At 46.3% G+C, this 72,089-nt stretch overlaps 1 pseudogene; it reads left to right on the top strand.

The window, feature by feature from the left end:
• Window positions 1–16,987: 16,987 nt before the first annotated feature.
• On the top strand, window positions 16,988–17,199 carry LOC144681188 (U11 spliceosomal RNA; annotated as a pseudogene).
• Window positions 17,200–72,089: the final 54,890 nt, after the last annotated feature.

The following is a 72,089-nucleotide window of genomic DNA, read 5'->3' on the forward strand; positions in this document are numbered from 1 at the left end:
GACTTCTTTCATGTGGTGACTGGCTTTCTGGCTGCACATGCTGCAGCCATGTTTTTAATCTTTGGATGTTAAGCTGCATTCCTAATTGTATCTGCCTATTAATGCTAATTAACATCTTAAAGTTGTCCATCAAATGTGTTAGTTCCGTAACAGATAGAGGCCTTTAAAATTATGATAGGGTTTAACAGAGTAGACATAGAGAAGATATTTCGGCTTGTTGGAGAGTCAAAAACTAGGGTTATAAGTATAAGATAGCCACAATAAAGAATTCAAGAGAGGAAAAAAAAACAAAGCCATAATCAGCTTGGGGAAAATGTACGTGCATCAATTTGGGGGGAGCAGAGGGGATGGGTGGGCTGTGAAAATAGCTCTTTCACAGTCAAACTGAACATCCACCTTGTGGGTTGCAAAATGGCCACTTAGATCAGACACTGCAGGGAGCTGTGTGCCTGTGAGCCTGTAGCCAAGGAGCCACAGACAAGAGAGCATAAAACTAGAAGGTGAAAAAATTAAATTAGAAAAATAGAACAAACTAGTCCTTGAATCAAAGTGGCTAACGGCTAGCATCTGTGCATTAAAAATGACTTGGCAAACGCGGGCAATCTTTTAACGAAATTTAATTGTGCCGCACTTTGAAACAGAGTGAGGTGACCCTGAAAGTTCAGGCCTTTGATGGGAAGCTGGGATTATAAGATGTCTCTCTCACTCAAGAACTCAATTAAGGTACATTTTATATAGTTAGTGCTACCAAAAGCAGACAAGCGCTATAATTGTTCTGAAAATTAGGTTGTCTGGTTGCTTTCTGGAAAAATACACTTCAATTGTTCTGTTGGCAACAAGAGATCTAATCAATAGAAGAGTGAATAAGACATCTGAATTACACCTCTATGCCCAAAGCTTTTCAACAGAGTGTTGGGAGCTTCCACTCTCCGAATGATTTCACAGTGTTAACATAATACACTGCTTGCTTGCCACAGCCAAGACATGTACAAGGTTGTAATTAAGTGCTGGTTCCAACCTTCCCCTGATCAAAGAGGATTGTGCCTGGCAGCCCAAGCAAAGGAGCAATGTATTGATTAAAAATTATACTGAGACTGAGCTGGACACTGACAGGTACCCAAGGCATGATTGAAAGTGCTTTATCTCTCAGTTGTTTTACTATCTATGAATTATCCTTTATTTAACACACTGGGCTCTGGCAAATATCTTCTGTGTAACACTCTGCAGCCTGAACATTATGTTCCTATAACATACTGCGGCCTGTAGATTATTATCTGTTAAAATGCATTGCAGCCTGTTTTGTACAGTCTCTGTATTATCCTCCTTGTATCACATTCCACCTTGGGAAGGTTATATGGTTATGTGAACTATTTCAAGCTGCATTTTAACTTAGAATTTTCTATTTAATATAATTATTTTCTTTCTCATGGCGGGATTATTCTTCCTTACAATTTTATACTTTCTCTGTCATCTGTGCTCCCAGAGTTGCATTGGTCAGATTAGCAATTGTTGTTGAAGTCATTGCTTATGGCAAAAAGTACAGTTTTGTAAGGGAATCATAGAATGGTTGCAGGACAGAAGGAGGTCATTTGCCACATCAAGCCCATTCTGGGTCTCTGCAAGAGCAATTTAGCCTGTTCTGCCCCCCTGCTCTTCCCCTGTAGCTGTGCATTTTTTTTTCCTTTAGGTATTTTTCAATTCCCTTTTGAAAGCCTCAATTGAATCTACTTCCATCACACTCTCAGGCAGTGCATTCCAGATCCTAACCACTTACTGAATAAGAAAGATTTTCATCATGTCACCTTTGGCTTTTATACCATTTACCTTAAATCAGTATCCTTTGGTTCTCGACCCTTCCACCAATGGGAACTGTTTCTTCCTATGTATTCTGTATAGACCCCTCATGATTCTTAACACTGTTATTAAATCTCCTCTCAACCTTTTTTTCTCTGAAGAGAACAATTTGAGTTTCTCCAATCTGTCCATGGGATCGAGGATCCTCACCCCTGGAATCATTCTCACAGGGGTACAAAGAATTTTGCAGCACAGAAACAGGCCATTTGAGTCAACTGGTGCATTGCAAAGCTTACGCTCCACTTTGACCTCATAGTCACCTGACCTATTCCTTTCTCATATGGGTATATCCATTCCCTGACTTAAGTGCATCAATGCTGCTTGCCTCAAATACCCCTTGTAGTAGTGAGCTGTACATTCTAACCACTTGCTGGGTAAAGAAGTTTCTCCTGAATCCTTATTGGATTTATTAGTGACTATCTTATATTGATGACCCCATTTTGTACTCCTCTATTAGTGGAAACATTGCCCCAGATTTTCTGGTAGCATTGACTGTTGTAGGGTGTTGGTTATAGTTTGGCAGGTCTGAAGAAGTTTTTCTAGTCACATGTAGGTTAACTGTGAGTCTTTATTGACTCTTAGAACTATTTACAAATATACAGTAAATGGTACAAGCTGGGATCTGTCCCCATGGTTACTGGCACATACGGCTCTGTCCAACACTGGACTGACCCTTGGTGTGGGTCATGTGCTCTCTTACATCACCAAGTGGGAGATACTGTACTCAGTCCCACATGAACCCTATATGTACCAGACCCGTAGACTGCATCACCCCCCAAGTCTTTATCCAATGTATTTTAATTGATTATAGTTTACCTTATGTCTTTCATTGTTATTACTATCATACATTTACATTGTCATTACTACATTATCACTGCCCCATCTCTCCCCTCTTCAAGTCTGTGAATTCAAAGGCTCAGGCAGCCTGGAGGCCTTATAACCCCTCTATATCTGGTTCGAACTACTGCCAGAGGAATGGTAGGCTCTGTCACAGCTGGTTCTTTCTGTAGATTTGGAGGTTGTTCTGACATCTCTCCATTGCACAATGGGACGGGTGGTCAAGGGATCAGTAGGAGTCTCCTGCTGTTTCTCCTGAATGTGCCCTCTGTGATGCCAATCGGGTAGGAGCGAGGTTGGTCCTTGTTCTTTCTAGTGATGGTATCTTCTCTCTCCAGGTCTTTAATCCAGACCTTGTCACCCTTCTTTAATTGTGGCAAGTATCTGGTGCGGTATCTAGTTTTGTAGGTGGAAGCTTGCTTCTGCTTGTAAGACTGCTCTCTTGCTTGGATGTCCTGGTAATGCTTGGTTACCAACCCTGGTATGAGTTTTTTACACAGAAATGGCTGAGTTTCCTGTCCACAGTGGCCTAATTCATATGTTTGTATGTTCATTAGGAGTTTGGATGGGGCCAGGTCACATTGTAAAGGAGTGGTCTTGTGTGTGGGCAGTGCTGTTGGGAAGTCCTTGTTTTTTTTAGGAGGGCTTTTACTGTACAGACCCCTCTTTCAGCCTCCCCATTTGTCTGTGGGTATCACAGGGAGGCGGTGCAGTGGTGGAAGACAGATGTGGTGATGAAGTGCACGAAGTACTCACTTGAAAATTGTGGGCCGTTATCGGACACTGTCTTGTCCAGGATGCTGTGACCTGTGAACATCTCTTTTAGCTCCTTAATTACTGCCACTGTGGTAGTCGTCTATAGTTGCTTCACCTCAACCCACATGGAGAAGTAGCCCACCATTATAAGGAATGATTTGCTGTTGAAGATGAATGGGTCAATGCCCAGCCTCTCCCATGACCTGGTAAGGAACTGTGTGGGGATAAGGGACTGTCTTTGGTCCTGCCTGTGCAACACACACACCTGGAAATTTGCAATGTTGTCTTTAGTCACCTTGGAAAGGCCTGGCCACCAGGCAGTGGATCAGGCCCATGCTCTGCACTTGGTGATGCCCAGGTGGCCCTAGCGTATTTTTTGAGTGTTCTCTGGCTACAGGGAGACTGGGGTGACCAGCTGCTCATTGTAGACCAGAAGGTCATCTACAATCTTAAGGTGTTTTTGTAGTTCGACCAGGTTTTCATGGTCCCTCCATTTGGTCTCTGCTGAGGCCATCCTTGTTGGCAGTATCTGCAGATGTGGGCACACTCCTCATCGTGCATGTGTTCCTGGTGGATCTGTGGGTGTTTATTTGTGGTCGCTGGCAGGTGACTCCTTGTCATTTGGGAGCATGCTTCCAGTTGTTTGATGAGATTGATATCCTGTTTTGTCAGGAGGCCCACTGTGGCCCTTGAAAGTGTGTCTGCTTTTATCTGGTTTTTACCTCGGACGTATACCGTCTCGTAGACGAACCTCATGACGTTCAGGTGAAACCTCTGGATTCTAGGAGGCATCTCAGCTAACTCCTTCTTGTCCTATAAGGAGACCTAGTGTCTTGTGGTACATTTAGGTTGTAACCTTGAGGCCGATGATATAATCTGAAAACTTCTTGCATACCACGTGACTGTAAGGGCTTCCTTTTCTATGGCGGCTTATCTTGGCTTCATGTCCGACAGCCCTCTGGATGTGTAGTACACAGGTCAGCGACTGCCATTCAGTTGCTCCTGGGACAAGACCACTCCCAGGTCTGTGGATGAAGCATCTGCTGCTATGGCGATGGGCAGGGCTGGGTCGTAGTGGGACAGAATGTCAGTGGAGAGCAGCATCACCTTGATGTGAGTGAATGCTTGTTCTTGATGTGAGTCCCAGAACCATGCCTGATATTTCTTTAGATGCCTCAAGGGTTCTGTGATCTGTGCCAAATTTGGTAAAAAATTTGCCAGCTGGTTCACCATCCTCAAGAATAGCTGGACGTCTGGAATTGAGGATGGGGTTGGAAACTTGCTGATAGTCATGGGTTTTTGTGGGTCAGCCATGATGCCTTTACTGTTGACGATGTGGCCCAGGAATTGAATTGGTGTTTTGGAAAATTTACATTTGTTATTCAGAGTCAGCTCTGCTTCCCGCAGGCACTCTAAGGGTGCTGTGAGTGTCTTGTCATGTTCATCCACTGTTGCACAATGAACCAATACATTGTCCATGTGACAAATAACCCCCTGAAGGCCCTCCAAAATAGCTGACATCGTAGGCTGGAATATTTCTGGTGCCGATGTGATTCCAGGCAGCTGAAGCAGAATCTGCCGAAAGGGGTCATAAATGTTGTCAGCAGCCTGGACCCTTCATCAAGAGGGAGTTTCCAAAAGCTGCCGTTTGTGTCCAGTTTTGAAAATACCGTGTTCTTCCAGAGCTTAGTCAGGCTTTCGTTCACTGAGGACATGCGATATACTTCCCTGGCTACGGTTTTATTGAGCTGCGTCAGGTCGACTCAGATACAGATGAATCCATTCAGTTTTGGGACTGGGACCATACCAGAACACCATGCAGTTGGCTGTGTGACCGGGGAGGTGACTCCCATGTTTGTCACCTCATCCAGGTGCTGCTGCACCTGCTTCATGAGTGGGTGGGGGATCTTACATGGTGTGAATAGGCACATGGATTTACATCCTCTCTCAGTGTGATCCTGCATGTGTTTTTCAGTCACCCAGTCCTGTGAAGAGTTTTCGGAACTCATGCTTGTACTTGGAGCCAGGCCTTTGCTGGCTGACCTCGTCAATCTTCTGTAACAGGTTAAATTCAACACAGGCTTTGCGACTTAGTAATGAACAGTCCTGGCTGTGGATCACAAAGAGGGTCTCATGGATTGTTTTATTCTTGTCTCAGTGCCTTCTGCAGAGTGCCTTTCACTGTGAGCTTTAAGCCTCTTGCCCTGTAAAGGGGTGTCCTGGGTGGCGTCAGCTGCTGGGTCACCAGGCACGATTCTTTGTCCGACAGGATTGACAGGCTGGCTCCTGTATCTAATTTCAAATTATTTAAATGGCCATTGACTGAAGTGTCCGCATTCCAAAATGAGAAACCAATATCTTTGACCTCACCCAAGAAGCATGGCTGTGTGTCTTCTGGACTTACAATTCCAACCTCGTGGATGATCTTTGGGCCTTCTGTGCATTTCGGAATTTTTGTCTTGCAGAGTTTGCTGTACTGTCCAACCCCCTTGCACTGAAAGCATTGGGCTGAAATTGCCGGACATTGATAGCGCCTCTGGGGGCACTTTGCTCCACAGCGCTGGCATTGTCACTTTGCTGGCTGGTTCGGGTATTGCTTTCCCTGAGCTGAAGTGTCCCTGTGTCTTTATTACTTAACTAGCTAAAAGTGGGTTGGCCACTACATCACGGTTTATTTTCTCCCCTTAAAATGGTTCTGTGCTACTCATGCAGTTCTGACTGCCTAACTATCCGGATTGCCTTTTCCAGGGTTAGATCTTCCTTTGCTTGCATGAGGTCAAAGAGTGTGTTGTTCCCTACTCCTACCAGTATTCTGCCTCAAATGAGTTCAGATTTTAAGTCTCCATATTTGCAACCTTGTGCCATCATGAACAGATCATTGATGAATAAATCGACATGTTCCCCTCGTTGCTGGACTCATTGTTAAATTTAGCTCTTTTGAGCATTTTATTGCTTCTTAGATTAAAATAAACATCTAAAGATTTTAGTACTTCTTCAAATTTAGCAAATGATTCATTGATTCTCTGTCTTGCAATAATATCATCTGCAACGGGCTCTACTGATTAAAGCTGTTTTGCTTCTGACTTTTTGTCTAAACCTGAAATGATGATGTGTCATAGGAAGGGTGGATTTCTGATCCATGGTTAAATTTTTAAAAGAGTAGGTTCTGCTTTAAGAACTTTCTGAATTTCAAGATGGTGTTGCCAGTCACTTGGAGACAAAGGAATTTCTCGCGCTTTTTGGTATTGGTGGGTTCCGCTAGGACGGCGATCGCGCTTAGTTTGAAAAATACATTTTAACAATGGGTACCTGGATTGAGTTCTTTTGCTCAGTGTTTTACTTTAAAGTCACGGATTTGTTGATTCCTGATTTTCTCTCAGCTGAGTTTAGATGTCACAATTCTCCCGGATTATTTAATTCATTCTTTTTCCATTTCAGGGCGAACTCAGAAGCCACATGTTCGGGTGCTAACTCAGGGATCAGGTTTTAGCAATGGATTTTTTCAAACTGCACTTCTGACACTGAATTGTTGAAAGAATTCTCAGGGTTTGCTGTGGCCTAGGGTGTTAAAAGAGTTAGCTCGCCCTTGCTAGGTTTTCTGAATGTGCACTGAGATTAGAAGCTGAGGCCGCATTTGAATCGGCTGACGGGTCGCCAGTTGACCCAGCGGGCATCATGCCCCCGCCCCCTCACCTGCCCCTTCTCGCTCACCCCCAGGCCGGACCTCCAAAGGAAAGTCAATGGAGTCTTCTGCTGCAGTAAGGAATTTTAGATTTCTGCCTCCAGCTTCCAAGCCTTTCTTTGGAGCTTTGCCCATTGACAATTTTCCTCTGAGCCTCTGATTCTGGAGCTCCGTTTCAGGTCAAACTGCTTTGCTGAACTTTTTCTCAGTCTTCCAGCATTTTAGTTCTTCTCCGCATTTGCTGCAAGATGTTGGATTTTTTTCAAAAGCTGCCGCCATGTTGTAGGGTTTTGCTTACAGTTTGGTTGGTCTGTAGAAGCCTTTGTAGTCATACATAAGTTAACTGTAAGTCTTTATTGATTCTTAGAACTATTTACAAACATACAGTAAAGGGTACAAGCTGGGAGCTGTCTGCATGCTTGCTGGGACATACGGCTCTGTCCAACACTGGACTAACCCTGGGCGTGGGTCATCACTGGGTGGGTGTTACTGTACTCAGTCCCACATTAACCCTGTGGGCAGAATTTTTCCCTTGGTGTGTAGGATCGGCGGGGTAGGCAGAGGTAGTTGGGAAGCCGACCACTGCCCGCCATCAGCAGCGCTCCGCAATTTTACGCAGGCGGGCCAATTAAGGCCCACCCAGCGTGATACACGGCCCGGGAATGAGCGAGAAGGGGCGGATGGGGTTGGGGGAATGACGTCCGCCGGTCCAATGGTGACTCGGTGGCCAATTCAAATGCGGCCTCGACAGCCCCTGGGAGGCTGCCACCGAAGGACACGGAAGTGTTGTGAATGGAAACCGTAGCAGGTGGACACGGCAGGCGGGAGGGCAAGTCGGTGGGGCAGTCGGCCCCACGTTTCTCAGATGAGCACCTCACAGCCCTCTTGGAGGAGGTGGCAGTGAGGAGAGAAACCCTTGTCCCCAGGGACAGGAGGAAGAGGCCCTCCCACCTCACCAATAAGGCCTGGGAGGAGGTGGCATCCAGGGTCAGCAGCAATGACGTGGTGACATGGGTCCAGTGCTGGAAGCGCTTCAACAGTCTCCTGCGATTGGGAAGAGTGAGTACCGTGTTGGCATGGGTCACTTTGCGGAACAGTTAAGAGCTGCCCACCACACCCCCCCTCCCCCCGCACTCACCGTGGACCTCAGAGGTGTTAGAATGTGAGTGCCAAATGTCAATGAGGCAGGAGCTGGCCAAGGGGGTGAGCCCTGGCTTCTAGGACTAAGTGCCTTGCCGCTCCAGGGTCATGAATCGGATGAGCCCTGCGAGGTGTCCCTCAGGTGGGATTGGCCAGGCTGCAGTGACGCTGCGGGTAGTGAGTGGACTAATCAGTGCTCCTCTGCCCTTTCAGGAGAAAACAGCCCATAACAATGCTGAGAGGTCACGGACTGGCGGGGGACCCCCCCCAAGCCTCGTCATCCTCTCACAATACGAGCAGGGGGCCCTGGAGCTGGAGAGGCGCCATGCACCTCGGTCAAGCAGCCGGAGTGAGGTTTGGGTGCCAGAGGAAGGTGAGAGTGCAGTTCACTGAGGTGAGAATGTCAGTTATTGTAACTATTCCAGTGTAGTCTCTATATTGATGTGAGCCTCGAACCTGGAATCCCCATTGATAATCGAAAGACAAGGGCACCATGATGCACATCTCCATCTCATCAGGGTGCCAGCAATGTATAGTGACAGTTTCATGACTTAAACTAATGTCCTTCTTCTCTCTTTTAGGCTCACCAGCAGCCATTCGTTATGAGGAGCCTGAAAGCCCACCCCTGACCCCTGAGGACCACCATGTTCACCGCGCACCTGCATCACGCCCTCTCTGTCAAGCAGGCACCAGCGCAGATACCAACACCTCGGTGGGCATAACATTGCCATGTTGTTTATCGGTGCACATTGGTGAAGGCACTTCACACTCGCTTGAGGTGCAGGCAGAGACAGAGGCAGAGTGCCCAGGGCGTCAGCAGTTGGAGGACTGCTGGGGACCAGGGCAATGCTCAGTCGATGGTTGACGATGGGCCTCTGGAATGGCAGAGGAATCTGAGGTAGCAGATGCTGGATGTCCAGCAGGGTGTGCGGGAGGATCTGGCAGAGAAACATGAGGGAATGCGTGCCATGGTGTCCGTTGTGGAGGAATCCCTGCCGAGCATAAGCACTGTGTTGACCCTCATGGCCGAGTGCAATGTCTCTTCCATGGAGAGTGTGGCGACTCTCTTGGAGAGGTTCCTCCAGGGACTCAATCAGGGGTTCCTGGGGATGCGCTCGGACCTGCAAGCCCTCGCACCGGCAATGACCTCAACTGGTCAGTGTCAGTGTGGGAGATGGATTGGACACCCAGTATCCCAGCTAGGTGCCCGTCCATCAATGGTGAGCAGGAAGGTCCAAAGCGACCTGACGTTGGTGCATGAGCCGCCTGTTGTCTCTGCGGGCTCCTCTTAGGGCGCTCTGGATGATGGCAGCAGCTCCTCCACCTCTCTGCCAGTGACCGTGGCATCCGATGAGGCTGTGGAGACTGGGGAGATGCCAGCCGTGGCTCTGGCCGCTCCTTCCCAGGTGGGGCCAGCACAGGCTCCACGGGCCAGAGGACGTCTGCCAAGGTCATCAAGGCCAACAAGACAGCAGAGTGAGCAGGCTGTCTCCAATGCCGGTGCCAGTGAGGGGGAGCACCTGGACGTAACACTCGCAAGCGAAAACTTAAAGCACTTTAAGCATAACACGGCCTTATCACAGGTGATATTTGGTTCCCCCATTTTTCTTTACTCTTTTTCATGGTGTGATTGAAATCCCTGGTTCATGTTAATTTCTGCAATGTTTCACATTCACAAGTAAATGAGATGTTATTTTGTGCAACTGGCCTCTGTATTCTTCATTTGTTCTGTAGGTACAGGGTAGGCCATGATGTTATGATGGATGTGTGTCTCCTGAAACTTTATTGCAATGGCACATAGTTTATGTTGTTCACCAAGGAACTGGTCCTGTCAGGGATCGAGTATGGAGCCTGCCTCCCTGGCAATGTGGTGGTGGTTCTTATTCAGTAGTCTGGCTGAAGGGGTGTTGGATCAAAGCGTCCCCGGTGTCCCAGCCTCCCTGGAGGTTACCCAGGTCAGCGTCTATGCCCTCAGCGTTCTCCTCATCATGTTGGTCCCCTCGGACTCACTACTGGACTCATCGTCTGTTGCCCGTGCAGCTGCGTCAAAATCTTCTTCCTCCACTGCATCCCCCCTTTCCAGTGCCAGGTTGTGCAGCGCGCAGCAGGCAACCACTATCAGTGGCACACGATCTGGGGGGGTATTGGAGTGCACCCCCTGGTCCAGGCATTGGAAGCACATCTTGAGAAGACCTATGGTTCTCTCTACCATCGCCCTTGTGGAGGCATCGCCCTTGTGGAGGCATGGCTCTGATTGTACCGCTGCTCGCCCTCTGTTCTTGGGTGGCGGAGAGGCATCATGAGCCACCTTTTCAGGGGATAGCCCTTGTCACCCAGCAGCCATCCATCCAGTCAGGCTGGAGCGCTGAAGAGTCTCAGCACCTGTGAGTGCCTCAGGATGTAAGCATCATGGGAGCTGCCAGGGTACCTTGCTCACACTTGCAGAATCTGCATCTTGTGATCACACACTATCTGCATGTTCATGGAGTGGAATCTCTTCCTGTTGATGAAGGTACTCGGCTGACCCGCTGGCGCTTTGATGGCCACGTGTGCGCAGTCGATTGCAACCTGGATGTGGGGTAACCCAGCAATCACTGCGAAGCCTCTGGCTTGCTCAGCCTGGCTGGCCTCGTCCGTACGGTAATGAATGAAAGTCAATGCACGCCTGAACAGAGTATCCGTCACCAGCTTGACACAACCGTGGGCAGCTGATTGGGAGATTCCACAAAGATCCCCCACTGACCCCTGGAAAGAGCCAGAGGCATAGAAGTTGAGGGCCACTGTGACCTTCAGTACCACTGGCATGGGGTGCCCACCCACACAGTCGGAGTTGATCTCAGGGCCAATCATCTGACAGATGGAGGTCAGTGTCTCCCTTGAGAGATGGAGCCTCCTCTGGCATTGCACCTCAGGCATATTGAGGTAACTGCATCGCCACCTGTAAACCCTGGCAGCAGGATAGTGGCATCTTCTGCAGCCCCTTCCACCTTGGACTTCCTGTTGGCCCCGTGCCCCTTGTGCCTGCGCCTCTCCTCCCACAGGTCGCTCCCCTGGAAGCTGAATAGGGACACCTGGCCTCCTCCCCCTTCTGTCCCTCTCTTCCTCCTCAGAGGAGGTGCCTCCAGTGGAGACCACAATCCCCATTCGCAGGGTAAGGGGAGGCTGCCTGGTACCTGGAAGGTCCCACACGGTGTGAATCCTCCGGGGGCCTGGAAAACAACACTGAGTCTGGAACTGAAGCCTCTAAATTCTCTTAATTCAGCTCGGAAGTGAAATGAAGCTGTCCTGTTCACAGTTACAACCAGCAGCAAGTGATATCCTACAGTCCTCACTAATCACATTGACAAGACCACTGACCCCTCTTATCCCCCCGTGGATGAGGTTTGGATAATTGTGGTCTGCCCGTTTTGCCCATGCAACGGCCTAAAGATCACACGGGCTATGTAAAGTCAGAGACAATTGGTGTCTCAAGGGCCTTAACTGGCCACTTAATTAATGGCGGACGCAGCTCCATCTCCATCGTGCATCCCGCCTAGCGAAATATTGCGAGAGCGCGTGTTGATCCCAGCGCGCTCGGCCGACGTCAACGCGCTTTATTTAACACTTGAGTGGGTCAGGCACGTGCCCGCCCGCTGAGCTAAAAACCCTGCCATACATGTGCCAGACCCTTATACCACCATAACGACAAAACTGTGATTCCACATGGAGTTCACTATTGAAAACCCCAAATTGCAATCGAATAAAAAATCACTGAGCTGACGAGAAGCTGCCCTTTTAAGCTATTGGTCCCACTGTGAAAACCCTTGAAAAGCTTAGACAGTTCTGAATGAGCTGCAACTGTGTTTTTAAAAGGTGCATTAATTTTGCTGAAGAGCCCCGCTGACCCTGGAAAAATATTTTTATATTTGTGGAATGTCAAATTTTTCTACTGTGACTTAATCTTCACATATTTTGAAAGTATAATTTTTATGATCTTTCAAATTCTGCTCAGTGTTTCAGGTCGATGGCCTTATGTCAGAGCCAGCTCGTCGATCTGAAACGTTGGGCTGGATTTTACTGTTTTTGGTGGGCTGAGGGAGGCAGAACGGAAAGCGAGTGGTCCACTCGCTCACGCTCCCGCCATCTCAGCAGAACGATTAGTCGAGTGCCAGACGGCCAATTAGGAGCTGCCTGGCGGGAAGGCGGCCAATTAGAGTGCGCGCATGGGGACTCTGTGCCCAATCAGCCAATCAGGAGTCTGGGCTGGACATCAGGTGGCGGAGGGGTTATGACGTGGGCAGCAAGTCGGTCATGGCTGCTAATTTAAAGGCCCCCTGCTCTCCAAATCTCTCTTTTTGTCTTACGGCAGTCTCAAAAAAACTTAAAATGAAGTCCGGAGCCATATAGATGGTGCCACCTTCACCAGTGCTGCACTTTGCTGCTACATTTGGCCATGGCCCCAGCGGCAGGTCTTTTTTCCTACCCCTGTGCTGCCTCCTTATATCTGTTATATAGCGCTCCCAAACTTTTTCCTGTCAAACTTAATAGCTTGTTAATTGGCTATTTTAAAATGGCAGATGGGCTTCTAATTTTGGTCCCCCGCTTGCCTTCTATAATATCTGAAAGTGGCATGTTACACACTATGGCTGATCTGACATCACCAAAGCCATATTTTACATTTGTGTGGGGTTGTGGGAGGAGAGGTGCCTTGCCCGATGTCCAGCCCATTAACTCTGTTTTTCTCTCCCCACAGATGCTGCCTGACCCGCTGAGTATTTCCAGTATTCTGTTTTCTTTTCAGATTTCCACTATCTGCAGTATTTTGCCTTTGTGCAATCCTTAGCACCATTCACAACCTCAGGACAACCCCAAGTGCTTTAGGAACATAGAAAATAGGAGCAGGTCATTCGGCCCTTCGAGCCTGGACCGCCATTCAATATGATCATGGCTGATCCTCTATCTCAACGCCATTCTCCCGCTCTCTTCCCTTGACGCCTTTAGAGTCTGGAAATCTATTTCTTTCCGTCTCAAATATATTCAGTGGCTTGGCCTCCACAGCCTTCTGTGGTAGGGAATTCCATAGGTTCACCGCTCTCTGAGTGATGAAGTTTCTCCTCACCTCAGTCCGATATGGCCTAACACGCATCCTGAGATTGTGATCCCTTGTTCTAGAACCCCATCCCCCACCCAGCCAGAGGGAACATCATCCCTCCATCCAGTCTGTCCAGCCCTGTCAGAATTTTATACTTTTCTGTGCTTGGCCCCCAGCTATTCACAATATTTATCAATGATTTGGGTGAGGGAACCAAATGTAATATTTCCAATATAATACATAATAAATAAAGACAAAATGCTGGAGAAACTCAGCAGGTCTGACAGCATCTGTGGAGAGAGAAACTGTTTCGAGTCTGTGTGACCCTTCTTCAGAGCAGGTCATTCAGATTCGAAACGTTAACTCAGTGTCTCCATCCACAGATGCTGTTAGACCTGCTGAGGTTTTCCAGCATTTCCTGTTTTAATTTCAGATTCCCGGCATCCGCAGTATTTTGCTTTTATCTTATGTAATATCTCCAAGTTTGCTGACGCAAAACTTGGTGCGAATGTGAATGGTGAGGAGGATGTTAAGAGGCTCAAAGGCGATTTAGACAAGTTGAGCAGGCTTTGCCTAATCCCGTACTTTTTGAAGTGCAGTCACTGATGTAATATAGTAAGCATTGCAGCCAATTTGCACACAGCAAGCTCCCAGAAACAGCAATGTGATAATGACCAGATGAGCTATTTTAATGATGACGATTGGGGGTTGAATATTGGTCAGGACACTGAGGATAACTCCCCTGCTGTTATTCAAAATGGTGCCGTGAGACCTTTTACAACCACCTGCCTCATCTGAAGGATAACACGGCATCTGACAGTGAGTTGCTCCCATAAGGTATCAGGCCTAGATTTTGTGCTGCAGCCTCTGGAGTGCGACTTAAACCTACAACGGTCTGACTTGGAGACAACCGTGGTGCTACAGAGCAACGGCTGACACTTAAAGGAGTAAGTGTGTTGCAAGGCAGATGGGTTTCACTAAGTCCACTGACGTTCTGGTGGGTTGAGAACTCGCTGGGCTGTGAATTGCAAGAGCCCCTGAGTCAGTCATTAATGAAGCTGCCTGCTTTAAGCTACCTTCTTACATGCTGAGTGCACAAGGCACTGCTGGGGAGGGGAAATGCAGTCATACTTTTCCAGTGCAACTTCAGCGTTTAATTACCTCTTTAATTGTAGCTTGCAGCTGATTTAGGGGATTAATACCATTCGTAGGCTGGCTGACTGTGCAAAAGAGAAAGGTCACATTTTACTGTAGATTGAAGGCAGCAAAAGTCACCTGGAGATCAATTGGAGTAAATTGTTTCAGAAACTTTATAGGGCTAATAGTTAATCTCCAAAAAAACGCGCAAGTACTAGGCTCTCAGGAAGCTCTCCACGTGCAACGCGGACTCAGTATAATTTCCAGGTTAATATCCCATAACATGGGCTGGGAAGTACATTGCGGTCCACTCCTAGTGGCGGAAGCTTGACATACATGTCTGAATGTTGGTTCGTTGTTGACGAGGATCCCCAGCAAATTTGGTGCCGCGAGCAACCTTCCACCTTGAAGCTCTTCGAGCGACCATGTGCTTCAGAGGCCAGTCTCAGTAGGCTTGTGAGGCCAGATCCAATCCCCCTGAGGTAGATCTGCTCCTTTATGCCTCTACTAGGAACACGCGACAATTAATTTTCCGAAATTCTATGCACGCAGTTAGTTTCAAATTCTAAAAATTGAGGGCATATCCTGGAAAAATATGTTGCCGTTCAAATGTAATCAAGTCATTCCTTTTCATCCTGATTTAAAAGAGTGCATTTTGATGTGCAGGTGTCTTTCATAACATCTCTTAAAATGTGTCAATTTTGAAGTCCAGCTCTTCATTTTGTGATCGCTGAATTTTATATACATAATTTCATGGCGGAGAGATTTCTTTTTCTTAATAATTTATGTGAACTGTGTCTCTTTCTTCTCCAAAGCAGCTCTCCATTTCATTTCAGGAACGAAAGCTGCAGCGTGTTGCTTGCCCATCTGACAGAAGTTGGAGCTTTTATCATCCTCGACCTTTCTCGAATGCTCATTTCAGACATGACCCCGGTGCAATGTAGTGCACCATAATAGATTCATTACCAAGCAACAGTTTTGGGACAATTTTCATTTACTCCTGCTTGGTGAATTGTAATGCCTGAGTAAAATGCAAATGCGTTTATGTGTTGGAACCTTTGGCACCTATTAAAAACGAAGCCCGTCGACGGTAACAGGTGCTCGGTTTGACTTACGTTGCCACCCATAAGTGCATCTAAAAGCTTCAGGTTTGGCACCAGGGCCTGCTTACAATGATACAAGCTAACTTGATACAGACCGGCGACACAAAGCTAAGACTTAGCCATTTGGTACAGCTCAGTTCTATTATGCACAGCCCCCTTGCCAACTGAAGTATGAGGTGAAGCATGTTAATTTCATTGCAAGTAGGTAAATTGTGACCGAATATATTAGTGGCCTTTGCCATTGTGCTACTTGGGAAGTGCATCATTGACAGACCTGGAAAGGTAGGGTTAAACGACCCGCTTTTGTGTTTCCCTGTAGAGTGCTTCAAGTGGAAGCATTCATCGAAATATCAGGTGTGCAGGATTGCACACATTTATACAGCCCACCCGAGATTTCACCCAGTTTGTGAAAAGTGCTGTTGGTTTGGGATGCTCCACACTAAAGGCGCAAAGTCTGTGTTGTCAACAGCTGCAATCTTCAATGATTATTACTATAACTTCTGCTGACGTGTACTGCTTAAAAGTAACAATTTCACCATATGGAGGAAAAACTTTTTTTTTCACACAGCAAGTGACTAGGTTCTGGAATGCACCTCTGCCATGAGATTCAATCGTGGCTTTCAAAAGGGAATTGGATAAGCACCTGAAGAGAGAAAACATTCCCTGAGCTGTGGGGAATGGGGAATGGCCCTGGTCAGACCACATTTAGAATATTGTGAGCAATTTTGGGCCCCGTATCTCAGGAAGGATGTGCTGGCCCTGGAGAGGGTGCAGAAGAGGTTCACGAGAATGATCCCAGGAATGAAAGGCTTAACATATGAGGAACGTTTGAGGACTCTGGGTCTATATTCGATGGAATTTAGAAGGATGAGGGGGGATCTGATTGAAACTTACAGAATACTGAAAGGCCTGGATAGAGTGGACGTGGGGAAGATGTTTCCATTAGTAGGAGAGACTAGGACCCGAGGGCACAGCCTCAGAGTAAAGGGAAGACCTTATAGAACAGAGATGAGGAGAAACTTCTTTAGCCAGAGAGTGGTGAATCTATGGAATTCATTGCCACAGAAGGCTGTGGAGGCCAGGTCATTGAGTGTATTTAAGATGGAGGTAGATAGGTTCTTGATTGGTAAGGGGATCAAAGGTTACGGGGAGAAGGCGGGAGAATGGGGTTGAGAAAATTATCAGCCATGATTGAATGGCAGAGCAGACTCGATGGGCCGAATGGCCTGATTTCTGCTCCTATGTCTTATGGTTTATGGGTGAAGGAGTGGGTGCAGCAGGGTTGCTCTTGCAGAGAGACGGCATGGAAATGATGGGCCAAATGGCCTCCTTCTGCACTTTAACCATTGTTATTTCTATTGTCACCCGCCCATTGAGGTTAGTCTCCAGTCAGCTTCACCTACTGCTTCAAAGGATTGCTGGTCGTCAAAATGAATACATTTTAAGAGATGTTATGAAGGACTCCAGCACTTCAAAATGCACTCTTTTAAATCAGATAAAAAGGAATAGCACATGGACGAGGTACTGGCGCATTATCTGCGCGGAATCGATATCAAGAGATTTCAGAAGCACAATTTTTGTTTCTTGGAGCTGTTGGTGATCGTTTGTCTCGCGCTCCGAGAAAAAGAGGAATAATTTGATTACATTTGGACAGTGACATATTTTTCCAGAATATGCCCTCTATTTTTAGAGCTTAAAAGCCCGTTAATGATGAATGACTTTTTTAATATGCAAATCGTAGAATAGAATCATAGCCTTTGGCCTTTACTGTTCTCACGAAATTCAAAAATCAAATGCATTTCATTTTAAGGAAAGGATGTGCATTTCTGTAGTGCCTTTCATCATCACAGGAGGCCTCAAAGCCAGTGAATTACTTTTCACAGTTTGTAGGAAACCTGGCAGCCATTTTGCACATAACAAGCTCCGACAAGCAGTAATGGTCAGATAATCTGTTTTCAGTGATTTTTAAAACTATTTCATGGGACGTGGATGTCGCTGGCTAGGCCAGCATTTAATTGCCCATTCCTAATTGCCCTTGAGAAGGTGGTGGTGAGCTGCCTTCTTGAACTACTGCTGTCCATGTGGTGTAGGTATACCCACAGTGCCATAAGGGAGGGAATTCCAGGATTTTTACCTAGCAACAGTGAAGAAATGACAATATATTTCCAAGTCAGGATGGTGTATGGCTTGGAGGGGAACATGCAGGTGGGTGGTGTTCCCATGCATCTGCTACCCTTGTCCTTCAAGGTGGTAGTAGTCGCAGATTTGGAAGGTGCTGTCTAAGGAGGCCTGGTGAGTTTCTGTAGTGCATCTTGTAGATGATACACACTGCTGCCACTGTGCATCAGTGGTGGAGTGAGTCAATTTTAGAGTGAATGGGGTGCCAATAAAGCGGGCTGCTTTGTCTTGGATGGTGTCAAGCTTCTCAAGCGTTGTTGGAGCTGCACTTATCCAGGCAAGTGGAGAGTATTGCATCACACTCCTGACTTGTGTCTTGTAAGTGGGAACAGGCTTTGGGGAGTCAGGAGGTGAGTTAATCAGCACAGAATTCCCAGTCTCTGGTCTGCTCTTGTAGCCACAGTATTTATATGGTTGGTCCATTTCACTTTCTGGTTAATGGTAAGTCCCCAGGATGTTGATAATGGGGGAATTCAGTGATAGTAATGCCATTGAATCTCAAGGGGAGATGGTTAGATTCTCTCTTGTTGGAGATGGTCATTGCCTAGCATTTATGTGGCATGAATGTTACTTGCCGCCTATCAACCTGAGCCTGAATATTGTCCAGGGTCTTGCTGAATATGGGCACAGACTGCTTCAGTATCTGAGGAGTCGCAAATGGTGCTGAACAATGTGGAATCTTCAGCGAGCATCCCCACTTCTGATCTTAAGAAGGAAGGAAGGTCATAGCCTAGGTTGGGCCTAGGACACTACCCTGAGGAACTCCTGCCGTGATGTTCTGAGACTGAGATAATTAATCAAACAACCACAACCATCTTCCTTTGTACTATATATGACTTTAACCAGTGGAGGGTTGCCCTCCTGATTCCATTACGCTCCTTGATGCTACATTCAGGCAAATGCTGCTTTGTTGTCAAGGCAGTCACTCTCACTTCAGTCTTGAGTTCAGTTCTTTTGTCCATGTTTGGATCAAGTCTGTAATGAGGTCAGGGTTTAAGTGGCCCTGGTGGAACCCAAACAGAGAATCAATGAGCAGGTTATTGCTGAGTAAATGTTGCTTGATAGCCCAATCGACAACACCTTCCATCACTTTGCTGATGATTGAGAGTAGGCTGATGGGACAGTAATTGGCCAGGTTGGATTTGCCCAAGTATTTTTGGACAGGTCATGCCTGGACAATTTTCCACTTTGCCGGGTAGATGCCGGTGGTGTAGCTGTTCTGGAACAGCTTGGCTAGGATCACGGCTAGCTCAGGAGTACAAGTCTTCAGTACTATTGAGGGAATGTTATCAGGGCCCATAGCCTTTGAACTATCCAGTGCCTTCAGCCATTTCTTGATTTCACGTGGAGTGAATCGAATTGGCTGAAGACCGGACTCTGTGGTGCTAGGGACGAAGATGAGGTTCATTCCATTGTCATCTGGACTGAATATCAGGCAGAACCTTTACCGCATATTTCACTGCTGAAGACAGATTTCTACCCCCTTACCCCTCGGTAAGGTTTGGAGAGACAGATTTCCAGGACACATGCTATTAATTTAAACTTACATAATACAGCAGTCCTATCGTTATAAATCACTGTGACTTCTGACTTACTGATTCATGACATAGGCTTGTGTGCACCTGCATACAGTTTATATATATATATATATATATATATATATATATAATATATTTATATATTTATTCTTCTCATGTAACTAGATTCAAGCTTTGAATTTAAGGTGAGATGTGGTTAGAGAATTTTCCCTGGAGTGCAATGGAATTGAAGTACCAGACTTGATTTTGATTAACCTACAAAGCAGTCTTTATTCTGAGGCATCTGTTAGGGATTGTCTGAAATGTACCTTGTTACTCTTTCCCTTTCTGATATGCTTTGACAGCAATGTTATTTGTTAAGATGTTCAGAGATCCTGGCTCGGGCACTGTCTAATGCTGCATATTCTCCAGGGAAATTTGATTCTCATTCTGTACTCTGCTTATTCTGAAATGCCTCTGGGGCCCCCTTCCCAACACTCCTACCCCCACCCCCCCACCCCCGCCAAAACTCATCTGCTAACCTTTCAAGCCTCATAGAGATTCAATCACATCAGTGTTTGAGAAAGCAGCATTTCTTTGAGAGATCAGAGAAGACAGAGGTTTAGAAGGCCACCTGCTGATTTTCAGAGACCAGACTGAATCCCAGCCCAGGCTGATGGGCTCAGAACCACGTTCTTCTGATGTTGTAAGAATCCCTCATGAAATTCATTCATGCACTCTTGGTTTGTCTGCCATTGCTCACTGAGGTATCAGCTGCGACTTATTGGGAGTGCGCTCTTTGTCCTCTGACTCAGTAGGTCATGCGGTTAAGGCCCACTGCAGAGACTTGAGCACAAACTCCAAGCTGACGCTCCAGTGCAGTACTGAGGGAGGGATACACTGTTGGAGGTGTCATCATGAGGACAAGGCGTTAAACCACCTACTCTCTCAGGTGGATGTAAAAGATCCCATGACACTATTTCAAAGAAGAACAGGCAGTTCTCCCTGGGACTTTAGCCAACAAATATCACTCATCCAGCATCACAAATAAGTATGATTTGGTCGTTATCACATTGCTACTTGTGGGAGTTTGCTGCCATGATTCCCCAGAGCACAACAGTGACTGCAATTCCAAATATGCTTCATTGGCTACAAAACACTATGGGCTGGATTTGGTCAGCCATCTGATGACAGCTTTACAGGTGGGGGGCTCATAAATTGCCATGGGCACCATGCCCACCCGCCCCTGCAATTTTACCAGCAGTGGTCAGGGTTGGGGGAGGTAGTGGAGGGCAGAGGGGTTGTGCATTGGATGGTTTGCCTACCCTTGGGCCAACTGAAGCCTTTAAGTAGTCAATTAGTGTTCACTTAAGGGCCCTGTCCTCCTCCCATTGGGATTTAACCAGTGGTGGGAGAGGCCCACACCAAGCATCCATCTTTCCCTGCACAGACTGGTGGTGGGTAAGGGAAGGTTCCTCCTTAACATGCTACGTAGGCCCAATGGAGGACCCTCTCAGGTCTTCCCCTCCTCCACCCCAGTGTTCCGCCCCTACCTCTGGCCTGTCTATTTGCCTCCACTTTGGCTTCAGCTCCTCAGCATCGGGGACTGGATACAGCCCCGGCAATGGCCCCAGACTGGGGGATGTCAAACTCCCAACTTTTTCGTTGGAGGGGTGGGGACTCCGGTGTCCCAGTAAATCCAGCCATTTGGGACATCCTCAGGTTATGGATGGTTGTCAGGAAGATATAATAATTTTCGTTATGTTATTTGGAATTTATTATAAAGTGGAGTAATAGTGGGATCTGTGAATATGTATGTGTATGTCTCTGTGTGTGTGGGACTTAATTTAATTAGAGGCAGCTGGTCTGAAGACTTTGATGTTAGTAGAGAAGCTAGGTTTGAAATTCTAAATAGGTAAACATGGGTGAAGTTTTAGAATGTGAGGTGTAAAGGGAACTTTTGCATTTTTAAATAAACCAGACTAGCTTGAATTCAAAAGAGGAGGTGAAGTGTTTCACCGAGCCAGGATAAGTTAAGAAACAGTGTGTTTATTTTTCCCAAAGATTACTGGTAAAATTGCCACTATGATAGATTTTTATTATTAGAGAGGTAAAATCCAAAGACATAGTGAAACAATGGGAACTTGCATTCAAAGGGGAAAATATGTATAAAGGAGAGAAGGCTGTGTACAAAGGAAGGCATTCTGAGATCTAACAAGTGTGAAAAGCCCCCAGCTTCTGTCCCCAACTGCCATCTGCAGGAACTGAAGTTAAGAAAACACTTTGAATTCAACTGTTCAGGGTATTGTGTTACTTTGTCTGCGTCTTTTAAAATCTATGTGTTTTTACTGTTGCCTAAATGGAGGTGTAACTGGGAGTTAGATTGATTAAGGGAGCTAGGAGTTGTCATAGCCGTAATTTGTAGGCCTATGTATGTTCTTAACAGTATTTCTTTTATTATTAAATGTTTAATTTAGTTTTGTAAAAACCCTCTAAGCCTCGGTGGCCTTTTTTTAAACTGAATTCAAAGTCCGCATCTGGAAATAAATACAAATTGCAAACAGTTGTGGCAGTTGTTTCAAGTTTCCCTCTGGGATTTGAGCAGCTTAGCATTTACCATCTGCTGTGCGATAACAATTGTGCAAGTCTTTCTTTTTCTGTCACTCCAGTTTCAAGCATCACATTTGCAAACTTTACAGGATTGGATTCTCTCCTATTTTAATTCCACAAAGAGAATTGGCTGGCTCTGGTTGTACAAAATATTCTTTTTGCTCATATTTCATAACTTGCATAGTTAAAGAGGAACAGAAGAGAGATTTTCACAGGAGCATAATAAAGGGAAGTGTGAAGTTATGCACTTTGGCCGTAAGAATAGAAAAGCAGAATATTTTTAAAAATGTGTGAAACTTGTAAGTTTGATGGTCAAAGAGACTTGGGTGTGCTCGTATAAGGAACACAGAAGGTTAGCAATAAAAACAGAAAATGCTAGGAAAACTCAGCAGGCCTAACAGCGTCTGTGGAGATCATGGTTGATCTTGGGCTTCAACTCTATTTTTCCACTCGTTCCCCATATCCCTTAATTCCCCAAGAGACCAAAATTCTGTCTATCCCAGCCTTAAATGTATTCAATGATGGAGCATCCACAACCCTCTGGGGTTGAGAATTCCAAAAGATTCACAATTCTTTGAGTGAAGTAATTTCTCCACATCTCAGTGCTAAATGATTGGCCTCTTATCCTGAGACTGTTTCCTCGTCTTTTGGACTCCCCAAACAACAGAAAAAATCTCTGTGTCTACCCTATCTAGCCCCTTCAGAATTTTGTAAGTTTCAATAAGATTGCCTCTCATTCTTCTAAACTCTAGAGAATATAAGTCCAGTTTACTTAGCCTCTCATCAGAGGACAACCATCTCATCTCAAAGACCAATTTAGTGAACCTTTGCTGCATCACCTCCAGTGCAAGTATATCCTTTCTTAAATGTGGAGACCAAAATGGCACACAGTATTCCAGATATATTGCTGAAAAAAAGAGACAAGTTGAAGCTTCTTGTACTCATCAGGACACTTTGCAAGAGTACCTATATAAGGGGAAAACAACAATCTATACTGTATGAGAAGGGAGTGCTGATTGGTTGGCAAGTGGACTCTGGTAGAGTCATTGCCATGGAGAATGCATCAGTGATAGTGACTGACTGTTAACTGCCAAGCATTGTTTGAAATTTAAACCAGGCAGCTTGACCCTAATTGGTCAAGGCATTGCCCTGAGGAATGAGTCAGCGAATGGCTGTCACTTATTTTGTTTATCTGAAACAGGCGCAATGTGTGAGCATGTTCTTTCTGTCTGCAAAGAACAGGACCCTGTGTATTGATATATGTAGCTTCCAGTACACACAAATGCACCACACTGCGAGCCCAACTGGCAATCTTAAATTGGTTGCCAGCGTAATTCTTAGCACACTGAGGATAAATTAGCAAGTGTTGTCTAATCGTGGAATCATATCTAATGTTGTACACTGTGTTTTGAGTTTTGCAAGCACGGGCTGGTTGGGTACAGGTTTCACCTTGCCCATTGTGAATAACGGCTGCAACCTGCTGTTTGATACAATCCTAACACCTCTATTGACCAGTGAAAGTTGGCTTGCGATAAATATGTGGATGATACATTTGCTATATTTAAATCTGCAGCTGCATGTAATAATTTCCTTACATGTCTTAATGGGCTCCTTCCTGCGCTCAAATTCACCACTGAAATGGAGCAGTCAAATCTACTCCCTTCCCTTGATGTACTAGCTGAGAATTCTGCCAGGAGGTTTTCTACCACAGTCTTCTGCAAGTCCACCTTCACTGGTCAATATATGCATTGGGATTCTTACAGTTGTACACGCTATAAGATTGGTCTTATTGGCAACCTTGCAAATAGCACCTGAGCCATTTACTCACCATGCAAGCTTGATGCTGAAATAGGACACATCCTGCAGGATAATGGCTACCCTGATCAGATCAGTTCACACTGTATATCGCACAAACTCATGAACAGGCCTAAGGCTGTCACTTTTGGCCAAAGTCCGCAGTTCTGCCGAAGGGCCATGAAGGCTCGAAACGTTAACTGATTTCTTCTCCGCCGATGCTGCCAGACTTGCTGAGTTTTTCCAGGTAATTCTGTTTTTGTTTTGGATTTCCAGCATCCGCAGTAGCTTTTAGCTTTTTGTTTTGAAAAGTGCCCAGTCTGCTTCAGATTACCCTGAAAGGGCAAGGTATCTCAAATGTTTGAGCAACAGGTGTTTCACACTGCTACTATGCAGTAGCAACATGAGTGGTATTCGCCACTAACAGGATGCTGCCGTCAAGCCAAAAAGGCATTCTTCCTATCACACAAATGAATAATGTGGTTTATGAATTTCAGTGCCAGTGTGATGCTAGGTATGTAGGCCATACATCCCAAAGACTGGCAGGTCGTATCAAACAGCATGTCCCTTCTGCTTTGCAACGGGCAAGTTGCACACCATACCCAATCAACCCGTGCTTGCAAAACTCAAAACATTGTGTCCAACATTAGATATGATTCTGCAATTGGTTAGCGTTTGTTAAATAACCCTCAGTGTGCTAAGAATTACGCTGACAACCAATTTAAGATTGTCAGTCGGGCAATGCATGTACTGGAAGCTAGATATATTAATACACAGGACCCTGTACTTTGCAGACAGAAAGAACATGTACACACAATGCACCTCTTTCAGCTAAACAAATAAGTGACAGCGATTCACTGATTCATTCCTCAAGGCAATGCCTTGACATATCAGGGTTAAGCTGCTTGGTTTAAATTTCAAGCAATGCTTGGCAGTTAACTGTCAGTTATCATCACTGGTGCATTCTCCATTGCAACACCTCAACCAATCAGCGTCCACTTGCCAACCAATCAGCACTCTCCTCCCATACAGTATAAATTGTTGTTTTCCCCTTATATTGGTATTCTTGCAAAGTGTCCTGATGAGTGCAAGATGAAAAGCTTCAACATGTCCCTTTTTTCAACAATATTCAGGTTCTGATTTACCAAATGACTGTTCCAGATGTGGTCTCACCAAAACCCTGTGCAATCACAGCAACACTTAATTCTTCTACGCCAATTCCCTTCCAATTAAGGCCAAAATGCCATTTGCCTTCCTAATTGCTTGCTGCACCTGCATGCTAACCTTCTGTAAAAAAAGCAAAATACTGTGGATGCTGGAAATCTGACACAAAAGCAGAAAATGTTGGAAAAACTCAGCAGCTCTCTTCAGCTCTGAAGAAGAGTCATATGGACTCGAAACGTTAACTCTTTTTTTCTCTGCACAGACGCTGTTAGGTCTGCTGAGTTTTCCCAGCATTTTCTGTTTTTATTGCTAACCTTCTGTGTTCCTTATATGAGCACACCCAAGTCTCTTTGACCATCAAACTTACAAGTTTCACACATTTTAAAAAATATTCTACTTTTCTATTCTTACGGCTAAAGTGCATGATTTCGCACTTCCCTATATTATACTCTCTCTGCCATCTTGTTGCCTTCTCGTTTAACATGTCTGTATCTCTTTGCAGTCTCTCTTCTCAGCTTACCTTCCCACCAAGCTTCCTCTCAGTAAACCTTGACACGCTACTCTCTGTTTCTTCATCTAAGTCATTAATATATATTGTAAACAGCTGAGACCCCAGCACTGATCCTTGTGCCACTCCACTATTCACTGCCTGCCAACTTGAAAAAGCCCCATTTATGCCCACTCTCTACTTTCTATCTGTCAACAAACCCTCTATCCATGCTAAAATAATAACCCCAACTCCATGAGCCCTTATTTTGCCTATTAATCTTTTGTGTGGCACCTTAACAAATGCCTTTTGGAAATCCAGGTACACTACATTTCCTGGTTCCCCTTTATCTACCCTACTTGCTACATCCTCAAAAAGCTCTAATAAACTTGTCAAGCAGGATTTCCTTTTAGTAAAACCATGTTGGCCTGTTCTAACCATACTATGCTTTTCTAAGTGCACCGTTAAGACTTACTTAACAATTGATTCCAACATATTCCCAACAACTGATGTTAGGCTAACTGGCCTGCACTTCCGTGTTTTCTCCCTCCCTCCTTTCTTGAAAAGTGGTGTAATATTTGCCAACATCCAATCCAATGGGACTGTTCCTGAATCTAAGGAATTTTGGAAAATAAAAGCCAGCTTATTCGCTAGCTCCACACCTATCTCCTTTCGAACTGATGAATCGGCAGGGGAAGATGTTCGGAGCGGGTGCCAGTTAATGCCCATAGAGGAGGTCGATTGTGTTATGGGTAGATCCAACAAGGAATCAATCTACATCAGCTGCATCTGCTGTATCCTTTATTTGCATTTTCTTCCTGCTATTTGTAGGGAAATAGGAATTTTGGAAGAGGAGGAGGCCACTCAGCCTTTTGAGCTTGACCTGCTGGCTGCTCTGTATCCTTAATTTCATCTACCCACCTTGCCTTTGTAAACCTACCCCTGCCCCACAAAAATTGATCAATCTCAGTTTTTAAATTGTCAACTGACCCACGGATTAATCATACCTCTTTGTGGTCTGCACATACAAGGCTGCCTCTATCTTTCAAGAGTTCCGGTGCGTGCAGTGCAAAGTCCTATAGGCATGAGAGGAATTATGAAAATGATGTTTCAGTGCCTTGACAGGTCTGGTGGGCACTGCAGTACTGTCTACCGAGGGTGTCGCTCATCAGGTAACCTTGCTAGGCAACTTGGTGCTGTAACAGGGGGAGGATCTGGCTGAGGGGGTGATGGAGGAGCTGCATGTCTCCTCCGATGAGGAGGACGTCAAAGGGGATGACAGTGATGAGGCCCTCGAAGGTGAGAATGCCAGCAATGAGATATTTGCACTGGCCAGATGAGGCAGGCACGCTCAGGAGGCCCTCATAGCCTCAAGATTCATGGAGGATGATAATGAGATGCTGTGAGGACAGTCCTGACACTCTCACATTGCATCTGTGAATGTTTGACTCCTGGGTGGCTGATGGCACACATACCCTCAGTTTATTTAAATTTATTCATTCTTGAGATGTGTGCATCACTGGCTAGGCCAGCATTTATTGTCCACCCTACTGCCCTTGAGGTCAGTTAAGAGTCAACCACATTGCTGTGGGTCTGGAGCTACATGTAGGCCAGGCCAGACCAGACCAGACTAGGTAAGGCAGCAGATTTCCTTCCCTAAAGGACATTAGTGACCCAGATGGGTTTTTACAACAATTGACAACGGTTTCATGGTCATCATTCCAGAATTTTATTGAAGTCAAGTTCCATCGTCTGTAGTGGTGGGATTTGAACCCAGGTCCTCAGAATATTGCCCTGGTTCTCTGGATTACCAATCTAGTGAGAATACCACTATGCCACCACCTCCCCAGTGCTCAGTCTCATGTCATAAAGATGCAGTGGAGGCCCTAATAGTTGCTAGATTCCAGGAATATGATGACGACATGCAGTAAGGACCCTCTATAGATCTTCACATAGCCTCTGTGAATGTTTGACTCCTGTCTGGCCGAGGGCAGTTTACTTGTGCTCTGTGATCAGGGTCATATCATGGGAGATGCAGCCGTGAAACTTTAAATGCACCTGATCCTTTGTCCACCTTCAGCACCTGACCCTTTCAGGAGCACAGCGTCACCAGTCACAGATGCTGAAGAGATGGGGGGGCAGCCCCAACTCAAAGGTGCTGAGAGCACACGGAAAGAATGAGAGAACTCTGTGATGCCTGCCCACAACATCCTGGCAGCAATGACAAGCACTGGGGAGGTGCAGGAATCACTGATGTGTCCAGTGAGTGTGAAGCTGAACCAGCACTGTGGTCTGAAGGCTACACACTGCACAGGGAAGAGGCCCAGGACTGAGACACCTGCCTTTATCTTTTGCAGGAACCAACTTTACACATCTGACTGCACATCATAACAAGGGGCCATAGGCAAGTAGACATTCTTGGGAGTTTATCTACAATAGTGAACATTATGTACAAGTGATTAACACCTGTGCCCAGGCTGTGCAGCTACATCTTCTTAACCTTCCTAACCCTGCTGCTAAGCCTTGGTGCTCCCCCGACATCCACAGCGGAGGTGGAGGCAGCCTGCTGACTGCTATGCCCTGTCTGTGATGACCTTGCCAGGTGTCCTCTGGAGGGCTGAGACCTGGAGGGCCCCAGCCTGCTTTCGGGGTCCTGCTGTGTGGCAGTGGCACCCTCCTCAGCCTTTGGAGCTGGAACTGTGGGGTCACAGGAAGAGGGGATTTGGATGGGCTGGACACTCCCAGAGTCACCTGGGCGGATGGCCCCAGGGTGTGCACCTGCTGGTCTTCCTCCCTATGGGTGCCCGGGGGCCCCTGGCTAACTCCTTGAGGAGAAGGGGAAGCTGGAGTGAGATCGAGCTGCCCGGCACCCCTCTCACATAGCGATGGAGTTCAGCCCGCGCAGCAGTGCAGGACCGATATCCTGCACCAAGGTCTCCATGGCAGCCGTCATCCTGCTAGTGTTGACCATAGTGTGTTGGCATGCCAGCGCTATCACCTCAGGCTGAAGGCAGACAGGCTCCTCTATTGTGCCTTGCAATCTGAGGAGCACAGCGGACATCCCTTCCTGATGTTCCCGAGCTTATCTTTGCAGCTCCAGCAGCTGCGCTATGACTGAGTCCAGAGGCTCCTCATCTGACTCAGACTCAGCAGATCTCTGGCTTCTAGCAATCCTCTGAGTCCCAGAGACCTGGGAAGTCCCTGCTGCCACCTGCTGTGGATCAGACAGTGCGATGTGCTCACCAGACTGTGAACCCAGGACCAACTCTAGACCTAGGTCCCACCGTGGTTTGTGTCTCTGTGCTGGTGGAGGGTGTGGGTGAGTGCTGTGATGGATCTTCAATGAGGGTGTCATCAGATTTTTCTTCCGAGGTGTCTTCGGGGCTTGAGCTGAGGGCCTGGCTCGTGGACAGCCCTTGGCTGCTCCTCAGATGTGCCTGTGAAAGCAAGGAGAGATAATTAGTGCACGGCTGGAGACTGTGGAAGAGAGGAACCCACTCACAGCATGGTTGTCTGATGGATGTTGCACTGCTGGATCCTCACTTAGTTGAGTACCTCCGATCTCATCGTCAGCACAGGAATGGCCCAGATTGTCACTGGCCAGTTGGATGACTCTATTTTCAAAGTATGTGAGGACCTTGATGTTGGGTCTACCAGTCTACAACCTCTCCCTTTTGTTGTGTGCCAGCTTGTACTGGCCAACAGAGGGCGGTAGTGAGAAGTGACTGAGAAGCATTCTGGGAGAAGTCAGCGCAGTCACCGCAACTCAGAAGGGGATCGAGGAGAAGGACCCTTGCACTCAACAGGAGGAAGAGCATCCAACAGAGGGCGGTAGTGAGAAGTGACTGAGAAGCATTCTGGGAGAAGTCAGCTGTCAGCTGTGGCTCAGTTCATAGCACCCTCGCCTCTGAATCAGAGGGTTGTGGGTTCACGTCCCACTCCCGGAAACCAAGAACTGTGATCGTACTCGAAAGAGTTGCAATCTGTGACTGTTGATAAAAAAAATTCTGGGAGAAGTCAGCACAGTCACTGCAACTCAGAAGGGGATCGAGGAGAAGGACCCTTGCACTCAACAGGAGGAAGAGCATCCAACAGAGGGCGGTAGTGAGAAGTGACTTAGAAGCATTCTGGGAGAAGTCAGTGCAGTCACCACAACTCAGAAGGGGATCGAGGAGGACCCACTGTCAAAGAACGGAATAACCCCAAACATTACATTGCTGTAGTGTTTCCATCCCTCCCTCCTCCTCAAACCAATAAAAAAGAGAGGGAGAGGCAGTACCTTCAGGAGTGCGCGAGACCTGTGAGGGACACTCTACTGAAAGTGGATTTGAAAAAAAGCAGCTGATTGGTGAGTAAATCCTGGTGAGTTTTTTTTTCAATCTATTAAAGTAATTCATTGCTTAATACTGAGATAGGATTTTTAAAAAAAAGTATAGAGTAGTACTGTACAAGTATAATTAGTCAAGAAACAAGATTCCTAGCTAACATAAATAAGGCCCCGAACTAGCATATTTTTTAAGGGAGTAACTAGCTTAATCGAGAGGGACATCATGGCAGGAGAACTCAGACCCGTGATATGCTCCTCCTGCAGGATGTGGGAAATGAGGGACGCTTCCAGCGTCCCTGGTGACCATGTGTGCGGAAGGTGTGTCCAAGTGCAGCTTCTAGCTAACCGGATGTCGGAGCTGGAGCTGTGGGTGGACTCATTGTTGAGTATCTGCGATGCTGAGCAAGTCATGGATAGCACATTTAGTGAGGTGGTCACACCGCAGGTGAAGATTACACAGGCAGAAAGAGAATGGGTGACCATCAGGAGCAGTAAAAGATTCAAGAAGGTAGTGCAGGAGTCCCCTGTGGTCATCCCCCTCTCTAACAGATATACCGCTTTGGATACTGTTGGGGGGGATGGCCTCTCAGGGGAAAGCAGCAACAGCCAAGTTCACGGCACCGTGGGTGGCTCTGCTGCTCAGAGGGGCAGGAGGAAAACAAGTGGCAGGGCTATAGTGATAGGGGATTCAATAGTTAGGGGCACAGACAGATGCTTCTGTGGCTGCAAACGTGAATCAAGGATGGTATGTTATCTCCCTGATGCCAGGGTCCGGGATGTCACGGAGCGGCTGCAGGACATTCTGGGGAGGGAAGGTAAGCAGCCAGTGGTCGTGGTACACATTGGTACCAATGACATAGATAAACTAAGGGACGAGGACCTGCAAGCTCAGTACAGGAAGTTAGGAGTTAAATTAAAATGCAAGACCTCAAATGTAGTAATCTCAGGATTACTCCCAGTTCCACGTGCTAGCAAGAGCAGGAATAAGAGGATAGACCAAGTGAACATGTAGCTGGAGAGATGGTGTTGCCGGGAGGGATTCAGATTCTTGAGGCACTGGGACCGGTTCTGGGGAAGGTGGGACCTGTACAAACTGGACGGGCTGCACCCAGGCAGAGCTGGGACCAGTGTCCTTGCGGGGGCTTTTGCTAGTTCTGTTGGGGAGTATTTAAACTAGTGTGGCAGGGGGATGGGATCCCAGGAATAGGATCAGATAGATCAGATTCAGATCAGAAAAATGGAGGTAGAACATCAGCTAGGGACGTTGTGATAGACTTGGAGTTACAGGAGAAGCAAAGTTTAAAAATTGTCCAGCAAGGGAAATTGACAGGGTTAAACTGTTTATACTTCAATGCAAGGAGTATTACAAACAAGGTAGATGAGTTAAAGGCGCAGGTAGACACATGGCAGCAGGATGTCATTGTTATAACAGAGACCTGGCTAAAGGAGGGACAAAACTGGCAGGTAAATATCCCTGATTATAGATTCTTCAGACATGATAGAGTAGGAGATAAAAAAGGAGGGGGGTAGCACTAATGGTTAAAGAATCAATTCCAGTTGTGAGAAGGGATGATATACTAAATGGGTCAACAAACGAGGCTTTATGGATTGAGCTTAGAAATAAAAATGGGACAGTCACACTGCTGGGAGTATACTACAGACACCCAAATAGTGAAAGGGAGATAGAAGAACAAATATGCAGGCAAATTTCTGCTTGTAAGAACAAGAGGGCAATAATAGTAGGAGACTTCAACTATCCTAATATCAACTGGGATTCAAACAATATAAGGGGCACTGAGGGAGAAAAAATCATGCAGTGTGTTCAGGAAAATTTTTTCAACCAATTGGTGACAAACCCAACGAGAGGAGATGCAATTCTAGAACTAGTTCTAGAAATAGGCACAAAGAACTAAGCGCTGCAGATAGCCTAGACAAATATAGGAAGTGCAGGGATGAAGTAAAAAAGGAAATAAGGAAATCAAAGAGAGGGCATGAAAAAAGATTAGCAAGTAAAGTTAAAGATAACCCAAAGATGTTTTACCAATACATTAATGCTAAAAAGTTAGTTAAGGATAAAGTGGGACCCATCAGAGATGAAGATGGAAACTTGTGTGTAGATGCAGAGGCTGTGGGAAGGGTTATAAATGAATAATTTGTCTCCATGTTTACAAAGGAAAGGGAGGATGTAGATATAGTAGTCCAGGAGGAACACTGCGAGGTATTGGACGGGGTAGTCATAAAGGGAGAGGAAGCACTCGAAGGGTTGAAATCCTTGAAAGTTGATAAGTCACCAGGGCCAGATGGATTGTTTCCGAGGCTGCTGAAGGAAGTCAGGGAGGAGATAGCAGATGCTCTGAGGATGATTTTCCAATCTTCACTAGATACAGGGGAGGTACTGGAGGATTGGAGAAATGCAAATGTAGTTCCATTGTTTAAAAAGGGATCAAAGGAAATGCCAAACAATTATAGGCCAGTTAGTCTTACATCAGTGGTGAGCAAATTAGTAGAATCAATCCTGAGAGATAGGATTAACTGTCATGTGGAAAGGCATGGACTAGTCAGGAATGGTCAGCATGGATTTGTTAAAGGAAGGTCTTGCCTCACAAATTTGCTTGAATTCTTTGAGGAAGTGACAAGAAGGGTTGATGAAGGTAGTGCAGTGGATGTTGTGTCCATGGAATTTAGCAAGGCATTTGACAAGGTCCCACATGGCAGATTGGTCAGGAAAGTAAAAGCCCATGGGATTCAGGGTAATGTGGCAAACTGGATAAAAGGTTGGTTTTGTAACAGGAAACAAAGGGTAATGGTCGATGGAAGCCCTTGTGAATGGAAAGTTGTCTCAAGTGGTGTTCCACAGGGCTCGCTGTTGGGACCCTTGCTGTTTGTGTTATATATTAATGATTTGGACGTGAACGTTGGGGGCATGATTGGGAAATTTGCAGATGACACAAAGATTGGCTGAGTAGTGGATAGTGTAAACGATAGCCATAATCTCCAAAACGATATAGATGGGTTGGTGGAGTGGGCGGTAAAGTGGCAGGTGGATTTTAACATAGAGAAGTGTGAGGTCATACATTTAGGGAGGTCAAACAGTTACAGGGATTATACAATAAATGGGAATATACTAAGAGGGGTAGATGAAGTGAGAGATCTTGGCGTACAAGTACACAGGTCCCTGAAGGCAGCAGTTAAAGTAGACAAGGCTGTAAAGAAGGCATATGGAATGCTCTCCTTCATTGGCAGAGGAATAGAATATATAAGTAAGGATATAATTTTGGAATTGTATAAAACACTGGTGAGGCCACAACTGGAGTATTGTGTGCAGTTCTGGTCACCACATTCCGGAGAGAGTGCAGAGGAGGTTGCCAGGGTTAGAAAAGTGTAGCTACAAGGAGAGATTGGATAGGTTGGGGTTATTTTCCTTAGAACAAAGAAGGCTGAGACATGACTTGATTGAGGTGTACAAAATTATGAGCGGAGTAGATAGAGTGGACAGGATAAAATTATTTCCCTTGTTCGAGAATTCTAGAACCAGGGGACATAGATTCAAGATACGTGGCAGAAGGTGTAGGGGGGACATGAGGAAGAACTTTTTTACGCAGAGGGTAGTGGGTGTCTGGAATTCGCTGCCCAAGTTGGTGGTAGAGGCAGAAACTCTAAACTCTTTTAAAAAGTACCTGGATCTTAAGTGCTGTAAGCTGCAGGGCTATGGGCCGGGTGCAGGAAGGTGGGATTAGAAAGGGCACCTGGGTGTTCTTGGGCTGGCATTGGACAAGATGGGCCGAATGGCTTCCTTCCGTGCTGTAACTTTTCTATGGTTCTATGGTTCTATGGTACTGCACGAATACAGATGGAGAGCGTGTAAGCAGGATGCCTGCCAGGCCAGATGAGAAGGATGCCTGGCATCTTTGGGTGGTGAGTGGTGCCATGGACGGGATGAGAACACGATCCACAGGGCAGATGAAGATGTGTGTGAGAGAGTGAATGGTGATGTCCCTTGAACTGGCAGTGAGTGAGATCCCTGTGTGTGTGATGGGTTTGTGAGTGTGTGAGTTCAGAGTGATGAAAAGAGTGACTTACCCTGGTGGAACGGAGGAGATCATTCACCATCTTTCGGCCCTGGGTGGCTGTTCTCTTTTGTAGGGCATTGGCGTCGACCACCGCCTCCCATGTCGGATTGGTCATCTTGCTTGCTGGCCTTCGCCTACAGGAGGGGTAGAGGACTCCACGGCATCCAGTAGGCACCCGAGGGAGGCGTCACTAAATTTGGGGGCAGCATGTTTGGCAGCCATGGCTTTTCAGCAGCTTTCGACTCCTTAGAGGGCGCTAGCTCTGTGCAGGGACACCCCCTTCAGATCTGACACACGGATTATTGAAGGCCTGAGGCGATGGCTGGGCAGGCGGATCAGAGGCCACCCCGCCAGTGATCTGGCATGTTTCCCGCGAATGCATTATTAATGAGGCGGGTCACGCCAGGAATGGGGCGATGCAGTGCGAAAACCTGACATTGCAGATGGCGGGTAAAACGACTCTATTCACACCCGCTACCGCAATTAGTGCAAATCTGGGATGATTCAGCCCTTCGTCTAAGTTAATGGAACTGGGAGAAAACTGGGGGAAGAAAACACTTTGGAAAGTCATTTTTGGAAGACTTTTCACATCTCTACTGCAGTAGATCCGGCATAAGCTAACCTTTCACCCCTTAATGATGGTTACCCTCTAAGGCTGGCAGACTTAGGAACGTAGGAACAAAAGTAAGCCATTAAGGCCCCCCATCCTGTTTCACCCTTCAACAGGATCATGGCTGTTCTGTATCTCAGGCCATGTATTGGTGTGGTACAAGATACAGTAATTTAGTGGTTATTTGCGAATGAGAGTTCAAATTCTGCCAGGAGAATTTGAATTGAGCTTAAAAACTAAATTTGGAAATTAAAAAATCGGGTCTTGGTAAAAGTGGCCTGGACGCATTCAGAATGTCGTAAAAAAACAATCAGCTGGTTTGCTAATGTCCTTTAGGGGAAAGAAACCTGCTGACCTTTCCTGGTCAGGCCTATATGTCACTCCAGTCCCACACCAACCTGGTCAATGTTTAACTGCCATTTAAGCGGACAGCCGAAGAAGACTCACCACCACCCTCGTGGGACAAGTCGGGATGGGCAATAAATGCCAGCTGCACCCAAATCCCCGAGAATGAATGCACGGAAGAAAAAGAGTGGCAGAGGCTGCTGGTTGTAACGGCAATAATAAAATGATGATAAGCACACTGCATGCTTCGCAATGATTACTATGAGGCCAGTCAATCACATGCTGTCTGTTGTAAAGCTCATTAACAGTTGAAACGTTGCAACTGCTTCCCAATGATGCTCTGAATTATTCATAATCCCAGTCCTTACAGTACTTAGGGAAATTTGCATTCCGGGAGAACTGGGAGCACCATCAAAGTTCATGAACATGCAGCTTAAAAAAATAGATTAAAGCTAACTACCAACTTTAAAGTAACAAGCAATGTAATCATTCTAACTGTACACAATATCATCACTCTTTAAAGACCTTGGGGGTTGCATTAATTCCGCTGGGTCCTATTGCTCAGTGTATTCTTATGCCTACTTTTCATTCGCTCTGACAGCTGCAATTTAATTTTTTTTGAATGTTCTCATTTTCTTTCTCCTCTTCCCCTCCTAAAGGTGCTGAACCTTATCGGTGTGCGAGCACTGACAGGTCTCCAGCCCACAGTCCCGGAGCCCCTGTGTGATTCTGGGCAGTGAGAGACTGGAAGGCAATTTTACCAGAAGGCATCGAACCTCAGTTCCATTTCTTTTCTCAGCTGATCTTCACAAGAATGCTCACTCAAGGCGTGGAGTTAGTGGAGGAATAACAGCAGCAGTACAGGGCTTCTGCTACTGAATTAGTTAATCCAGAGAACGTGAGTTCAAAACAGTCACCAAGAAATCCATAGGGAATTCATAAGAAACATCTTGGGGGAGTCGGGGGTCTGGCCTGGGGGGAGGGGAGGGGGTCGGGCCTGGGCGGTGAGGGAGGGGAGTTGGGAGTCAGGCCTGGGGTGGGGTGGGGGGGTGGTAGTTGGGCCTATGAAGGTCTGGCTGGGGGTTGGGGGGGGGTGTCAGGCCTGGGGTGGGGGGGAAGTCAGGACATGGGCCTGGAGGGGGGAGAATAGTTAGGGAGTCAGGGGGATACTGGGTGGGGAGGGGTGTTGCAGTGGGGGAGTCCCAGGCAGGGGGCTCGGGCGTGTAGTCCCAGGGGTGGGTTGTGGGGTTGACACGAGGCTTGGGGGGAAGGTCTGGGGGCGGGAGTGCCATAGTGGGGTCAGCGTGGGTCAGTGTAATAGCTACCCAGAAGAAAGAAGTGCTTTTAATTCTTCTAACTTATTCCAGGCAACTATTTCTGTAACACAGTTGGAATCATCCAAAGTTTGTGATTTAAATTGCATTTTCAGATGGTTCCCAGTGCAGGGCAATTGTCCATTGGAAGCTTGAACTTTCCAGGCAATCGTCGTGTAATCCTTGCCTGGGAACTTCCATGCGGGGGAGGGTTCCCCAGCACATCTTTGGGGTACTCCCCAGATACACTGGCCTGGAGCTCGGAAGTTATGGCCCATGTACTTTCTTTTTGGGCCTTTGAGATCAACTGGACTAAAATAGCCTTTTTCAGACATGTACCTTTCTGGTGCATTGCTGCACAAAATTATGCCCCCCATTCAATGTCTTCGCATCTGTTAAAGTTAATGGACAGAAAAATGCAGGCAGGGAATGGACAACGTTGTTGTACGCATTTGAGGAGCAGTGTATCGGAAACTCCCTCATAACTTAGATATCTGTGTCCTGGAATCATCAGCACATGGGAGATAAGCCATTGGTCAGTTGATAATACTTCCATCTCTGAAGCACACTCATGCACACTCATAATACTCACACTCTGAAGCAAACCCTACTCCACTCCAGAGCCTTGAGCACAAAGGCTAACACTCCAGCATATGCACTGTTGGAGGAGCCGTTTTTCAACTGGGACGTTAACCCAAGATCCCATCTGCCATCCCATGTGGATGTAAAAGAACCCATGGTTTTATTTTGAAGAAGAGTAGGGTAGATCTCTCTGGTGTCTTGGCCATTATTTATCCCTCAACCAACATCACTAAAAACACTAAAACCTGCTTGCTGTGATGGGTACTACTTGTGGGAGCTTGCTGTGCACAAATTTGACTGCTGCGATTCCCACTTTACAAGACTAACTATGCTTCAGGAGTACTTCATGGGTGCAAAGCCCCTAGGAGTGCCCTAATGTTGTGAAAGATACTACAAAAATGCAAGCCCTATGCTTTTCATTTTAATCCGGCCTGCCCTTTATAGAATCTGCCCAATTTACATTCTGAATAGCACATTAAGTGGTGCAGCCTGTTCCTCGCAAACTATTCACCCCCACGTCAAAAAAAAAATCAACGCAAGAGACTGGACACATCAGGGAGTTGCTTTTTCACTGAAGACCCCTATTACCTTGATGAATGTGATCCCAGCCGTCTGTGCTCCTGCCTGCGCAACAGAGGCTCGTGCATTGTTTGTATAGAGCTCACTGCTCCTCAAATCAACAGTTATGTATATGAATGAGGCACAGCTTTCATCAATCTTTTACAATAAAGAGAAAATTATGGACAAATAATTGTTTCACAATGCCGCAGAAAATTTCTGGTTTGCATAACGACGCCGCAGGGGGAGAACGTGGTGTCAATCATTCGGACACTTGTCATGACTTGGAAAGAAGATGGATTTGGGAAGTGCAGGAAATGCGGTGTTAAGTTTAAAAAGGGAAGAATACGTTCCTCAGAGGATCAGGCAGAGATGACAAGCTCTATATAATTGCTATGCTAATTCGGGCCAGTTCCACATTTGGTGGGTGCCGTTAAGTCAGGAGGAGTTTACAACCAACAGTAGGCAATGAGAAATGAACAACTTTCTGTCATATAGGGCCACTTCTATTCATCTTGGTCATCGCCTGTGTGGAATCTGTCTCGGTCACATCGCAGGATGTGATGCCCCTTGGCAGCACGTAAACAATGGCTCGTGGGCAAAACTGCACGTGGGGAGTTGTTAAAAGCCTCGGATTGTGATTCTGACCATCTTTTACCCAGTGTTGCTGATCAGGACTCCCCAAAGCGCTTTACAGCCAACGAGGTACTTTGCTGAAGCGCAGTCACTGTTGTAAAGTAGGGAATGCAGCAATTTGCCACAAGTTCCCACAAGCAGTAACGTAATAAATGACCATCTGTTTGAGATGTCGGTTGAGAGATGTTGCTTCTCTTTCCGTTCCAGCTCCGATGAAAGCTTTGTATCCCAACCTTCCCTTTCCTCATCCCTGATGCTGATGCGTGGGTTGTGTCATGTTCCTAAGGCCCAGATTTTCACTCCAGGGTCCCGTGTGCAGAAACGGGAGATGTCTCAGTTCCAGGAACCTGACCTTTAAAAATGGCAGTTGGGATTTTCATTCCAGGGGTTTGAGGGGAAAGGGGGGACGGAGGGGTTGGCGGGGGGTGCGGGAGGGGGTGGGGGGTGCGTGTGAGTGGTTGGGCTGAATTGGAAGTCGGGCCTGCCACTTCTGGAATGAGTGCGGAGGATGCCAGGTGCAGATATTCAGGCTGGGTGGAAGGCCTGCCTCTGTGCTCCAGCAATTTGTTTAATTTTTTTTTTAAAAAAAGCTTAACACAAAAAATCAGCCTTCCAGCCATCACCCTCAGCACCAATCACACCCCAAACATTCCCCATGTACCATCCATGCCAATCTATGCCACCCCATGCTCCCACACTCCTCCCATTGCCCCTCATATCTTCTATGCTAACCCGTGCCCCTCTACCCAGTCCATAGGCCCTCATATCGACCACATCACCATGCTTCTTTACAGCCCCTATATCAAATTACTGCCAGTTCATGCCAACCCACGCTCCCATCCACCACCCTTTGCGCTTACCCCCTCTATGCCAACTTACTTAGTATCTTTTGACAGTTCCTTGGCAGCTTTGACAATTCATTAATTGTTCTTTGATTGCTTGACAGTTCTTTGACCGCTTGACAGTTCCTTGACAGCTTGACTGTGTTTTGACATTCCTTTGACAGCTTGACAATTCCTTGACAGCTTGACAGTTCTTTGGCAACTTGGCAGTTCTTTGACAGCTTTGACAGTTCCAATGAGTGTATGCACTTTTTTGCGCACAATCATGTTTACTTTTAACAATCCCAAAGGGTGCCTCACCTGTCCAAAAGGTGTTTCAGAACCATATCCAAAAGGGTACCTTACCTCTTCAAAGGGGTACCCTGGCTACCCAAATGAGTCCACCAAGTTCAGACCTCCTCTTACCTGGTCTAATCTGCACACTTCAGGTTTCACACTCCTGGCCTACCAAAATTCCACTTCAGTGGAGGCACCTGGGGATTTAAATGGCCAGCTGCCTCCTTAAACCATGGATGCATGAACCCCAGCCCGACTCTAGTCCCGTCCCCGCGAAAATAGGAAATGCTGTATTTTAGGGGTGAAACATAGAATTTCAGAGAGGCTCTCTGTTGTGGTGAAAACCTGAGCCTTAATGTTTATTCCAACTTTAAGTTTCCAGTAAAGCATGTTTGTAGCTTAAAAGCAAAAAACTGTGGATGCTGGAAACCAAAACAAAAATACTTGGAAAAACTCAGCAGGTCTGACAGCATCTGCGGAGAGGAACACAGTTAACGTTTCGAGTCCGAATGACTCTTCATCAGAACTAAGGAAAAATAGAAAAGAGGTAAAATATGAGCTGGTTTAAGGGGTGGGGTGGGGCAGGGAGAGCTGGATAGAGGGCCAGTGATAGGTGGAGATTGCCAAAAGATGTCATAGACAAAAGGCCAAAGAGGTGTTGACGGTGGTGATATTGGCTAAGAAATGTGCTAATGGTGATATTAAGAGGAGAAAGCAGGACGAGCAAGGTACAGATAGCCCTAGTGGGGGTGGGGTGGGGAGAAGGGATCGAAATAAGCTAAAAGGTAGAGATAAAACAATGGATGGAAATACATTTAAAAATAATGGAAATAGGTGGGAAAAGAAAAATATATATAAATTATTAGAAAAAGGGGGATCGGAAAGGGGGTGGGGATGGAGGAGAGAGTTCATGATCTAAAATTGTTGAACTCGATATTCAGTCCGGAAGGCTGTAAAGTGCCTAATTGGAAGATGAGGTGCTGTTCCTCCAGTTTGCGTTGAGCTTCACTGGAACATTGCAGCAGGCCAAGGAAGGACATGTGGGCATGAGAGCAGGGTGGAGTGTTGAAATGGCAAGCGACAGGGAGGTCTGGGTCATGCTTGCGGACAGACCGAAGCTGTTCCGCAAAGCGGTTACCCAGTCTTCGTTTGGTCTCTCCAATGTAGAGGAAACTGCATTGGGAGCAGCGAATGCAGTAGACTAAATTGAGGGAAGTGCAAGTGAAATGCTGCTTCACTTGAAAGGAGTGTTTGGACCCTTGGACAGTGAGGAGGGGGGAAGTAAAGGGACAGGTGTTGCACCTTCTGTGGTTGCATGGGAAGGTGCCATGGGAGGGGGCTGAGATGTAGGGACTGATAGAGGAATGGACCAGGGTGTCACGGAGGGAACGATCCCTGTGGAATGTCGCCGGGGGGGTGAAGGGAAGATGTGTTTGTTGGTGGCATCATGCTGGAGTTGGCGGAAATGGCGGAGGATGATCCTTTGAATGCGGAGGCTGGTGGGGTGATAAGTGAGGACAAGGGGGACCCTATCATGGTTATGGGAGGGAAAGGAAGGTGTGAGGGCGGATGCGCGGGAGATGGGCCGGACACGGTTGAGGGCCCTGTCAACCACCGTGGGTGGAAAACCTCGGTTAAGGAAGATGTTTGTAGCTTGTTGCCTTGGTGCAAAATTGGTGTTGTGAGTCGCTGTCTGTTAGAGAAAGAACCTGAGCTTTATCTCCATTGAAACCGATTGAAATGAAGGCGGAGCCAATGTTATGTCCAGCTGCCAATAGCATTGAACCACTGACAAGCCTCAGTGTCCCTCATACCTGTACAACACTTTTGAAACCATGACAACAACAATTGGTATTCATACAACGTTTTTAACATGGAAAAACATCCCAAACCATTTTACTGGAGTGTAATCTGAGCGAAAGAAAGAGACATTCAGACGGCTGGTCAAAATTTTAGATTTCAACAGTGGGAGAATTTTCTCCCTGTCGGGGGTCTTGGGCGGGAGCGGGTGTGGGCGGGCGCGCAGCCGATCGCCGCCCGCGGTCAGCTGGGCGCCGCCATTTTGCGTCGGCGGGCTGATTAAGGCCCGCCCCAGCGTGACACGCACCCAGGAGCGCTGAGCGCTCCCTGTGTGGGCAGGGGGATGTAGGTTGAGTTGGGGCCTGCACTGTGCGAAAGAGTGCAGAAATCTCCCTGAGGCAGCTCTGTGCAGTTTGATTTTTAAAAATTTTAATAAAGAAAAAAAACATTTTTAAGACATGTCCCCTCATGTGACAGTGTCACATGAGCTGGGACATGTCAATGAATTTTAATTTAAAAAATAATTTAATTTATAATTAAAATGTGAAGGCCGCCTGGGCTCTTCGCCTGCCTGCCAACCTTCAGGTTAGACAGGCAGCTCAGTTAATTATCTTAATTGTAATTTAAGTGGCCCTAATAGGCCTTTGACAGTTCGGCGGGCACGCAGCTGAGTCGATTCAGCCGGGAATCTGAATGATGCGCAGTGGCACCGGGACGCATGCCCATTGGCATTCATGCCTTCACCTTCCTGGGCCATAACCTGTTGCGATCCCTCTCTCTGCCCATCCCTCCTTTAAGATGCTCCTTAAAACTAACCTCGCTGACTAAGTTTTTGCCCACCTGTGTTAATATCACCATATGTGTCTCAGTTTAAAACTTTGCTTTATAACACCCCTGCGAAGCTCCTGTGGGGCTTTTCTGAAATCTTGCTTGGTTGCCTTACACTTTTATAAATGTTGCTTTGACCATTTTGATGGCCCATTCTGCTAACCCGTTGGACTGAGGGTAGTACAGGGAAGGTGTGATATGTTTCACACCCCATTTGGTGCACATGTCATTGAGGGGTTGTCCTGTATATTGAGGACTGTTGTCAGGCACACCGAACATGCTGAAAATCATGGTGAGTGGGTGTCAGCAACCATAAAACTGGTTGTGTCTTTGGTCTGGCAAACAAAAGGGAATTTGGTAAAATAGTCCATTACCAAGATGTAATTTTCGCTGTCTAGATGGAATAAATCAGTAGCTATTTTCAACCATGGGACAGAAGGGATTTTTATGTGGTAACAATGGTCCTCTGTCCTGCTGTGGTTGCTGCATCTGGCAGGTATGGCATGTCCGTGTCAGCCTACCAATGTCCTTATTTATACCTACCCAATAAACCGATTCTCTGGCAAGGCATTTTGTTAATTCTGCACCCATGTGTCCAATGTGTAGATGACTTAACATGGTTTGACGCATTGCCTGAGGTCTGAGGTATGTTTGCCTTTGAATATAATGACTCTGGAGATGCTCAGTTCATCTTTGTAGTGCCAAAACAATCGGATATTTTTGTGAACACCCTTGATGTGATTAGGCCAACCTGTGATAATAATTTGCTTCAGCTGTTGAAGCTGTGGGTCTTCTTGTGTGGCCTGTTGTATCATTTCAGCTTGACCTTGACCAAAATGGACTAAATCGACGTGGAGATTGTCTTCCACCTCGTATTCGATATTGTCCACGTGGAGCTCCACACCTGTGTTGTTGGCTGGGTTGGGTAACTGACTCAGGGTGTCAGAGGTTACCTTTGTGCCTCTTGTGGAGTTAATCCTTCCTTAGGTGCTTTCTTGCATGGTGATAGTGGTCTCTGCCACGTCATGGATAGAAACCGTGTGCATGTCGCTGCAAGCTGGCAGTCCAATGATTGCCAGGCCGTCGGCCTACACAACATAAAAAATCTCTGGTGTCCGCCTGGATCTTCTGTATTGGCATTGCATTGTGATGGTGCCAATGCTGGCTGGCAGACCTGTTGTAGGCGGTAAGCCTGTCAGATGTTGACAGGACTATGCCTTGCCATTTCCCCGTGGACGTGGTGTTGAGAATGTGCAATGGTAAGATGTTGGCATTTGCATCAGTACTGATTTTTGCACGTATGGTATGCTGTCCATAGTGTTGCGGATACTTAACGTTTACAGTGGCAGATGCTTCAGCTCATCTGATTCCATCTGCATGACAAGTGAGGTTGACAATATGCACAGTTCAGCTTGAATCTGTGCACTGTGGTGTATTGGGGGTGTCTTCTCACTTCACTGATACTTTTACATTTTGCGAGACGAACCCTGGAACTTTCATTTGTGCTGGATTTCTGTGGAATCCTTCTCTGTCATGAGTTTTGCACTTTGTGATTGTTGCATTTGCGACACATTTTTGCCCAATGCCCTTTGGCGGAGCATAGTTTGCACATGTCGAAATAGGTTGGACATTGCCTGGGTAAGTGTGTCAGATCACACCACATGTAGGGTTTTGGGTGTCTTTGATGTTCTAGTTACCACGGCAATGGTGGATCTATGATCGAGGGTTTGAAGGTGCTGTTCACCAGCCACTAAGGCCTCAACTTTTCTACCTTCATCCAGTAGTAACCTTTGGCTTTGTCTGGTAGCGCATTCCCAAAGACTTGATGGGCATTGAAGTGATGACAAGCTCCATCAATCTCTCCGGAAAGTCATCGGCATTGAAGTTGCATTTGGCTCCTTTGCACCGCCACCTGTTTAGAAATTGAGTGATGCTTTCACTTGGCTGCTGTCGGTACGACATGAACTCTAGCCTGTGAAATCTAAAGTTGACTCGGGCCTTTAGTTGATCTTCGAGAAGCTTGAAGATTTTGTCGGGGTCCTTTTGATCTTCATCGGACGGGCCTGATGAATTTACAGGCATTAGCATCTTGATTGCCAAAAGCAATTAGTAATTTGGCAGCTTTTTCCTCTTGGTCCTGTACCTGCTGGTCCACAAAGTGTAAGTGCATCTCCTGTCTAAAGAGTTGAAATTCTGAAAGACGATCTCCTGCTTGCCAGTTCATAGTCAAATCTCTAGCTGCCATTGTGATGTTCTTGGTTATTGGCTGCACTGGCTGCTACACAAATGTAGCAGTTGGCTGCTGTGTCTCTTTGTGGATTTGCACCGACTGCCTGTCTGTTGTCCCTGTGCTGTTGGAGAACAAATGCTGTAACAACACATCACTGTGGCCTCATAACAGCGTGCTGCTAAAGCTAGCCTCTCCTTTTGCTGAATACTTTAAAAGTAGCACTTTGGATGCTTGGTTTCTCTCAGCCCGGCTTGTAATAAGGAGAAGGAATTTTAAGCCACAGATCTTTAGATTGCAGAGATTTTGCCTTGCTTGTTGCTTCCGTTGCAATATTGAAACGGTGCCATCTTATTTTGCTGGGTTGCTACCATGTCTTGATTGTCAGGGCGGGAAAGTTGGTTTTGGCACCGAAACTGAAAAGACAAAATGGCGGAACCAACCAACAGTCATGCTGAGCTCTGCCAAGAGCCCTTGGAACTTGCCTCTCCCCACCCTCTCAGCCTCGGGTACGTTTTTCTTTAAACAAACCCGACGCTCCAGCTGCCATTGTTATGATGAGTAGCTTATAAATAGCTGATAAAAACAGCTAGTCCATCTAGGACCCTCCACCCCTGCCTGTCCCTCCGTCCCCACCCCATCTTCCAATCCCAGCCCCGGCCGTGTATTCATTATACCCCCTGACCTTCCCCTCTCCGACGCTGAACGTTCAGTGCTCACCAAAGGACTTAGTTTCATACCCTTACGCCCTCATCTCAATGAATTTTGGGCTCGGCACAATGCTGAACTCTTCTTCCGCCGTCTTCATCTCCGTGCTCACTTCTTTGGGCAGGAGTCCTCTCCCCGTTCAACGGATCCTTTTACCCACATCCAATATTCTTCCTCCACCTGGACCCCTCCCTCTGGATTCTTACCTTCTCTTGATCTTTTCATTGAGAACTGTCGGCGTGACATTAGTCGTCTCAATTTCTCTGCTCCTCTCACCCATTCTAATCTGTCTCTCTCTGAACTCACTGCACTCCGTTCTCTCAGGTCCAACCCCAACATTGTCATCAAACCCGCTGACAAGGGTGGTGCTGTTGTTGTCTGGCGCTCTTCCTCCCACAGCTTCCAACCTGATAGTCGCCCAACCTTGGACGGCCCGCTTCTACCTCCTACCCAAAATCCACAAACAGAACTGTCCCGGCAGACCGATCGTGTCAGCCTGTTCCTGCCCCACAGAACTCATTTCTCGTTATCTTGACTCCCTTCTCTCTCCCCTTGTCCAGTCCCTTCCCACCTACATCCATGATTCCTCTGACACCTTACGTCACATCAACAATTTCCAGTTCCCTGGCCCCAACCGCTTCCTCTTCACCGTGGACGTCCAATCCCTCTACACCTCCATCCCCCACCAGGATGGTCTGAGGGCCCTTAGCTTCTTCCTTGAACAGAGGCCTGAACAATCCCCATCAACCACTACTCTCCTCCATCTGGCTGAACTTGTTCTCACGCTGAAAAATTTCCCCTTTAACTCCTCTCACTTCCTCCAAATAAAATGTGTGGCTATGGGTACCTGCATGGGCCCCAGCTATGCCTGTCTCTTTATGGGGTATGTGGAACATTCCTTGTTCCAGTCCTACTCCGGCCCCCTCCCATAACTCTTTCTCCGGTACATCGATGATTACTTCGGTGCTGCTTCATGCTCTCGTCGGGACCTGGAAAAATTTATGAATTTTGCTTCGAATCTCCACCCCTCCATCATTTTCACATGGTCCATCTCTGACACTTCCCTTCCCTTCCTTGACCTCTCTGTCTCAATTTCTGGTGATAGACTGTCCACCAATATCCATTATAAGCCTACCGACTCCCACAGCTACCTCGACTACAGCTCCTCACACCCCGCTTCCTGTAAGGACTCCATCCCATTCTCTCAGTTCCTTCGTCTCCGTTGCATCTGTTCTGATGATGCTACCTTCAAAAACAGTTCCTCTGACATGTCCTCCTTCTTCCTTAACCGAGGTTTTCCACCCACGGTCGTTGACAGGGCCCTCAACTGTGTCCGGCCCATCTCCCGCGCATCCGCCCTCACGCCTTCTCCTCCCTCCCAGAAACATGATAGGGTCCCCCTTGTCTTCATTTATCACCCCACCAGCCTCCCCATTCAAAGGATCATCCTCCGCCATTTCCGCCAACTCCAGCATGATGCCACCACCAAATACATCTTCCCTTCACCCCCCCTGGCGGCATTCCATAGGGATCGTTCCCTCCGGGACACCCTGGTCCACTCCTCCATCACCCCCTACTCCTCAACCCCCACCTATGGCTCCTCCCCATGCCCATGCAAAAGATGTAACACCTGCCCCTTCACTTCCTCTCTCCTCACCGTCCAAGGGCCCAAAAATTCCTTTCAAGTGAAGCAGCATTTCACTTGCATTTCCCCTAACTTAGTCTAATGCATTCGTTGCTCCCAATGCGGTCTCCTCTACATTGGAGAGACCAAACATAAACTGGGCGACCGCTTTGCAGAACACCTGCGGTCTGTCCACAAGAAAGACCCAAACCTCCCTGTCGCTTGCCATTTTAACACTCCACCCTGCTCTCTTGCCCACATGTCTGTCCTTGGCTTGCTGCATTGTTCCAGTGAAGCCCAACGCAAACTGGAGGAACAGCACCTCATCTTCCGACTAGGCACTTTACAGCCTTCCGGGCTGAATATTGAATTCAACAACTTTAGATCTTGAACTCCCTCCTCTATCCCCACCCCCTTTCTGTTTCTTCCCCCTCCCTTTTGTTTTTTCCAATAATTTATATAGATTTTTCTTTTCCCACCTATTTCCATTATTTTAAAATCTATACCTTTAATGCCCTGTTAGTCTTTCCACCCACCCCCGCTAGAGCTGTACCTTGAGTGTCCTGCCATCCATTCTTAATTAGCACATTCGTTTAGATAATATCACCACCTTCAACACCTCTTTGTTCCTTTGTTGGTGACATCTTTTGATTATCTGCTCCTTTCACTGCTTGCTTGTCCCTACAACCAGCCCCCCCACCCCCGCAACTTTTCTCCCCCCACCGCCCCACCTTAAACCAGCTTATATTTCACCCCTCTCCTAATGTTAACAGTTCTGTTGAAGGGTCATGAGGACTCGAAAAGTCAACTCTTTTCTTCTCTGCCGATGCTTCCAGAGCTGCTGAGTTTTTCCAGGTAATTCTGTTTTTGTTATAAATAGCTGATCTTGATGTTCAGGTAGAACAAAGTCTTCTGCCCAAATCACTGAGCTTGGAGTGAGGTCTTCACTCGCTTCGGAACTCAGATGTCCATTGGAACTAGTCTCTGTGCCTAATTTTGGATTCCAAGTTCGTGTGGTTGAAGAACTGGATTTTATGTTTGTTTTTAAACTGAAGCACATGGTCTGAGGTCCCCTGAGTAACTTCCCTTAAAGTGCTGTACTTAGACTGTCCTCCCCTCGAGGAGTCTGGATCGGAGGTGGGTAAGTGAAATCACTTGTTGGCGTTGCTGTTGAAGTAGTCTTTAGCCTTGTGTTCTGGTATCCTCAGGAATTACCTCCACTGCTGCGAGGTCTTTCGAAGCAACCGCTGCTGCCAGCCATGCCGTGGACTCTTACAGTCCTCTGCCATCATATGTGTTGAGGGCCTCGACATAGACCTCAAGGGATCTGTCTCTATGCTATCTATACTAAGCAAGATAGTGAGACTGATGAGGGTTCTGGTTGAACATAATTACGTGAGGTTTATTACTCGTAATAACTATATACAGGCCTTGACCTAGCCTCGGCCCTAACAGAGGCTGATTACAAAGCCTGTTCACCATCTACAAGGCACAAGTCAGGAGTGTAATGGAATACTCCCCATTTGCCTGGATGGCTACAGCTCCAACAACACTCAAGAAACTTGACACCATCTAGGACAAAGCAGCCCACTTGATTGGCAGCCCATCCACAAACATTCACTCCCTTCACCACCGATGAACAGTAGCAGCAATGTGTACCATCTACAAGATGCACTGTAGAAACTCATTAGGCAGCACCTTCCAAACCCACGACAGCTATCATCTAGAATGACAAGCGCTGCAGATACATGGAACACCACCACCTGGAAGTTCCCCTCCAAGTCACTCACCATCCTGACTTGGAAATATATCGCCGTTCCTTCACTGTCGCTGGGTCAAAATTCTGGAACTCCCTCCCTGACAGTACTGTGGGTGTACCTACACCACATGGACAGCAGTGGTCCAAGAACGCAGCTCACCACCACCTTCTCAAGGGCAACTAGGGATGGGCAATATCTGCTGGCCTAGCTAACAATGCCAACATCCTGTAAAGGAATTTTAAAAACATGACCATATTACTTACTGATAGTCACACGCAGTAGTGACCGTCTGCAGTAAAGATCACAGGCAATGGTGGAAACCTAAAATGGAACCTGTACCTTTTATCCTCCAGTCTTACACACAGTGATGTCACAGTGATGTTATTATGCAGCTTCTTGAAGATACATGTCATTGTCCGCATTGGCGTGCACAAAATATCGCAGACTAGCTGTGGAATCAGCATGGTTCAATTGTGATACTCTGTCATTTGACTGTGGTGTGTGGAAATCTAGTGTTTTAATTTCAATTGGCAACTTTCCAGCTAGTAACTGAAGTGAATATATCAACACATATTGATTCATCTGAACATGAGTCCAAATCCAATAAAATTGGCATTCTAGGACTCACTAGAGGGAAATCCGACTTATCTTGTGGATTGGAACTTGTTCTCAGCAGAAAATGCTTTGATGCTGGATTTTGTGACTGAGCCACTTGACAACTTATGATGGACAATTGGATGGTTAATGCACATGTACCAAACAGGAGGATAACGTGTGACTGTCCCTGAGCCAGGCAGAATTTTCAGGCCCCGCTGAGATTAGGGACAGAGGCGGACAGGGCTGGAAAATATCGGCATGGCTGCATGCCGGTTTCCCAACCCTGTTCCCAGCACTGGCCATTTGAGGGTAGGTGGGTTTGGGGCCCAGTAGAGCTGCCCATCCCTAAGAAATGGGCAGTCAGTCTGGCTGATTAACAGCCTTGTTAAGGGCAGTTAAAAGAGGCCGACTAGGATTTTCCAATTGGCCTCCAGTTTCCTGACGTGACAGGGGACAATTTACTTGCCCTCCAGTGTCAAACAGGGGCCAGTGCTCCAAACAAGCCTTCAAGGTGCCCTGTAGAAGGATTCCCTATCCCCTCCTACCCCTCCCCACCCCCATAGTGGCTGTCTGGGTGCTTTTTCTGTTTTTTAATTTGAATTTTTAAAGATGTTGATGATAGAATGGCTCCATGTTGATGTGCCCTCTCAGTTGCTTACCATCCATTGCAGATGCCTGCTCCTATGAAGTTAGAAGGCCTCTGGCCCTCCAGCTTTGAGAGCCTGCCCAATGCGTTTAATTGGACAAGGAATCTGCCTTCCTTCAATTATGGGGATGCCACAATCAAAATCCCAAAGAGTGACCATTTCCCCCCCTCCCCCCACCACCCCTCCACCCCAGGGGGAGGGCTTGGGACCCAAAACAGTCCCTACTCTTGTTTCCTGCCCTGAAACGAAAAGTCAGCCTCCAGCGTCTGTGATGGACTCCTGTAGACACACCTGGGATTTGACCTATGACCTGTGAGATGCAGTTTTGAATTCTGATGAATGAAACTGCACATTGCCTTTTAAAGCTTGTCCTATGAACTATGTGAAGGGTCATGCGGCAACAGGAGCCAATAGGATGGTGGGATGGGAAATCAGTGGAGTGTGGAGAAGTCTTGAAGGGATGTTACAGGGAGGATGAGGATATTAAATTCCACTTATCTGAGGTACAAGGAGTGTGTGTGTAATGGGAGCCTGGACTCTGTGCAGGTGAGGACAAAGGACAGACCAAAATGATTGAGTGGTCAACAGTTGGAAGTGGAGAGGCCAACCAGGGAGCCTTGAGATAAGAAAAGCATGGACTAGGAACCAGCAGGACAGGAAATGAGGTAGGAGAAGTGTTAAGAACAATGTATAGCTTTAAATTTAACTTATATTTTGTATTTGCATGTTAAGAAAGTTAAAATCTGGTTGTAGTGTCATTTAGAAGTTTTTGTGAGCTGGGGCCCTGTTTACATACATGGATTTTTAATGAAATTTTACAACTCTTGAAGTGAAGAGGTGGATTACCAAGGGGCCAGTAGTTTAGTGGTGTTAAAGAAAAGTATTAAAAAACTGTGCTGTTGCCTAGCGAGAGGGGTCCAAAGACATGCAGAGAGACAGGGAAACACAGACGGGTGGTCAGCTAGTGTGTGTATACCAGAGAGTGCGGACAGAAGGTCTAATCTCTCTAATAAGAAATCCTGCAAGCCTGCTGGGGATCTGAATTTAGGGAGCTCGTGTTTGCTGTGAAGTTGAAGTGATCGGTGAGTTTAGGTCTCAGTTTTTGGGTGTCTCAGGAAGAGATAGGAGCTGAAGAAAAGCATCTTGTGAATGCTCAGAAGTCCGCCGGAAGAAAACAGCTTGAAACTGAGCTGACCCAGACAAGAAACCTTCGTGTTGAGACGGTGGTAAATCCTCACTGGGGTTTTCTGTCTGTAAGGCTTGCTGGGATAAAAGGAATAGTGTAAACTTGAATCATTTTCTGGTAACTGTATTGAATAATTTCCAACATGTTTGTCTAGTGTAATATAATTCATTTTTTTCTTGTTTAAAAAGCCTTTTCGCCCTTTGGCAGGAATTTTCCGTTCCCGTTGGCGGCAGGCGTCATGTTGGGCGTGAGCGGGCAATACGGCTAGAAGACCAAAAATCGGTTCTCTTCTGTGGTGAAGCCAGTCTGTCACCGTCCGCTCAGCCTGTCAATGGCGGGCCGCATTTCCTGTCCCTGTATGTTGGGAACCTAATTTCAATAATTTAGCATCGCAATATAAGCCCTGCTCACCGGAATCATCCCCCCCCATTGCTGGATCTTCCGGGCTCGCTGACAACTGTACATAAGCGAAGTGCACCTGACGAGTGGTTATCAGCACCAGGCTTCGCGGACAGCACCACATCCCTTTTAGGAAGGCTCATGGGCAGGCCTCTAACTACCAGACCAGCAGTAAGGCGGGGGTGGCTTTTCAACGGCTACAGGGCTAGTGCTTGCTTAGGGAAGGGGAGAAGCGGCCTCAGGCAAGGGAAGGGGCGGCAGGGTGAGGGCTGTACTGGGGAAGGCGGGTATCCCAAGGTGTATGTGTATGTGGGGATGCATGATGACCTGTGCAAGTGACCTCAAGATGGTGAGGAGATGAGGCCAGATGGAGATGTGAGGGTGTGTGAGAGAGAGTGAGCGGTGATGTCCCTTGAGCTGGCAGTGAGTGAGATGCCAGGGAATGTGTGATGGGCTTGTGAGTGTGTGAGTTTAGAGTGATGAGATGGTTGCCATACCCTGGCGGCACGGATGAGATCATTCATCCTCTTTGTGCACTGGATGGCCAGCATCTTTCTGTACAGCGTTGACACTGACCACCACTGCCACTGCCTCCCAAGCTGGCGTGGTGAGATTGCTGGACATCCTGTGGCCAGAGAAGGGGCGGAGGACATCATGGTGGGCCTCCAAAAGCCATTCCAGTGATGGGTCACTGAGCTCTTTTTGGCTTTCAGGGCCATGTCTTCACTGGAGCAGCCCTAGGCTGCAAGCATTCAGAACTGTGTGTGTGATGAGAAAATGGTGAGGTGAGAGCGTGGCAGGGAATTCAGAGGCCACCGGCCAGTCAGACAGCGTGTTTCCTGTGGCTGCTTAATTAATCGGTGGGAAGGAGACAATATCGCGTGAAAACCCGCCATTGCGTCCAACGGGTAAAATGCCTTTTTTCATACCCACTACCACACTCAGCGCAAAGCTGGGGTGATTCTGCCCTTTGTGTTCAAAGTATATTGGCAGACCCTTGTGAATGAGCTCAGTAACTGACCTCCACAGTTTCTAAAAAGAATCAAAGATAGGATCTACTAAACCAGGTTTTGCTCTGGCATCTGACTTGTCCAGTATTAACATCAGCTGGGATCGTAACAGAAGGCAATATGGAGGTGGTCAGGGAATGGAATGGAGTGGAGAGCATCTAATCATTGCCCCTTGATGTTCAATGGCATTACCATCGCTAAATCCCCCACTATCAACATCCTGGGGGTTACCATTGACCAGAAACTGAACTGGAATAGCCATATAAATACTGTGGCCAAAACAACAGGTCAGAGGCTGGGAATCCTGTGGTGAGTAACTCATTTGCTGACTCCCCAAAGCCTGTCCACCATCTACAAGGCACAAGTCAGGAGTGTGATGGAATACTCCCCACTTACCTGGATGAGTGCAGCTCCAACAATACTCAAGAAGCTCGACACCATCCAGGACAAAGCAGCCCGCTTGATTGGCACCACATCTACAAACATTCACTCCCTCCACCACCAGCTGACACTGGTAGCAGTGTGTACCATCTACGAGATGCACTGCAGGCTCACCGAGGCTCCTTCGTCAGCACCATCCAAACCCATGACCTCTACTTTCTAGAAGGACAAGGACAGCAGATAATTGGGAACAGCACCACCTGGAAGTTCCCCTCTAAGCCACACACCATCCTGACTTGGAAATATATCGCCGTTCCTTCACTGTCACTGGGTCAAAATCCTGAAACTCACTTCCTAACTGCACTGTGGCTGTACCTACACCACGTGGGCTGCAGCGGTTCAAGAAAGCGGCTCACCGCCACCTTCTCAAGGGCAATTAGGGATGGGAAATAAATCCTGGCCTAGCCAGTGGTGCCCACATACCATGAATGAATAGATAATAAAAAAAAGAAAGGGATGGATGTGGGGAAGGCAGCTCAGTTGGAGTTGAGCAGCTTACCTGTTTTCCTCAGCTCCTGACTTAGCTTGAGGTTGCAGCCGAGGAGGGGACAAGATTCAAGTTGAAAGGCATACAGCAACACAGAGGCATCAAGCAGAAAGAAATATTGGCTCTTCTTGGTCTTAACATCAGACAGGCAAGTGTGAGGAGGTAGCAACAGTTTGGGGAAGGCAGGAAGGTGCAATGAGCCTGCATGTAGAAGCTGCCCCCCTGTGGCTTGGTGATATCGGTGTGAACCACCATGAGCGATGTTGAGAAGGGAACTAAGGCGGACCGCTTCAGAGCTGACTATGTGGATACTGGAATAGAAGCCAATAAAACAACAACTTCCATTTAATATGGCACCCGTTTGACATGGTGAAACATCCCAAGGCACTTCACAGGAGCGATTTCAAACAGAATTTCACATCGAGCCACAATGGGGAGCTGTGAGAACAGGTGACCAAAAGCTTTGGGAAAGAGGTAGGTTTTAAGGAGCGTCTTTAAGCAAGGGAGGGAAGGTAGGGAAGCAGAAATGGCAAATGTGGGAACTCCAGGGCTCAGGACCCAAGCAGCTGAAGGTGTAGGTGCCAATGGTGGAGAGATAGAATTTGGGGATGTACAAGGGGCCGGAGCTGAAGAAGCACAGAGATTTCAGAGGGTTCTAGGACTGGAGAAGGTTACAGAGGAAAGGAGACATGAGGCCAGAGATTTGAATTTCAAACTCGAGCTGTTGCCAGACTAGGAGTCGATGTAGCTCAGCAACCAAGCTGGGTAAATGAGACTTAGTGTGAGTGAGGGTGCAGGCAGCAGACACGTGGACACACTGATGTTCCTGGAGGGAGGAAGGTGGCATGCTGGCCAAAAGAGCTTTGGAATAATTGAAGAAAGGTCAGAGAGCTGAAACATTAACTCTGGTTGAAATTTTACACTACCCATAGCCCGGGAGTGGGCTCGGGGGCAGAGGGACGTAAAAATAGGTGGCACCTGCCCGATGCCTATCCACCGCTGCTGGCATTTTAACAGCTGCGGGGGGAGACATCAGGTAGGGTCCACTTTAGAGACCCTAAAGTGACCAATTAATGGCCACTTAAGTACCTTCTCTTGTCTCTGCTAGTATTTTTTTTAACCAATGGTGAGCGGTGGGAGTGGGGGTTCATGCCACCTGGTGAGGCTGCTATGTGAATCCTGGTGGCCTTTTTAAGGGCTGAGGGGTAGCTCCCTCATGCTCAAGCACCATGTGCCCTATGGAGGCCCCTGCCCCATCGCCAACAGAACTACCCAACCCTGCATGTTCTCCCCCACCCCTGCCCCTCCCCACCGCCCCCCCCTTCCCGGTCATGGCTCTGGCACCCACTTGGCGGAGCCTGCTAGTCTGGTCCTGGGAAAACCAACCTCACCCCCAACACTCATCTTCGAATCCAGCTACAGTGACAATTGTCATTAGGAACAGATGGCAGTCCCAGCAGAGATCACCGCTCCTGCTGGTGCTACTGGGACAAGAGAGCTGTCGACCATTTGACTGGCCAAGACTTCCAGATCCGGGTCGGTTAATCAGTGGCCGGCAGCTGTAAAATCAGCTCCCGGTCATACAGAGGTGAGCTCGTCCTCAACTTTTATGCCGCTTTTAGCTTTAAGGGCACTGTCTCTGGGTGAAATTCTACCCTCTGTTTCTCTCCCACAGATCTGCTGAGCATTTCCAGCATTTTGTGCCTTTATTTTGGAATAATTGTGTTTTGGGGGGTAATGAAATAGCAGCTGAAGGCCTGAAGCGGAGACAGGCAGGAAAGGAGATGCAAATGTCGGTCTAGGTGAGGGAGAGGAGATGGAGTCGGAAGCTCAGCTCAGAGTCAAGTTGGATGCTGATGTTGCAAATATTCTGACTGAGCCTCAGTCGTGTTCCAGAGATGGAGATGGGGCAGGTGGCCAGGGAACAGTTCACAGTAGTGGTGTTATATTTTCCATGTGCCAGATAAGAGCAAAACCAGTTGGTAGAAACGCCACAGAGATGGACTACAGATTAAGGGTGAGAAGAGGCAAGGAGCCATTGCCACAATTAGGCAGGAACCATTTGCGACTTTGACTGGTTTAGTGTCAGTGCTGTGAACAGGTGCAAAGCCATGCAGAAGCTCACAGTTGGGCAGTGGTGGGGAAGGCATGAGCATGGATTGCAAGGCAGCACAATAGTCCAGGCCTTTGGAAAGAATGGAAGGGTTTAAGATCAAGTGGAGGGATTGAAGACAGTGGAGAATGATTGTTTTGAAGAAAATCAGGAGAGACGCTGGAGTGTAGAAACACATTGAGGACGTTGGCAAGCATGGGGTGAAGAAGATAACTGACCAGGAGACAAAATATAAGGAGCGTGAGTGATCAGCTGCTTTCTGCACAGTAGCTGAGTTACCACTGAATCAAAAGGTTTGTGGGTCCATGTCCCGATCCAGAGTCTTGAGCATAAAAGCCTAGACTGACGCACTAATGCAGTGCTGAGGGAGTGCTGAGCTGCTGGAGGTGTCCTCTTTCAGCTGTCACATTTAAACTAAGGCTTCATTTGTGCTCTCAGCTGGATGTAAATAGAACCCATGACACTATTTCGGAGAAAAGCAGGTGAGCTATCCCCAGTGTCCTGGCCAATATTTATCCTTCAGCCTACCTCACTAAAACAGCTTATTTGGTGATTGTCACCTTTCTGTTTATAGGACCTTGCTCCACACAATTCAGTCCCCATGTTTTATATATTACAACAGTAACTAAAATACAAAAAAAATGACTTAATTTGCTGCAAAGAGCTTTTGGGATACCTTGAGGCTGTGAGACATGCTATATGAATACGAGTCTGTTTTTCCCTTTATGCATGCGCCGATAGGCTGATTGGGAAGAAAATGTGGAGTATGGGTTCGGTGACAACTTGATTGGGAGCACAGCACGAGAGAACTGGGAGTCACATGGAGGGGAGGAATGCGATGAATCGAAGGTATTGCCCTCCAGTTTGGCAGATGTACTCACTGCCCTGATTAGCAGATACTTGGTGTCTTTGCACCCCCACGCACGACTTGTGAATGTGTCTTGGTTTGCAGCACGAGCAGGCTACAGGTGTGCCCCAATTCTACAAATAACAAAGCTGTTTGAAGGCTCTGTAAAGACTGAAGTAACTGTGGAGCCTGTGTGGTAAACACTGAGGTGTGAGTGACTCAATTCAAAGCAAGTTATTTATAATACATCAAACACCGAAACTATTGATAAACCCAATCCTTCATTGTCTGTGAACCGTAGGTACAGAGGCTGATCAGTTCTTAATGATGAATCACAAAGGTCTGCTTCACAACTGCAATAAATATAGAATTGCAAAGCCACTCTATTTGTAGCGTCAGTCAATTTTATTTATCTATTCATTAAAGGGTGACTGCAGGGAATATAATAAGCACAAAGGATACTTTTCTACTCGCCTGCAGCCCAGGGGAGGTAGTTGCCACTTCTTTTCTGAGAAATGAGAAAAATGGAACTTCCTTTCAAAAAAAAATTGAGGTTGTTTGCAGGCTAACAGGCTGAAAAAATTCACACAAGAAGATTAACTTGAACAAGATGAGGATCTCACTTAAAATAATGTTAGGTTAGATGAAGATTAGAAAGATATTTTTTCTCCACAGGGTAATGCATGTGGAGATGAACTCCTGGTGAGACTAATTACTGAGCTGCCCCAATTAGTTGGTGTAAGAAAAGGGCTGATGACCCTCTTGTATAGGACGAGATTGAGGGATATAAGGAACAGCACAGAAAGAGGGAGAGGGGCCATAAAGAAATGCTTTCATTTATGAAGAGCCTCAGAAACGTCTGAAAATGTTTCTCAAGAATTAGAAATTTTGAAATGCAATGGATGTTGTATCCTTTGAAAATGACAGCCCAATTATACATGTAAACCCCACAAACAGCAATGATAGACATGACCAGTTAATGTGCTTTCTGACAACATTGATGAAGGGAAGAATGTTGGCCAGGACACCGGGAGAACTCCCTATTCTAATTCAACCAGTGCCATGGGGATCTTTAAAGTCCACATGAAGCATCATAAGCAGCCGACAGATCTTTGATTTCAAACGTAGTCCAAGGGGCAATGGAACAGGAGAATAAAATGATCAACTCTCTTGCAAGATTTGAGATCAGAAGAAGCCAGTTTTCTGACAGGGTTGTCACTGTGTGAAATAGACTTCAATCTAAAGATGCAAATGTTTTGTCTATTCCTTTAAAGAAGAAATGCTCTCAAGACTTATTGCATATTTAAGACATCTTCTATTAATATATCCATTGATATAAAGTATTTGCCTGTAGTAGCACTTTCTGTAAATGTCACAATTATTTATGGCATCATACCATGCAAAAGGAAGCCATTCGGCCAATTGCACCTTTACTTTTTTAGTAGATCTATCTAACTAATCTCATTCACCTGATTTTTACTCCAGAGCTCTACAATTTTTTTCCCCCTTTAAGTATTTATATAATTCCCTTTGGAAAGTTACTATGGAATCTGTTTCCAGCACTATTTCAGTCAGTGCATTCCAGGTAATAACAACTTGCTGTTTTAAAAAAAAAGGTTTCCTTATTTTGCCTCTGGTTCTTTAGCCAATCACCTTAAATCTGTCCCAGGTGGTTATCAGCCCCTCTGTTACTGGAAACAGTTCCTCCTTATTTACTGAATCAACGGTTTTGATGATTTTTGAACACTTCCACTTGAACTTCTCTGCCCTAAGGGGAACAATTCAACATCTCCACTCTCTGCACCTCATCTCTGCTACCATGCAAGTAAATCTCTTCTGCACCCCTATCCAAAGCCTTGTCATCCTTCCTAAAGTGTGGTGCCCAGAATTGCACACAATACTCCAACAGAGGCCTAATCAGTGATTTATCAAAGTTTAATATAACTTCCTTGCTCTTGTATTCTATCCTTCTATTACTAAAGGCAAGGATCCCATATCATTTTTGATAGTTATTTCAACTTGTCCTGCCACCTTCAAAGACATGTTTACATAACCCCCATTCTCTCCTTTCCTGCACCCACTTTCAAATTGTATCATTTAGTTTATATTGCCTTTCCTCATTCTTCCTACCAAAATGTGTCACCTCACACTTTCCTGCACTAAATTGCATTTGCCATGTGTCTGTCCAGCTCATTAGTCTGTCTATGTCCTCCTGGAGTCTGTTACTATCCTCCTCAATATTTACCACATTTCCAAGTTTCATGCCATCTGCAAACTTTGAATTTCTTCTCTACATACCCATGAATGATCAATAATTTCGAGTAAAAACAGTGACCCCAGTACCAACCCTGGGGACAACTCTATGTACTTCTCTCCAGTCCAAAAGTCTACTGTTCACCATTACTCTCTGCTTTCTCTCTGTTAGCCAACTTAATATTCAAGCTGTCACTTTCCATTTAATCGCAGTTACCTCACACACCACACTTTCCGCTCTTGCAGGCTTCATAAAATTTCCTCCAGTAGTGATCAATGCCACTGGGAGGGATTTGCAAATTGAAACTTATACAGAGCGTGGGGGTAAAGGAGTCTTACAAGGCAATATTTTTAAAGTCTTGTGTTGGTGGGTTGGAGTAGTTTCAATAAATTCTTGAGAATAGCTGGCTACAAAACACTCTAACTTTATTGTAACATCGGGCAGAATTTTGCCCTCGGATGGTGGGTGGGCCACACTGGCTTGGTGGCAGGCGGACAGCCAACCCCCACCACTGAAACGGGGCCCGCCACCATTTTAAGTCGGCGGACCAATTAAGGCCCACCCAGCGATATCCCCGACAGGAAGCGCTATGCGCTTCCTGTTCTGGTGGGGGGAGGGATTCCCCAGCCGTCAAAGTGAGCTCTTTCGCGCATGCGCGTGAAAGAGTGCACTTCTCCCTGAGGCAAAGCGCTGTCTCAGGGAGAATACTGACAGTGGAAAAAACTTTAAAAATAGAAACATTAAAAAATTATTAACATGTCCCCCTCAAGTGACAATGTCACACGAGATGGGACATGTTAATAAAGAACACATAAACTTTATTATTTTTGTTCAAAACGGACATGAAACTTCATCCTGCCAGTGGATGAGGTTTCATGTATTATCAGGATCCCGCTGGGGCTCCTGGCCTGCCCGCCAGCCTTAAGGTTGGCCGGGCAGTTCTTTAAGTACTTTAACTAGCCTGTCAATGGCCTCAATTGGCCATTGACAGGTCGGCGGGCGGACAGCTGATTTCGCTGTCCGCCCACCTTCCTAAAAATTTAAAGGGACCGGGATGACGTCGAGTATTCCTCCCGACGTCATCCAGCGTCATTTTCCCCTCAGCGACCGGGCCCCGCCCTCAAATCGCCGAGGGGAAAATCCTGGCCTTCTTTATTCATGTCAGTGTTTTGTAGTCCCATAGGAAATGTAGCCTCTTTTTGCTCTCTTAGGTAAATGTCATTTTTCTTTCCCTCTCTATGTTCTCTTTTTGTTCCCTCTTATCTCTTCTCCATGTTGTCTTATATTGATAAACACTGCGGTGCCTTCACTAGTCTACCGTATCTAGTTCTCCTCTTGTTTGTTGGAACTAAGGCCTTCACGTTCTGCTGTTCGTCTTCTGGACACTGTTGAACAGAATTCTGCCTGCTCCCTGAAGAAGTGGTGCCCACTTGAGCATGTACAGAGGTCTCCATGGGAAGGATGGTGGATGCCATGGAGACCCTGGTCCAGCAGAATGCGGAGATGTGTGCAGACCTCTACTCCATCGTGGGAGCCATGGGTGAGTTCCTGCAGTGGCAACACGAGAGGGAAACGGGGCACCTTGACATCCCTCCAGGTACTCCTTCCCCTCACGGACTCAGGCTGGGGCCCTCTGGCACCCGAAGGGAAGAAGCCACAGCTGGACACGCCTGGGTCATCAACTCAGGAATCTCAGAGGCTGTCCTCTCCCTCCAAGTCCCCTTTTCCTGTGACCCCCCCCCCTCAACCTTGTCTTCTGTCATGACAGAGGGAGCAACTGGCCCACAGGAGGACAGCCAAGGCAAGCCTGGGCCCCCTGTGAAGGCCTCGGCTCAACAGAGGGCCCACGCCGAAGTCATCAGAGTCAACAGGGCCAACCATTGCACAGGCTGTCTCCACCCCTGCTGCGGATGTCAGGGCAGCAGCTAGGAGACGTGGAAGGCCACTTTATATTTTCAGATTATAAAGTGACATAATGGGCAGAATTTTGCCCTCATCAGGCGGGCACGGCAGGTGGGCCCAGGAGCGGTGGCGAAGCTGAGCGCCACCTCTGGTCGGGCCCTGAACACGATTTCATGCTGACTGGCCAATCAACGGCCAGCCCGCGGGAAACGTGCGCTGCAGCGCCCAGCGCTGCCGGGGTGGGGGGCGCTGAAGTTCGCACGTGCGCAGGGGGTGCGCTCAGTAAAAGCTCCCTGAGGCACAGAGCTACCTCAGGGAAGCTGAAGATTTTAACAATAAAAATAAAGACATTTAAAATAATGAAAACATGTGACTCTGTCCCATGAGCAGGGACACTCTAAAATAGGAGTGATAAATGTTTTTTTTTAAATCGCTAGCCGAAACCTTATCCCGCCCGTGGATGAGGTTTCGCCAAAAATGCAAGGGCCACGGGCAGCAATAAATTCTACTCAGTTAATTGATTATGGGCCTCAATAGGCAGCTTAATTGTCGGCACTCATCTCAATGTCCTGAGCATTTTCAATGCTGCTTGCTGGGGTTCACTTTCAGTTGTCCATTTGCGGTGTCAGCTGTGGCTCAGTTCATAGCACCCTTGCCTTTGAATCAGAGGGTTGTGGGTTCATGTCCCACTCCTGGAAAACCAAGAACTGTGATTGTACTCGAAAGAAGTTGCAATCTGTGACTGTTGGTAACTCGAAAGAGTTTCAGTTGTCCATCTGAGCTGAGCTGCATCTCTGCCCACCCACTGATCACACTCCCATGCAGCACCTTTGTCCGCCCAACATGAGGCTCTGCTCACTTTCAATGTTAGAAACATGGTGGTTCTTAAGTGCGTTTTCAGCTCCCCCCTCTTCCTTCAGTCACTCATGTCCCTTCCCCCATCACTGTTGAACCCCTTGGCATCACTCTCCACCATCAGCTACCAACCTGAACCCTTTTCTTTCCAGGATGCCCAGGTGGTTTTGTAAAGGTGTTTAAATTCCTGTTTCATTGAAGCCTTGGGCAATTTTTTTTCCAGCCTTATGAGAGCCAGGGTTCACCTTTCACTAATAGTCGTTTTGTCAGGGACCCAGGCCGGGCCAGGCCAGTGAAGGCCTGACCTGCTTGGCCAGCACTGTACGCGATCATGGCTGTCTTTGTAAGGAGAATCTGCCAATAGACATTTAGGGATGGAGTAAACCAGAAGTAGATCTTCCCCACTTCATCCGGAACTCTGAATCTTGCCACTACCAGGAATTAGCGTTTACAATTTATTGCGGTACATATGAAAAATTCAACGTGCTCCTAAGGGCTGAGGTGGATGGACTGATGATAAAGTGTATAAGATGGCTCCTTGCAGCCTCGAGCGCTTGAGCTGACAGCACCGAGAACAAAGATACACAACACTCAAAGACATTTGCTCTGTTCCTAACTAGGATGTGCACTCTTCTAAACAGCTGTGTTTTGAAGAGCATTGCTCAAAATGAACAGGGAATATTTGCTCATCACCAGCAAAGTTGGCTCATGCTGGGTCACGGATATGAGCTGTCGACCAATCCACCTTGGTTAGTTTTCACTGGAATAGGCTTTGCAAACCTCCTCCTTCATCACGTTCCAGGTTCCTGTTTACTTTTCAAGTTCCAGGCAGTGTTTACACCTACCAGGAAGAACTACATCCTTTAGATTTCATGCAGCGCTGTGCAATGATTTGACGGAGCGGACAGGTTTCAACAAGAAACAGATAAACTTTATTGCAGAGAGCTTTTCGGATGCTGCATGCTCGATCGGGACTCTGACCAGGAAGCCCCCACCCCACAGATTGCCCGCGCTTACGGCTCATTGGTCGGAGCCTCCGAGGACATCACGTGACCGCTCATAGGCAGCAGGAGAGGCTATACCTTCAGTTACTCCACACTGCCAACCGCCCCTTCTCCCCTCAGCAACCACATCCCCTCCTGCTGCTTGATGCCACCTCCCCCACATATTTCATTGGCCCAAAGATGACCAGGTAGGTGCAGGGAAGTGAGGCTGAGCTGAAAGGTTGAGAGGATGAGGTGAAGTGAATTACGATGAGATTCACATGGAACGTAAAGCCCTGTGTAGACCTGTTGAATTGACAGGCCTGGTTTTGTGCTGCAAAATTCAATGTATGAACCTGCCAAAGTGGCCTGGAAGCTGTCCAGGATTTCTAGCGCTCCAAATCAGGCTGCTCGCTGGTGGACCTTGTGGCTGTGAGCTTGTGGACCTTGTGGCTCGCTGGTGGACCTTGTGGCTCTTCAACAAGAGGGAAGCTGTCACTGGTTCTGTGCCAGGGTTCCCACAAAGCAAAATCAGAAGTAAGAAGGGAAAAGGAAATCAGGCTTTTACTCTTTTGATTAACCAACTAAACTAAATTAACAAATCAAGGGACAAATTAAAAGGCAGACCCCTAAAGGGATACTGCAAAAAGAAAGGCAAAATCTTGAAGGAAACTTTCAAAAATTTAAAATAAAACATGATTAAAGGGGCCAATAAAGCACTCCAGCCCACCGGGCACGGAGCGCCTCGATCATGCCAGTGGACACCGCGTGCTCCCTCTCCAAGGACACTTGGCCGTGAATATAGCCGTGGAAGAGGAGCAGACAGTTAGGTCGGACAATCCCCTCGGTCACCCGAATCAGGTTTTAATAGATTGGGTACTGAAAAGCTGGGATAAATTAGTGAGACGGTCCATTTATCAGGCGACACAAGTGGGTCTGAAGAGAAAAATTGAGGTGCTTCCTACCACCCGCCTGTGCCCCCACCCCCGACCGTCATAAGCTCACTTTATCTCCTCTCTCTGAGAGTAAATCAATGAGGTATGATTCTTTGCCTGATATATATATAGCAGCATGATCCTTTTGAATGTATTTGCCACATACGGAATAATTCTCCAATCCAATTCTGGAGGAGAAGATAGGCCAATTGCCCTGCATCTGTGATGTCTGCTTCTGTCAGGTGAAAGAATGGACAGGGTGAGGAGGGTAATAGTTTTATTAAAAAGCTTTGTTGGCCAAATGATCTTCACGTGTTCACATATAACACAGTAAAAGTACAGGTTGGGTAACTATGATACATGTTGTAGGGGAGCACTTGCCAGCCATTTTAGCTGAGCCATTGCCTAAGGTCCCTGCTCCAAGCCTTGTTCCCTCACTACCAACTCCATCCCTCTCCCTGGAAACTCTCTGAGGCTAAATCGGTCTGTTCGCAACCCAGGTATCAGATTTGACCCCGAGATGAGCCTCCGACCACACATACGCGCACCATCACTAAGACAGCCCAGACTGCCCAGCTCCAGAATCACAGAATTGTTATGGTTCAGAAGGAGGCCATTCGGCCCTTCGTGTCTGCACTGGCTCTCCAAATGAGCGTTATGACTCAGTGCCATTCTCCTACCTTTTCCCGGTAACCCTGGACATTGTTTCTATTTAAATAATCATCTAATGCCGTCTTGAATGCCTTGGATTGAAGCTGCCTCCACCACACTTCCAGGCAGTGCATTCCAGACCCAAACCACTTGCTGTGTGAAAATGTTTTTTTCACATCGCATTTGCTTCTTTTGCAAAACACTTTAAATCTGTGCCCTCTCATTCTTGATCCTTTTACGAGTGCAACAGTTTCTCCCTATCTACTCTATCCAGCCCCCTCATGATTTCGAACACCTCTATCAAATCTCCTCTTAGCCTTCTCCTCTCCAAGAAGAACAGTCCCAATCTCTCCAATCTACCTTCATAGCTGAAGTTTCTCATCCCTGGAATCATTCTCATAAATCTCCTGTGCGGTCCCTCCAATGTGTTCACATCCTTACTAAAGTGTGGCGCCCAGAATTGTACACAATACTCCAGCTGGGGTCTAACTAGTTCAATATAGCGTCCCTACTCTTGTTCTCTATGCCCCTATTGATAAAGACTAGGATACTGTATACTTTATTAACTGCTCTCTCCACCTCTCCTGCCACCTTCAATGCTTAAGCACATATGCATCCAGGTCCCTCTGCCCCTGCACACCCTTTAGAATTATACCCCTTATATTATATTGTCGCTTCATGTTTTTCCTATCAAAATGCATCACCTCACACTTCCCTGCATTGAAGTCCATCTGCCACCTATCTGCCCACTCCACCAACTTGTCTTTGTCCTTTTGAAGTTCTACACTATCGTCCTCACAGTTTGCAATGCTTCCAAGTTTTGTATCATCTGCAAGCTTTGAAATTGTCCTCTGCACACCAAGATCAAGATCATTAATATATATCAGGAAAAGCAAGGGTCCCAATACCGACCCCTGGGGAACTCCACTACAAACCTTCCTCCAGCCTGAAAAATATCCATTAACCATTATTTATTGTTTCCTATTACTCAGCCAATTTTGTATCCATGCTGCTACTGTCCCTTTTATTCCATGAGCTATAACTTTTCTCACAAGTCTGCAATGTGGCACTGTATCAAATGCTTTTTGGAAGACCAGGTAAACCAACAGTATTATCCTCATCAACCCTCTCTGTTACCTCACAAAAACTCCAGCAAGTTAGTTAAACAGGATTTCCCCTTTAGAAATCCATGCTGTCCCTTCCTAATCAACCCACGTTTTTCCATGTGACCATTAATTCCATCTTGAATAATTGTTTCTGAAAACCCTAGTTTCTAGTTAGACCCATGACTGAAGTTAAACTGACTAACCTGTAATTGCTGGGTTTATCCTTATAACCTTTTTGAACAAGGACGTAATGTTTGCAATTCTCCAGCCCTCTGGACCTCCCATGAGTCTAGGGAAGACTGAAAGCTTATGCCCCTGCAATTTCCACTCTCACTTTCTTCAATATCTTCAGTTGCATCTCACCCGGTCCTCATGTCTTGACAACTTTGAGTAGTGACAGTTTATCCAATACTTCATCCTTATCAATTCTGAACTATTCTTGTGACAGAGTTTCCTCCTCTGTCACCATGGCCTGGGTAGCATCTGCTTCTTTGGTAAAGACAAATGCAAAGTATTCATTTAACACTTCAGCCATGCCCCCTGCCTCCATGTGTAAATCCACCTTTTGGTCCCTAATCAGCTCTACTCCTCCTATTACCGCCCTTTTACTATTTATGTGCTTCGCTGAAATAAGAGACATGTCAAAACTTTTCGTCTTGCACTCATCAGGACATTTCGCAGGAATACCAATATAAAGGGAAAACAACAATTTATACTGTATGTAAAGAGCATGTCCCAGCCGCTGTTTGCAACAGGTAAGGTACAGACCACTCCCAAACAGCCCATGCTTGCAAAACTCAAAAAACAGTGTCCAACATTAGATGTCATTCTGTGATTGAACAGCATTTGCTAAATAATCCTCAGTGTGCTAAGAATTACGCTGACAACCAATTTATGATTGTCAGTTGGGCTCACAGTGTGATGCATATGCATGTACTGGAAGCTACATATATGAATACACAGGGCCTGTTCTTTGCATGCAGAAATAACATTGCCCCCTTGACACCCATGTTTCCAAACTTCCCCATGTTTATCTAATTACTGTTTCAAACCTACTTCTTTCTATACATCAAAGCCTCTAGACCAGTTGGCTTTAATCCAATTAAGACACACATTGTGCCTGTTTCAGCTAAACAAAATAAGTGACAGTCATTTGCTGACTCATTCCTTTGGACAGTGCCTTGACCAAATAGGTCAAGCTGTCTGGTTTAAATTTCAAACAATGTTTGGCAGTTAACTGTCAGTCTCCATCATTGGTGCATTCTCCATGGCAATGACTCTACCAATCAGAGTACACTTGTCAACTAATCACCAGTCTCTGCACATTTAGTATAAATAGTTGTTTTCCCCCTTATATTGCTATTCTTTTCATGCAAGACAAAAAACTTTGACATGTCTCTTTTTTTAAGTAGTGCTCAAGTTCTGTACTGTAATGACACAGATGATGGTAAAGGCTGAGTTGTTCAAACCCCAGAGGGAAACTTGAAGCAACTGTCATAACTCATTTTTGCAATTTGTATGTTTCGAGACGCAGGCTTTGAATTCAGTAATAATAAGACCACCAAATCTCAAGAGGGTTTTTATAAAACTAAACTAAACATTTATTAATACAAGAAAGATTGTAAACACATACATATGTCTACAAAATTACTACTACAGTAGCTACAAAAATCCCCTAATTAATCTGTCCCTTAGTTAGATCCCTGGTAAGGCAACAGTACATCTCATAAATTTAAAGAGACACCTTGCAAAGCACTGCCTAGACAGTTGCATTCAAAATGAGTTTCTTTCAGCTCTGGGTCATTGCAGACAGCAGCTTGTGGCTTCTCACACTTGTTGGATATTAAAAATGCCTCTGCCTTACATACAATCTCCTTTCTCCTTTATACATATCTTTTTCTTTGAATGTAAATTTTCCATTGTATCACTAGGCTTTTAACTTTACCTCTTCTAACAATATCTTTTCATTCCACCGATTTTATTAATAAGCTGAAAAGAAGATAAACACATTGCTTGGCATCTTCTAGCTAGGTGCAAGATTTCACCTATTCTTTTGAATGGTTTATTTAAAAATGCAAATTGCCCCTTAACACCTATGTTTCCAAACTTCCCCATGTTTATCTAATTACAATTTCAAACCACTTCTTTCTATACATCAAAGCCTCTAGACCAGTTGGCTTTAATCCAATTAAGGCACGCACACATACACATACATAGACACAGACACCACTAAACTCTATTTTAAAAAATAATTTCCAATAACATTATAGACACTAATCTCTTCATGACATGTACTACCAAATGACTATTTGTATGCCTAAGACAGGGGTACAACAAAGACCAAATTCGGGATATCAACAACATTGTTCAACCTACATGTAAGTTAAGAACAGGTAAGCTATCTATCGAATGCCTCCAAGTGTGTATTAAGTCCAAGGTTGTGCCAGTTTTCATTTCCAAATGTACCGATAATGCCAAATTGAGACATAGTCCCATGATCGAGCGAGCATTTATGCAAGATTAGATTGAACAGATTGGTAATAGGGTTACTAATTTATGCCATGCCCAACACTGCACTTGGTCTGAGGCACGCAAATTTCTTTCATTTTCTGATTTGCCCCGTTTATGTGCTTCAATAGATGGCCACACCATAAACAGTACCCGTTTGAAACATGTCCACACCATAAACTCAACTTAAACGGAAATGGTTTGGCAACATAATTAATGATGCCACCAAACATGCAACAAATCTCTCTGACCATGTACTCGCAGAAAGTGAGGAGTTTGTTCTTGCGCATGGTTTAAATTTTGGTGTGCCTTCATCCCAAATCAAATGTGAAGAGGTGTTTGCTGAGCTCGAACTCCTCTACTCCCAACTCCCACCACAAACCAGTGTCTACTGAAGACACTAAATACTTGAAAGCGTGCCTAGCTGATCTAGTGCACATATATTGCGGGATTCTGAATAACCTGTCTGACTTCCACATGCAATGCGAATGTCTTACAGTGTTGCGAGGCGTTAAGACCAACCCAGACACACACATTGGTAAACCTGACAAAGGGACAGGAATAGTCATCCTTAACAAGTGTGACTTTATCAACAAAATGCAGCTATTCTTACTGACAGGTCCAAATTTTTATCCATTGGACCAGCCGCTCAACATGACAGGACAGACTTGCCTGAAAGTAAGCTAAAAAAAATTCTTGCTGGACTTGTGTGAGAGAGATGAGCTACTGTGTGGTATATATATATGTATGACAGAGTTCATCCTCACAATTCACTGCATCTGCATATGTATAGGCTGCCCAAGACACACAAAAGTGATGTCCTTTTACTCCCTATCTTATCTATGACCAGTTCTGCACAACATGAATTAGCTAAATGGTTGGGCGAATTGTCACATCCAGTTTTGAGCACATACACGGTGAAGGATCCCTTCACATTTATGAAGGCCTTACAATCTAGACCCTCCCCATTATGTGAATCAGTATTAATTGAACTTATGAACTCAGCAACTCGCGCAGTTGAGTTCAGCTTTAATGACACTGCGTATGCCCAAATAGATGGTGTTGCCATGGGATTCCCTCTAGGCCCAGCTCTCGCAAACATCTTTGTTGGGTTCCATGAGAAACGTGTCTTTGATGGAATGACACCTAAACCTCTACCCCTTGCATATTCCCGATATGTGGATGATGTTTGCTGTATTTAAATCTGCAGCTGCATGTAACAATTTCCTTACACGTCTTAATGTGCTCCATCCTACACTCAAATTCACCTATGAAATGAAACAGGCAAATGAACTTCCTTTCCTTGATGTACTAGTTGAGAAATCTAGAGGGGTCTCTACTATGTCTACTGCAATAGTCCACTGGTCAATATATGTTCTGGGATTCTTACAGTCCCACACACGATAAGATTAGTCTTATTGGCAACCTTTTAAATAGCACCTGAGCCATTTGCTCACCATGCAGGTTTGATGCTGAAATAGGGCGCATCAAAGACATCCTGCAGGATAATTGCTACCCTGATCAGATCATTTTGTGCTGTATATCACACAAACTCATGAACAGGCCTAAGGCTGTTGCTTTTGGCCCTGAAAAGTGCCCAGTCTGCTTCAGATTACCCTGGAAGGACAAGGCATCTCAAAAATCTGAGCAACATGTGAAGCTGTTTCACGCTGCTACTATGCAGTAGCAACACAAGTGGCATTTGCCACTATCAAGATGCTGCCATCAAGCCAAAAAGATGTTCTGCCTATCACACAAATGAGTAATGTGGCATATGAATTTCAGTACCAGTGTGATGCTAGGTATGTAGGCCATACATCCCAAAGACTGGCAGATCATATCAAACAGCATGTCCCAGCTGCTGTTTGCAATGGGCAAGGTACAGACCATACCCAGTCAGCCCGTGCTTGGAAAACCCAAAACACAGTGTCCAACATTAGATGTGATCCCGCGATTGGACAAGAATTGCTAAATAACCCTCAGTGTGCTAAGAATTACACGAACAACCAATTTAAGATTGTCAGTCACAGTGTGGTGCATTTGTATGCACTGGAAGCCATATATGTTAATATTAAGGGCCCTGTGATTTGCAGACAGAAAGAACATGTACATACATTGCGCCTGTTTCAGCTATACAAAATAAGTGACAGCTATTTGCTGACTCTTTCCTCAGGACAATGCTTTGACTAAGCAGGGCCAAACTGCCTGGTTTAAATTTCAAACAATGTTTGGCAGTTAACTGCTAGTCACTGTCACTGGTACATTCTCCATGACAATGCCTCTACCAATCAGAGTACACTTGCCAACCAATCAGTACTCTCTTCACATACAGTATAAATTGTTGTTTTCCCTCTTATATTGGTATTCTTGCGAAGTGTCCTGATGAGTGTAAAATGAAAAGCTTTGACATGTCTCTTTTTCCAGCAGTACTCAAGTTCTGCATGACAAAACGACTATTTTTGTACCTATAGAAGACTTTGGGATTCCCCTTTATATTCGCTGCGAGCCATTTTTCATAATCCCTCTTTGCTTCTCGTATTTGCTTCTTCACCTCTCCTCTGAACCTTCTGTATTCAGCTTGGTTCTCAATTGTATTTTCTACCTGACATTTTTCATAAACATGCGTTTTCTTCCTTATCTTAATTTCTATCTCCTTTTTCGTTAAGGGAGATCTGGATTTGTTTGCCTTACCTTTCCCTTTTCAGGGAATATATCTTGATTGTGCCAAGACCATTTCTTCTTTGGAGGTAGCCCATTGTTCAGATACAGTTTTTCCCGCCAACCTTTGATTCCAGTTTATCTGGTCCAGCTCCGTTCTTGCCCCATTGAAGTCAGCTCTCAGCCAGTCAATTATTCTTACCCTGGATTGTCCATTGTCCTTTTCTACGGCCATCCTAAACCTTATGGTACAATGATTACTGTCTCTCCGAAACCTTATGATACAATGATCACTCTCTCCACCTCTGTAACTTCGTCTGACTCTGCCCCTGCCTCAGCTCATTTTCTACTGAAACCCTCATGCATGCCTTCGTTAACTGTAGACTTGACTATTCCAATGCACTCCCGGCTGGCCTCCCACATTCTTGGTAAACTCGATGTCATCCAAAGCTCTGCTGCCTGTGTCTAAACTCGCAGCAGGTTCCGTTCCCTATCACGTGTATAGTGGCTTCCGGTCAAGCAACACCTTGATTTTAAAATTCTCATCCTTGTTTTGAAATCCCCCCCCATGGGCTTGCTCCCTCCCTATCTCTGAAATCTCCTCCAGCCCTACATCCCTCTGAGATAACGGTGCTCATCTAATTTTGGTATCTCGTGCATCCCTGATTTTAATTGTTCTGCCATTGGTGGCTGTACCTTCAGCTGCCTAGGCCTCAAGTTCTGGAATTCCCTCCCTTCGCCTCTCCTCCTCTTTATCCCATTTTCCTACTTTAAGATACTCCTTAAAACCTATCTATCTAACCGAGGGTTTGTCATCAGACCTAATAACTCCTTAATAAAAACATAAATGCTGGAAAAACTCAGCAGGCAGCATCTGTGGAGAGAGAAACAGAGTTGACGTTTTGAGTCCGTATGACTCTTCTTCAAAGTTAAAAAGAAGTAGAAATGTGATGGAATTTATACTGTTTAAGGGGGTATGGAGCAGGTGAAGCAAAATAGAAGGTCAGGGATAGGTGGAGCACTCACTCTTGTTCTGCTATTCACACATTCTGCTCCTACCTTTATCTACCACTATCAGCACCTTCTTTAGTCCTTACCACTACCGTTAACACTCCCTTTGCCTTGTGTCCATGACATCTTTGTCATTCTCACTTTAGCCCCATTTGTCCCTGACCTTTTATCTTGCTTTACCTGCTCCATCCCCCCTTAAACAGTATAAAACTCATCACATTCCTCCTTCTCTTCAGCTCTGAAGAAGTGTCATACAGACTCAAAACATTAACTCTGTTCCTCTCTCCAAAGATGCCGACAGACATGCTGAGTTTTCCCCAGCATTTTCTGTTTTTATTTCAGATTTCCAGCATCCGCACCATTTTGTTTTCATTCTAATATCCCCTTATGTGGCTCAGTGTCATAATTTGCTTTATAATGCTCCTGTGAAGCACCTTGGGGTGTTAAAGGTGCTATATAAATATAAGTTGTTGCTATTGGCTGCTCTTTTGAATTGGAAATAATTAAATAGTTGTTCTAAGTTCCGCTTGAAATGTTTCTCACATGTTGTAACTATAAATCTGTAGAAGATGCACCACTGGGAAATCATGGGATGTTTATATTTCGACAGTTGAGAATCACCCGATAAGGTCATTCTCTCAAGTGGGAATATAAAAAGTGATTTCTTTATTTCTCCTCGTGGTATTAATTTTTATGCCACTCATAAAAAATGGACTCATGTAGGTAGGAAAATTTGATTAATATTTCACAGATTGGGTCTGCAGGAACAATTACACAATGGAAGTGGCTGAGTATGGGGCACTTGTAAACTGTGGGCTAAAACTAAGGAGGACAGAAGAAAGGGCTTAAACCTACATTTATAGAGTGCCTTTCATAATCTCAGATTAGTGTTGCAGGCAATGAATTATTGTTGTAAGGGAAGGAAACGAGTGCAGGTATGGGAGCGTTGCACTACTGGATGAATGATCTCCTCTGTTCTGCCAGGGTTAGTCATTCTTCTCATCGCTCTCAGCTCACAGGCACACAAACCCACCACACATCCACGGGGCCCTCACTCAGTGCTGGTCCAAGAGACATCACCATTCACTCTATAACACTCACTGTAATTGTCCTCATCCCGTCCATGGAACCACTCACCACCCACACAGGCCAGGCATACTTATCATCTGCCAGGTGTCCTGCTTATACTCTGTCCATCTCTATTCATGCAGGACAAGCTGGCACACAACAAGAGGGAGAGATCACAGACCGGTGGAGGAATGCCTGAAATCAAGGTGCTCATAGACTTTGAAAACACAGCCATCTAGCTGGCCTACAAAGACCTGGACCATTTTGGTGCTGACAGTGAGGTCGGTGGTGCTCTAACAAGTGAGGATCCAGCAGTGTAACATCCATCAGACAACCATGCTGTGAGTGATGTGTCCTGCTTCACAGACCACTTTCATGCACTAATTATCTCTCCTTGCTTTCACAGGCACATCTGCTAAACAGCTGATGGAGTCCATGACCCAGGGCCTCCAACCAAGCCCCGAAGAAACCTCTGAAGAGGAATCTGAAGGCACCCTTCCTGAAGTCCTGTCACAACACTCACCCACACCCTCCACCAGCGCTAAGACACACACCTCGGTGGGACCTAGCTTTAGAATAACCTCAGGGATACAAC

The sequence above is a fragment of the Cetorhinus maximus genome, chromosome 5, assembly GCF_964194155.1.
Source record: "Cetorhinus maximus chromosome 5, sCetMax3.hap1.1, whole genome shotgun sequence".
NCBI lineage: Eukaryota > Metazoa > Chordata > Chondrichthyes > Lamniformes > Cetorhinidae > Cetorhinus > Cetorhinus maximus.